At 44.8% G+C, this 69997-nt stretch overlaps 1 protein-coding gene and 3 long non-coding RNA genes across 10 annotated transcripts; 3 read left to right on the top strand and 1 right to left on the bottom strand.

The window, feature by feature from the left end:
* The first annotated feature begins 9410 nt into the window (after positions 1-9410).
* Positions 9411-39054, top strand: LOC146207090 (uncharacterized). 7 transcript variants are annotated; one of them, XR_014706118.1, is made up of 7 exons: positions 9411-9685; positions 11072-11197; positions 15782-17208; positions 17588-17652; positions 23189-24816; positions 29926-30047; positions 31811-39054. It is a non-coding gene; the product is annotated as an uncharacterized LOC146207090 (long non-coding RNA). The 7 variants fall into 7 exon arrangements; XR_014706073.1 differs by lacking the exon at positions 23189-24816 and adding an exon at positions 18556-18695 and having other exon boundaries at positions 9435-9685; positions 29926-30032; XR_014706053.1 differs by lacking the exon at positions 23189-24816 and adding an exon at positions 18556-18695 and having other exon boundaries at positions 9435-9685.
* Positions 39055-41462: 2408 nt separating this feature from the next.
* Positions 41463-43973, bottom strand: LOC146207089 (uncharacterized). Its single transcript, XR_014706125.1, has 2 exons — positions 43631-43973; positions 41463-42146 (listed from the first exon to the last, which is right to left on the bottom strand). It is a non-coding gene; the product is annotated as an uncharacterized LOC146207089 (long non-coding RNA).
* A 7111-nt stretch (positions 43974-51084) lies between these two features.
* On the top strand, positions 51085-53534 carry LOC146207088 (uncharacterized). Its single transcript, XM_084587083.1, has 6 exons — positions 51085-51255; positions 51333-51425; positions 51544-51642; positions 51752-51844; positions 53233-53289; positions 53397-53534. Exons 1-6 carry the CDS (start codon positions 51190-51192, stop codon positions 53475-53477), a joined length of 489 nt encoding a protein of 162 aa, XP_084443209.1. The 5' UTR covers positions 51085-51189; the 3' UTR covers positions 53478-53534.
* A 5959-nt stretch (positions 53535-59493) lies between these two features.
* On the top strand, positions 59494-61168 carry LOC146207087 (uncharacterized). The gene is made up of 2 exons (XR_014706044.1): positions 59494-59710; positions 61028-61168. It is a non-coding gene; the product is annotated as an uncharacterized LOC146207087 (long non-coding RNA).
* The last annotated feature ends 8829 nt before the right edge of the window (positions 61169-69997 follow it).

The following is a 69997-nucleotide window of genomic DNA, read 5'->3' as shown; positions in this document are numbered from 1 at the left end:
GTGGAAGAAACTATGACTTCCTCATGAAAGAGAGTACGGCGAATACAATAACAATCCTAACTTCAAAGCGACAGAGCCACGGTGCAAGTATAACTATCATGCCACAAGATGGAAGCGACGCTATGTGATCCCCAGTGGAAGCCTATGCCTTGCTGTTTCACGGCGGCATAAGGCAGTATGTTTGCAGTTGTAAGGATTTTGCAATGTCATGCATACAATATTGCATCATTGGATGCTCAATGCACCTGCGTGAAGTGCCCACCAGGGGTGAAATTCTACCGTTTATTCCAATAGCAGCAGGAGCACTGGGAAATTCTGTGTGCATTGCATAAAAGGCTGCACGTGTATAGCTTTATGTTGATCTGTTATATCATGGTGCAAAGGTGCACATGTTTTGCAGCATTCTTAGGTTTGCTAGTAACCTGAAATGGCATATAGTTTCTCAACACATTTTATGTAGTCCTTGTTCTTTAGTTTCTTTTTTTTTTTCATAAGTACGACCTCTGCCCTTGTGTAAAGTGTTCATTTGCAATTTCTCATCAATGTCGGAGTCATAAATATTGCTTGTCCTATGTGACACATCAACAAAAATAAATATAACAACTGCTTCCCCTCTATAGTCTCGGATACAACTTAAGTCTGCAGTAACTGCCATGCACAACAGAAAATAGTCTGTTTAAGGTCTTTCTGGTTACCTAAATAAGAAGCTAACCATCAGACAAAATTACCAGCTGAAGAATACTCTCAATGCTTCTTGCTTGTTTGGTGTACTTACACATCAAAAACTGATTGTTTGCCGTTCAGTGGAGTCACACACATGCCGGTAAACATTCATTGTTCATTGTTAGCAACTGCTGTTTTCTTTAAGTTCTATCCTACTTATACCATCCATGTCATGCCCCCAAACATAGATATTTAAATGAAATCACAACAAAACAAAGTCTACCACCCATCACAAAAAAAAAAAAAAAATAACAGGCGGCCGACACCGGAGCTCCGAGAAATTCTGCTCGTTAAAGAGGCGACATGCCCCCTCCAGGTGGAACCAGACCTCCGTCCATACTCTTGCAAGCACTTCGTGAATTCCCAGGTTTTGACACCTCTCCTCTCCTCTAATGTTAGTGCGTGGGGCAGCCCCTGAAGGTGATTTAAATAAGACGAATAATGTTTCATTACAGCTATAGTTTAAAGCACTCAATTGCTAATTTAAAAATAGCTATTAGTTAAATAAGGCTGGTCATATCTACCACAGCTAAGAAAAATATTTTGCCCATAGCAATGCCGCCACCATCCCCAGCTTAGAGAAAATATAAATTCCTGCAAAACAGATATTCTGTTACTATTGTCATCACAGGGAAAGATCTACAGAAATATGCCAGTATTTTTACTCTTCTCCAGCAGCAAACTTCCCCTTGTTGTATGGCTAAGTACTATTAGAAATTTCATATGTTTAGTAAGAAAGCAGGCAGAATTAGAGAAAACACACCCACAGTTGCATTCCTTGAGAAATTGTAATGAAAGGAATGCCTTCACTCAGTTCCTTGGCTGGGCTGTACACAGCTGAGAAATTTCGATGGGCAGTATGTAAAAAAAAAAAAAAAAAAAAAAAAAAAAAAAAAAAAAAAAAAAAAAAAAGAGAAAGAAAGTAGTAAACTTCGGAGGTTCACCGAAGTACAGATGCCTTTGGGACTAATGTGCAGCAACTCAATTTTTTTGTCTAAGTTATCGATTAGATATAGAATAGCTTCTCAGCTTTTACATCCTTCCAGTTATTTAAGTTTTGCACTGCTGCTTCCCTAAAGGGACGCTGCAGTCAGCTTCATCCTACTCATCTAAAAAAAATCGTTATGTGGATTCTTCCAGGTAGGTTGATATTTTTTTGGCAGCAAGAGGTGCATTTATTACTCCGAAAACAATCAAAATGCAACATCTGATTTGCACCTGTGGTGTCATGACCAAAAGGACTACTTGTAGAGTAAAACCCATTTGCAGCACGAATAAAACAACGACAAGAAGGCAGTAAGCTTTGCTCTCACAGAAATGGCGTAGAACAGTCTGAAAAATTGTTGTGGCCTGTAGCACAGCATGGCTGCCCAAGAAGACAGAGTTACGGACTCGGCCGATGGAAGCCCCCAGCGTTACCAAACTACCCCCTTCCCCTCTGACCTACAAGACTAGTGGAATAAGGGAGTAATTACTCATAAGCATCCACCAAAGCACAGCGATAAGGCTGCAGACGAAAGCTATGCAGCTTTATCAAAACCTCTTTGGTTGAAAAAGCTGCATATCTTTTCTTGTAGCAATAGGGCTGCCATCGGTTGGATGGCAATGAGTAATCACTTTTTATTGCAAGTCTGCTTAACCTTGGAGGGTTTTCCTAAGGCATATGAAATGAGCATTAGACGATTTTTTTTTTTTTTTTTTCAGTAACCACATGTTGAAATGTTTTCTGTCTGCATGGTCTTGCTTTGTGACTAAACTGTGCACAAGTGGAAGTTGATGAAGACAGTGATGCGCAGCATGAGAAAGTGGCTGTATAATGCGTGCAATGTCAAGGTGAAGCTATAGGTGAAGTTGTGAAGCTATAGGTGAAGCTAGGTGAAGTTGTTTAATGCAGCGCCCAGAGAATCTGACCTGTATAGCTTGCCATGGGTTCAAATCACATTCGTAGCCGTGTGCCATTTATATGCTTTTTATTATGCACCCATCACATGGTGCGTGGCGTCACACTCCGACGACAAGAGAGTGGCTTTAGTGCCTCAGGGCTTCAGACCAGAAATTTGCTTGCAGGCAATTTTTATTTCTGCGCATGCACCATACTGTTGTACATGCACACACCACATGGTCACAATTCAGAAAATGTCATGTAGCCATCACAAATTTGTCCAGGAGAGTCCCCTTAATCCTTAAGAGATGCAGCTCATGCTGCAAAACACACTTATCAATCAGTAGTGAACGGCTGTGTAGTCGTGCATTGGAGATCTGCCGGAGTAAACATTAAGTAACGTCACCGCGGTTTACTTACAAAAGTGGCCATTGGTGGCTTAGCTGTATTTTAGTTTCCATGCTTTTGTAATCTATAAAACTTCTACCATAGAAAAAGCCTGTGTTTCATTATTAGAACACAGTAATTTATTGGTATAGACCAAGTTCATTTTGCCCTCACTATTCCCTTAAGTTCTCATTTGGATGTGGATAGGTCAAGAGAGCTGTGCATACAGTACAGACAGATGATAAGGGGGGAGGGGAAGAAACCGTAATGACATTCATGGTGAGCTTTATCATATTGATCATATTTATATGCTGTGAGCAAGAACGTTCTGATGCATTCTAGCAATGCGAGGAGGAGAAAGCTATCTTATTGAAAGGTCAGGACACTGATTGTGGGAAGGTGCTGCTGAGAGGTTTGTGATGAGCAGATCCTGTTTAATTCATCAGCAAGCCTCACTGCACCATAATTACGATATGACATGAATGGCCAACATTGTTAAGTTGCGCTGACATATTCATGCGTTGTATGCATGCACAGTGTATGTCATTTTTGGTTGCTGAGTGGGCTTACACATATTTTTGATGCGATACCCAAAATGTGAGCTCTTTTTTTTTTTTTTTCCTTCTTTCGTGCAGATGTCCGTGCTTAGGCTACACATGACCACCTCTGTTGCATATGCTCTGGTCGACGGCTGGCAGAGATGCCCGTTTAGGTAACTTTTGGGTCGTCGAACATCGGACCTTCACATTTGGATGAATCCACCGTCAACTGGTTACAGGAGAATGATTCTCTCCTTGCTCCTCCAGGAGAAAAACCTAGCACATCTAATCTGACCCCTTTCCTGGCACCTACACGCCCTTTTTTTTGTTGACCAAAGGTGTTGCCGTATATATGAAATAAATAATTGAAGCAAGATAAATCTCGACAATCTGCAAAATATGCTTGCACATTTAATGCTATTACATTTAACCTAGCGACCACATTTCGTGACATTCTGTGAATTGCAATGCATGTCTGCTAATTATTGCGATTCCTGTATGTGCTGTACCAGTGTACCTGGGCAGCTGTTTTCCCTCTTTGTGGTGAAGTTGCCAGTCTTCTGTTAGAGCAAAGATTGTGTTACCTCAGAATATTTTCTCACATGCATCAGTGCATACTTTGCTTGAATGCTTCAGTTCACCCTTTTAAAGTGACACTGAGGACAACTCCATTGAGTCATTGGTCTCAGTAAATATTTGATTATTTCTCTCATTATGGCTGTGTTGTCCGGCAGCAATTGTGGCATATAGTATTTATTGGTGAGAAAATTTAAATTGGAAGCCTTCCCATGAGTCGATTCATGATGACCTTGCTGAAAAGGACGTGTCACTGCCACATTAGAGTGGCTCACGACACAATATATCTTGCAGTAATCTGCACCAAAACTTCTGTGTGGAAGCATGCATTTTACTTGCAAAATTGGCCGGTAATGGCAGCATCTTTGTTCTGTTTCTTGGTCTTTCCATCCTTTTAAAACCTCTGCTTTCATTTTAAATGGTCTCTTTAATGGTTTGTGGGGTTTAACATCCCAAAGCGACTCGTGTGGTCTCTTTAAGATTAGAACACTGTATCTTAGCGATACAGGAAAACTGCTTTCCATCCTCCTTAGTGTCCCTTCAAAGGAATCCGACAATAGAACACAATTCACAATAAGTATTTCAATATGTATTGCCATTTGCCTACTTTGTGCCTGTGGCTAATTTTAGCTTGTTTTACTCCACAAAAGGAGCTTTGTTTAACAAAATAAATACAGTGTAAATTTCACTGGTGACTAATTAACCATATTAACAACTCCCTCTTGTGTAAACTCACTGAACATCTGAAATATGTTTCGTCAGCACTTCATTACTTCTGGGCTGCCATGAATGGCAGCTATGGCATGTGGTTTTTATGGTAAGCAACCACCTTGGCAGGAATGTTGCTTTGTGAGCTGCGTCGATTAGTGTCTGCCCAAGACTTGGACATCACTTAGGAATATACACGGTCAGCAGTAGGACGGTGTACATTGGACCTGTGTTGGCAGTCACTTTTTCAGAATTGCAGCGTTGGAACCAAGGACCATATGGCATTACCTTGGCCTGCATGCATGACAACACAACAAAAACAGGACATAACTCCACCTAACAGACAGGATTAAAATCTCCATGCAGGCCTTGTGCTCAACACATCACTAAAGGCAACAAGCACTGTTTGCCATGTCAGTCACAGCAATGGTTCTAGCAAAACTACTTTCGCTGTGTAGTGTTTAATATTTTTAACAGTGCAAATTTACGCTGTTTTGTTACTCTTGCAATGATTTATGTCCATATACCTTTTTTATCCCATAGCTGCAGTTGGCTATCATGACATATGGAGTATTTTGTGACCACCCGAGGGTATTGTATGACCTGAAATCGAGATGCATGTGTGCATTTTGACACTACACAACTAATATGCAGTCTGCAATAAATGTTCCGTCTTGCGCTGGCAAGCAGACTGCTTAGATCTTTGAAGATGCCACACATCATTAGCATGATTGTGTGAAACAATATGAAGGGATATCAGTCCATATTGTTGCAGCTTTCACAGCTGGCCTGTTTTCCCTAAGGCAGAGGAAATAATTACTTGGCAAACTTTGTTTTTGGTGCATGCTGCAACTAGTCGCAAGGGCAATGACTGGACAAAGATGGAATCACGAACGCAGCACTGTTTATTTATTGTTTTAACATTAGTCTACATGCTTGTCTACAATGATAAGCACAACAGGGCAGGTAGAAATAACATCGATCGAATAGGACGTCATGGGATGTTTTCTGAGACAAAAAAAAAATAAAAAAAATACAGGAATTAGATACAAGAACTGTCTAGAGCTAGAGCAGCTGGAAGATAAATACTGTGCAAAAATACCAGGACTTTCACAGCTTGCGCTTCGAGCCTTTAACTTTAGGAGCAAAACTAGAGGCAGGAGTGCGTCGGGAGATGTCGAGAGCATTTTTTCTTTACGCGGGCGGTCTACCTCCTGGCACTCCTAAGTACAGAAGTTTACTTGAAAATATACCTGGATTCCACGGTTGCATGACTAGTCTAGTAGGCCGGCAGCAAGTCGCTTGAGAGCTGTGATGAATAGCTGGCCTTCCCGGTTGAGGTTCTATTTCCCGGTTAGTCCCGGGCTGGCTACTGCACCGGAGCTTCATAATAGATTAGCTGTGCCAAGCTGCCTACATCAATTGGACACCGAGTTCCGTGTTTGTACATCCGATAAAGGCAACGAAAATGGCAAAACAATTGCCCTGCGGATACACTAACCGACCTCTTGAAATCCAGAATAGAGAGGCAATTTCGTACAAATTACAGGCTCCAACCGGCCTTTTTATACAGGTATTTCGAGGTGGTCAAAGTTTACCACTGCTGCTAAATAGTGGTGTCGAAGTCGAGGACAACGATAAAAATGACAGCGAGATTCCATGTTTTCTCGCATCCCATGTGTTGCGTAACTTGCGCTGTACACCTCAGTCCGATTGTATACGTACTTTCGGATGATCCAAAGGCAGTGACTCTTATAAATTTCGAGAAATGCAAGTAAGTATATGGAATGCTGAATACACCAGTTACTTGCAACATACTGCAGGCATGTATCATCGACAAGGGCGGGCTGACACGCATTGCAGAACTAGCGTCGCAGAGTCCACAGGTCGGAGACGGTGCTATCTGTAACTAAGAGAACGCATGGGAATATCACAGCATGCCGACAACGAGCATTTGCGCTTGGCGAGCCCTAGGCACCCTAGGTTGTCTTTCATGCGTCGGTCTGCTGCAGTTTGCGGGCCATCATCCCGGTAGATGCAAACTCGGTGAAATGCGGATTCAGTGGTGCGCTGCAGCTTTGGCCGAACATGTGGCGCCGTCTGGGAGGCGCCGCTGTAAAACGCGGCTGTCTGGATCCGCAACCGTGGGTAGCACCGACGCTGTGTTCCGATTTCTTTTTGGGTCCCCGTAAGAATAAAAAAATAAACACCGACTGAAACAAGGGCCTGTACTTACTTAGTCATTTCGAATCTCATATCGCACCCATTGCTTTACGTTAAGGCTGCGCATTTCCCACGTTTGTTTTTTTTGTACAGTACTTCACGCTAGGTTTTTTCAAGCATGCACGAGCGATCGCTAGCACGCGAAAATCACAAAATAAACGGTTTTTTTTTTTTTTTTTACTTCTGGAGCCAACTTGAGCTCTAAAAGTTGTGACAACTACTAAAAGTTGTTGTAACCAGAGCTGGCAGGCCTTCGGACACGGCTAAAGTCCCTTGATAATACGGCCTGTATTGTAGAGAGCGTGGAGCCTTGCTGCCCAACGGGAATTTTTCCAGTTTCCAGCTGTTCCAGTTTCCAGCTGTTCTCGGCGCTCGCTTTTGGGAAGCCTAGCCTGACGTAGAAGACGTAGAAGCACGACATGGAGAGCGAAGCACATTGCAGGAGTGCGCGCTTTCTGACTTGTCACACGTTCATGGTTCCCCGCAAAGAGAAAATGTCCTTTTAAACTAACAGCTCTATCTGCTCTTGTGTTTATGGGTGTCATAATAGTTATACAAAAAAACAACAACATCGGGAAGCAATCGAAAATCGTTTTTTTTTTTTTTGCGATTTCCTTGGAAATCATACGAGAGCAATGTGTCGCATCGTTAACAGTGGCACCCGGCCTTGCAGACGCAACTGGCATCCGTGATATTGTGTGGGTTCGCCAACAACTACATACAAAAAAAAAATGAATTACATATGTGGTGAAGAGATGCCGAAAGGGCCGAATAAATCTTACCTCCAAGCTGACGTCGTAGAAGGCGGTCTTCATTTCGGCAGCGCATTTTCTGAAGAAATCCGAGGGCCCTTCTGCACTGTGAGGTTCCCCGCGCACTCCATGCACGTGCTGGCTTCGTACAGTTTCTTACCGAGCACTAAGCAGTTATTCTTAAATTAAGTCTCAACATTCCCGATCGCCCGAAATCCCCCGAACAGCACGCGCTGTGGAGCTTGCTCAGCCATGGCTGTTTTTCCGCGCACTGAACCGTCACCACTCGTTTCGACGCATCGAGTAGAAAATAAAAACTACGGCAGAAATGCCGAGCGCCGAAAAAGCACGTACACGCAAGGCCCGACGCCTTAGGGTACATCACCATATACAGCCTGCTCGTCCCGTCTTGGGGAAGACGTGTTTTTTTTTTATTTTCTTTTTAGAAGCCTTTCTATTGACCAACGGAGCCCAGCTCTCGGCTGTCGCTTCTGGGGGGTCTAGCATGCCGTTTCCACATACACTGCTGCCACCGAAGCGAAAAGCATTGCACACTGGCTTAGTTTTTGTTTTATTTATGTCTTTACTTTCAAAGTACCATATTGTTCGGGTTCCGAATTCCTACTTCAAAGAAGAAAAAAAACCCGTAGAGCCGCCAGCAGAAGCGCTCGCGCGCCGACGATGCGCTGCGCCTAAAGCGCCGGCGGCCTTCTACCAGATGGGTCTGGCATGAATGGGTAGCGGCTTTCTTCGCTTTGCTTTTGGTTTATTTTTCAACACACACACATGGTACATGTGTCTGTTATGTACGCGCGTGGCAGGAGGCAGGAAATGACCGACAAACGTTTTCTTCTAACAAGGTTTCTGCCGAGAAGAGACTTCGCGTTCACTCCGCCGCCTCTCTCCGATGAGCAGACATACCACATATGGGTGCGCCGGCGGGAGGTGGCGCTACTTGTTCCGGAGCAGTCGAGTTTACCAACTTGAGAAGAAGTTTGGCTTTTTCACCCACCCTATGGCGGCTGACTCTCCATCCAAATGGGCTGCTGAAGTGCGGCTGCGAGTCGGGGAGGCTGAGGGGGTCAGGTGGGCCAGGGATATGGAAGCCAAGTCCACATTGGCGCTGTACCGGGAGCACAAGCAGAGCATCGGCCCGGTGCGATTCTACGACAACAGCATAGGCAGCGGCCTCCTTTTTGAGGCGCGGGCTGGTGCCTTGCGGACTTCGCTCTACCGGCGCCGTCCCAGACGGCCACTGACGTCCGACGGACAACCGAACTCGGCCGCAACTCGGCGGCCGATTTCGGACGTCCGCCGGTATTCCGGCGTACGTACGAAAGCGGATGGTCGAATCCGTTCACCCAGCGGACAGCCGCCGTACGTCCGCCACTGGATTTGGTTTTACACAGCTATGATATAGTTTGTAGTCGTCGTGCTCGTCTGAATTGCGTATAAATCAGTAATGCCGTCAAGTCTGCATTATATGATGTCAGGGCGAATCGATGCGATAGAAAGCGTTTCCATTAAACAGTTTTTTTTATTTTCCGCATGTTTCATCGTTGAATTCTGCCATCAAAATTTTTGATTAAAAGTTAAATGACCATTAAACATTTTTCTATCATGATGCTTCGGTGAAATTTTAATCAGTGGCTGAATAGACGCAGCAAGCAGCAAGCTCAAAAAGAACGAAACCGAACCTATCCTCAAAAAAATCTGATATGAGCCAATCCAATCCATCTGATAAGTTGAAGTTTAGTCATGGATGATGGCTTCGCGTTTCCGTGTTCTGCATTTACTGCGCAGTTACAAATACCTACGGCTGTAATGCACTGCTAGCATTGTTTTTGCTGTGGCTTGGTGCGGCTGGCACACTTTGTTCACCCGCCGATTCCAAAGTAAGTATTTCACCGAACTTTTGTTTCTTTAGTGGAACTTTTCGATGCACCGATGGTGCTGAGCTTTTGGGTAAGGAAACAGCTCTGTACAGCAGCCGAACGGTCGAGTGTTTTAAGCGCGACTGACTCCGCATAGAGAAACATATACTCTCTATGGACTCCGCGCCGACTAACTAAAGTGCAGCCTCAAGTCTGAGCGCCATCTTTCTCGGCATTACTGGACGCTGCGCCAGTAAGCCGCGCAACTTCTCTGTCTCTGATAAAGGAGTGCCTGCCCGAGCTTAAAGGAGTTAATTTGTTAACCATGCGCAACGTGCTGCGTTGTAAAAACTATACGAGAAAACTTTTGCACTCGAGCCTATCGTGCGACATGCCTACACTTGTGAAAACGTCGCGAGCTTTTTTTTTTTTTTTTTTAAATGGACAGCCGCTGATCTTTCTCGAGATTTACGGCAACTACAGTTTCTAGAAGGAACGGCTGTAGCTACTAAATAACTAAAGGTTTAGTACTCTCCTTAAGCTTTGACAAACCAGGACAGCCCCTTGCGCATGTTGGTTATGCATGTGGGACCGAACCGCGCAGAACAAGCGGACAAGGAGATGAGAGAAAAAAAAAAGTCAGCACTTGTCTTTTTCTTGACCCGCTGTTCTGCGCTGTTCTGGCACGAATTTGACATACCGCCGCCGCGATACAGTTGGGCTGTGAGCTCTGGTGCCTGCAACGCCTTCTTTTATGCAAAACAGGCATACTGGGAGGCCATGCAAGCCGCAGGCTCAAAAAAAAAAAAAAAGAAACACGAGTTGAGCAAAAGTGAGATGAAAACAAAATTGTTGTTGCTTTATCCTTACAGATATTCAAAGGCTCCTCAGAACTTAATTGCATTATTGACAGCGAGATAATGCCAAAGCTACACTAGAGCCATGCAGCACCTTATAGTGCATGATACTGAGCTTATGTCTCGCACTGAAAGCTCTTACCATGTTCTTAGATTATCATATTAAAGTAGCTTTAAACCCATGCTTGTTAATACAGTGATAGCCATAAATTGAATCTAGGGCATCATGCTCACATACAAGGCTTCTGATAACTGCTGGTCACATGATGTGGGCTATAGCAGAAACCTGTACCTGGTCATCTTACAAGCATTTGTGCAATTGATGCTTTTAATGTGTTGTAAAAGTTTTTGTGTTCTGTTTCTGTATGGGAATGCTTTCCTTATTGAAGGCTAACATTTGGCTTGCTACAGCAAAACCTCTACCTAGTCATCCTAAAAACAGCACCGCAGTTGGTGCTTTTAGTGTGTTGTAAAAGTATTTGTGTTCTGCTTCTGTATGGCAATGCTTTTCTCGTTAAAGACTAGCATGAGGCTTCCAAAAATTTTTCAGATGCCATTTGCTGTAGCCGATTTCGTAGGCCAACAGGAAGCAGCACTTTGAACATGGAAAACTGTCATCCACGGGGGAAAAACAGCAACATCCCTTTGCATTCTCATTTCTTTGGTATGGCTAAAAGTGAGTATTGTATCATTATCTATATTATTAATATTGAATCATGATTGTCAGTGTTGAAGTTGTTTGAGCGTGATTTTAAACACACAGGACATCCCTTCGACATTAAGGTTTTAGCTTGTTTACATGTAGGATGTAGAACTGGTTTCAACAAACTTTATGCAGCAAATTCTTTTTACATTGTCCACCATGTTACTTTTTGTCATTGTCCATTGAAGTAAATAACCAGTATTTTACGTTTACACAGTCGTCCACTCTTAGCTTGAATGAGAATGTGTGGCATGCAGTTTGCAAAATAGCAATGCATCCGTCACAGCCATGCATCAAGGCTAAGTGGCTTGTGCGTAGAGGGACCAGCCGCTCCAGCTTCACGTCATCTGCCTCTTTGTTTCGGTGTGCAGACGTGCATTGAGGCAAAGTGGTTTATGTGTAGAGAAACCAGGAGCTTCTTTGTCACATCTGGCTGTTTGTTACGGTGTGCAGATGCGCATCGAGGCAAAATGGCTGATGTGTAGAGGGACCAGGAGCTGCTGCTTAACGTCCTTCGCCTCTTTACTACAGTGCACAGCCGTGCATTGATGCTAAGTGGCTTGTGCATGGAGGGCCCAGGAGCTGCAGCTTCACGTCTGCCTCTTCGCTCAGGTACGCAGGTGCGTATTGAGGCAAAATGGCTTATGCATAGAGGGACCAGGAGCTGCTGTGTGGCGTAGTCTGTATATTTGCTATGGTGCATATCGAAGTACAATGGGGGGGCTCATGTGTAAAGGTACCATGAGCTGCTGCGTCATGTCGTCTGCCTCTTTACTATGGTGCGCAGGCATGCATCAAGGCAAAGTGGCTTATGTGTAGAAGGACCAGGAGCTGTTGCTTCACATCTGCTATGATGCGCAGCTGCATATTGTGGGTGGTGGTGGAAAACATTTCCATCAGATACAAATACAGGAGGTTACTCACTAGCTGACCCTGAGGGGGCCTGTCCTGACAAAAACAAGGGGTCCCTAGTTTGGGACCCCAGTGGTGGTAGAGGGACTAGAGGCTGGTACTTCACAATGTCTGCCTCTTCGCTACGGCGTGCAGCTGCGATGGATGCAGTGGCATTTCAAAAAGTGCATGCCACGCACTCGCATGTTCAGCCTGAGTGGACGACTGTGTACCTGCTTTAGCTTTGTTATTCATAGAATAAACCTAGGCCAAGTTGGATAAATTATAGCTCACCTCATATGTGGTCAGCAAAGAAAAGCCACTCCAGAAAATCTGATGCATTTACTGTCATAGGATTCTTATTCATATACATGCTACTGACAAGTCAGATTCTTCACCCTCAGAAATGCCAGAAAAATAACCAAGGGTGCGTCTGTAATAGTCTAGCTTCCTCTTTCTCTGCAGACTTGAGTCAGATGTGTGTTCCATTGCTGTGGGTGGGACAGGTGTGAATCTTTGATTTTAAGCTTGCAACAAGTATGTTATTGTAGTTTAAAGGCAAAACGGTACTAATAATCGCAGCCCCCCGTGGCCTTTATCCCCTTTTAATAGTGTTGCTAGACACTGAATTATTAGTTTACTCTGCACTGTTTCTTTCTAGTTAATGTGCGGAGATGTACATATATTTATATGACTTGGAGTTGTCGACTTTGCACTTAGAAACATTGTAGCGTTATCTGATGTGTTGCTTTCATTTCTTTAATGATTTCTGTAAGGGATCGGTGGGTATGCTAGGCACCATTATTAGTCTGCTCTTTTTGGGTCACCTGTTCAATGCCCAGCTGCGGCCGTCTCCCACTTGCCCTCGGACAGGAGGCGGAGAGACGTGCACAGAGAGGCAGCTACAGCAGCTACAGTGCTTAACGGAAACGTAGGCAGAGAGGGAAAGAAGTCCCCTCTTCCGAGGACTTTGCTGTCGCACTCGAAGACGCGGGGACAGGCAGTTTGTTCTCGTTGCTGTGTCATGTAGGGGGCTCATTTTTATTTAAGGAGCTTTACGAACAGTATACAACTAAGGGGTCCTTAGTACTAAGCGTACTAAGGGGTCCTTAGTACGCTGACTGGACTCATCACCCGGAGGCAGCACAGCTTTGAAACGAGCACCTCTTTTGGAAGAACTGCTTATCGTTCAAAGAAAAAATACTGTCAGGTTGAAGGGTGTAAGGCCCTCTTCCTTGTTGGGGAGCCCATAAAAGTGACAATTATTCAGTGCAGGCGCGCTGAGTGGGGTCTGGTTGAGGATTCCAACCCTGGATGTCAACAATGGTGGGAGATGGCGGCGTTGAAAAAGGGCAAGTGTGTAACAGTGACGGTATGATGCGGAGCGGGAGGATGTGGGTTGGCTCTTCTGATGTGGTCCGCAATGGTGCTGACTCGGACGCCAATAATTGCAGTAATTGCCCTGTAAAAGGAGCCGCCAAGGATGCAAGCTTTGGGCAATGGTTGCGCACGTGGGACACCGTTTTGATGGGTTCTATTTTGTTTTTTTTTTTCCTAGGGGACAGATTTTGGCATGTGACCTAGTGAGCCAATCATTTCGAGGTCCATTCTCTAAATTCTGTTTGTTGTGAAACGAATTTGTTGTCCCTTTTGCATTGCTTGTATTAGGGAGAGGGTGAAGAATTTATGAAAGTGGAAAGACATGCCAAAATGTTTGTTAGCCAGTCATGTGTGAGTTCGTTGTCATTGGGGATGAGAAATGTGGGCGGAGTCCCGAAGTTAATGAAACGGCCCCGCGGCCAGGAGAACTCGTTCTGAGCTAGATTTTGATCTCTTTCCTCTTCGGCATAGATCATGGTCATTGTTTCACCTGTTGTAAATACGTACATTCATGTATAAAATTTTCAGTTCATCTTCCTCTCCGTGTGCAAGTTGTTGTGGCCAGATGCAGTAAATTCACTATTTTCATTTCTATATAACGTGCCTTTCTGAAGATGGTGAGCTCTTTTGTCCAATCCTGTAAAAAAGCAGCAAAGCGCTCCCAAATCTTCCACAAAACTGTGTGATATCTTTAATCCTAACTGCGGCTTGGTGTCACTCAAAACATGTAGTTGAGGTAGATTTCTCCCCCCCCCTCTTTTTGTTCGTTCAAATGAGGACCAGCGGACACTAACTCTTGCTTTTGTAATGCCCTAGGCCCCACCTTAAGGCAGTACTTCAATGTCAATACCATTTTTATAGCTATGGCTGTCCAACAGCACTAATGTCTTTTATACACTTCTTTTACTAATCTCTTACCCAAGTGGTGGCTTATACTGCGGGGGCGAAAGTCTCTGGACAGTATGTCTAGATTTTGGACTAGAATCGCAGATGTAAGCGAATTGTGACCTTATTTCTCTTGCACACATGAAAGAACTAACGTTCAACTTTCACATCGACAAGTATGGTCCGAGTTTCCTGGTCGATGTGAAAGTTATGTGCTTTGACTGCAGTTTGTGTAGTCCACACACTTGTCCCAGATATTACATAGGGGCAAATTAGGCGCCTTTACAGGGGCAGTTTCTTTGGCGCCCTCTACCTTCCCCATAAAAAAGCTACAATGTTTCTTGCGAACAGCTGGCTGCATTTATAAATACCATTATTTTTTTTTTGTAATTTGTTGTGCGTAGTTGAGAAATCTATGACATACATGCACAGCTGGTTGCCAGAATTATGCAACCATATTTCAGTAACTAACATCCATGCTGCATGCTGCCGGTAATACATCAGGAGCTTGTGGTTGTCAGCTTTTTATGTTTTGTGTGACTATAAGCCTTGCTATTGTAATGTCACATATAGCGCTGTGGGTAAACAAATAACTTTACTTTTAACTCTTGTAGAAGCATGAACACTGCGCAATCACAGCGGCGGGCTATGCTTCCACATTGGGCTTTAGCCACATGTCAAATGTCCATCTTTATTCTGCTGCAGCAGCTTGCATGTGATCAGATAAGTTACTTCGTCGCAGCTGCTCTAAGGAGACGCTTTCTAGACGCTTGTAGCCTAGATGTTGATGTCGATATACCCCCGACACGCCCAGGCAATGTCTTCGGTAGAGGGTACTTGGAAACCAGCGAAATGTGTAGTTTACAGAACAAAAAGGTAACAATTTTAAATGATGTTATTATTGATCACTTCTTTTCAGAGCAGGAACAATTACTTTAGAAATCTGCCTGTTAAACCGCTCAAAGTGCAGGTTTCTGCCGCCAATGCGTACCTGTGTAATACTGCAATGCTCTGGCTGTGCTTTATGTTCATATACAGCATCCTTTATGCTTAGTTTCTCTGCATGTGCACTCCATGTCTTGGGCATTGCTGAGGGTGCATAGCAGCAAGCATAACATGCCGTGTTTGGTCAGAGTGGCATGTTCAAAGAGACGACATAAAAACATTAAAATACTGAATGCCAGGTTCTGGTCAAACTACGTTTGTATATTTTGTTATTCTGCATGGGTTTTGCTGCAGTTATATGACCTTTCTATATAGTATGTGACAGTTCTGAATGGAGATGCATGCGTACAGTGCCATCTAGAAAAAGCAATTGAGAGAAACTGGCAGTTGCCCTTGGAGATGTGTAATCAAAGTTCAGCACAGATAACTTGAATTTAATTTTCCCTTCTATTGCAGGAGGAGCCCAGCCTGCTCTTTCCATCTTAGGCCTGAAAGACCAGCAACAGCTGATCGAGCAAATGCACAGGATAGTAACTGCTCCTGGAATCCCGGCCTGCGGAGGCCGCCCACAGAGAACTCGATCATCTCCTCGCTAATTCCGAAATATTAGGTTTCAATAAATACCTTTTCCTCCACCACCTCCCCAAGGGAAGAGCTGTCACGGCCAAGGATAATTAAAAAAAAATTTTTCAAGTAGATTCTTAATACTCCCGTTGGCCTGCATTTTACCATGCCATTCCTTAACATCGATATTTTTTTAGTGTAGACTATTTATGCATGCAGTTTTTGCAATAAAGCCAAAAAAATGCTTTTTTTACAACCTCGCATGCTGGTATGCCTATGCACTTAGCATGTTTTCAGGAATGGTGCATTTGTGTAAAGCTCAGCTAGCATATGTGCCTCTTTGATGGAAGTTTTAATTGCACACTACTGTTCAGTGCTTTGTGTGTGAAAGTAAAGCAGACAACAGGAAACTTGAACCTGTTGCATATTCTGTTGTCTGCTTTACTCTCACGACAAAGGCATTGAGCACTAGTATGTGACTGAAATTTCCATGGCACATGCTTGCTGAGCTTTACACGAATGTTATTGGCAAGTTTTTACACCAATAGCGGGCCCTGCAAGCATGTTCCGGGAAACGTCCGAATGTCCGCCTCCGGCTGCCCGTCGGACGTCCGTGGGACGCGATCCGGATCCACGAACGATAGTCCGACGGACGTCCGCTGTACGTATATCGAACATAACCGGACTTCCGTCGGATGTCCGAAGGTCCGAAAACGGACGTCCGTCGGTCGACCGTCGGACGTCTATGGCCGTCTGGGGTTTCGATCCTGCTGTGTCGTGTACTCTATGCAGGGTGTGCGGCACTGAGGACGAATCGGTGGAGCATTTAGCCTTGCGCTGCCCTCGTCTCTCCATGCCGGCCATAGAGGGCGCCACACTCCCACAGGCGCTCGGTTTCCCCTCAACCCCACCCGCAACAGTGGACGGCGCCGCCGGAGACAGCGCGGCCGCTGACAAAGCATTGCTTAAAGCAACTGCGGCGACGACGAGAAGGCTCGCCGAATGGTGGAGTGCAGTTCGCCAACTGTGATGAAGTTTGGGCCGGGTGTGAGTGTATGGTGAGGGTAGGCGCGGTTGTGGGGTGTGTCCAGGTGAAGTGCTGCGTGTGACCTTCTTATGTTGATGTCTCTTCAGACAATTGTGTGTGTGTGTGTGTGTGGTTTTTTTTTTATTATTAGCTGGGACACCAATCTGGTGTCCACCCGTTACAAAGGGACTAGCTAACACTATCATCATCATCATCATCAGTGGCGCCTCCATACCAGCGCACTAGGCCCATAGCCTAGGGCGCAGCCCTCGGTGCAATCCTACTGACTGCGGTGAGTCGTACATACATGCCCGCGAACTCTAAGTAAAGTTTTTGTCTTTCTGCCATCGCCTTCCTTGCAGCTTCTTTAACGAGTTTTTGCACGGCAGCGCAAGCATGCGTTATCCTCAATTATTGACGTGGCGCTATCGCGCGACAGTCTCCGGGCGAAGGCGTAAGGAGACGAGACTGCGTAATGGCGTCCACGATCTCGTTTCATTGCACTTGGAACAACTTCCATTCCTGAGTATTGGGACATATGAGGCGACTAAAAGATAACGTAAAACTATTTCTGAGTTCGCTTATATTTTTTTGGGCAGTATAAGGCATTTTTGCGTGCGCCAGCGTGAACGCGCTGGTTTATAATCGGGGTTTTATTGCCTTCCTCGCAGCTTCAACCGATGGAGCGGCTCGGCCCATAGAAAATGTCGGGCTTCTTTCGGAAAACTGTTGGAAGGTAAGTGGCACTCATCTGTACAGACCATACGTGGTAGTGCTGCAATACATGAGTAATATCTGCGCACTGCTAAAAGGGGGGTTGCTGGCCAGCTGAGAGATAGCTTAAACGTAAGTAGGCCCTGTGCGGACTGAGCCTCGAAGTGCAACAAGCCTACTGCATAGCATGAAATGGCTACAAAAGTATGGTTATATACATGACCGAATTCATGTGCTTATTTTCTCAGACCTTCCACTGTCAAGTACTCTCACTTATTTCGGTGTATGCAGCAATGAGGGTGACTTCATTACTCCTCAGCTAGCATAGGTTCATACCTGTGACAATATCTCTCCTTTTACTGCCGAAATAACTGCATTAGTGGAACTCACTGAGCTTGTTTATATAGATTTAACACTTTGGATGCATGTTGCTACCGCAGAGTTCCCTAATATATATATATCTTTTGCCTGCTCCAACATAAATAGTTGGCAGTGCTTGACTTCAAGCTGCTGCCAAGGCCATTGACAGCTTATTTGAAAAGAGAGCAATAATTAATCTGAGCTGGCATGTTTTGTGGGAGAGTGAGGCACCATTGCTAGTACCTCATAATCCTGTCATAAAGCTTGGCAGTTGCTGCTATAAGCACTCTCCATTGCAGTTCCATGCAAGCCGCAGCATATTGGGTACTTACTGCACAAGTGATTTAACTTAGATTCTCTTTGTTGCTATTTCAGTGCTTTGTAAGTGTGCTAAATATTTGTATTTGTGCTAGCATTAACAGCCAGTCTCGTTGCTACCTTTTTCCTTCTGCAACAGGCACTCTCACTTGCTTTACTCGAACCAAATTCTATTGTGAGTGAGTTTGCTGAATTTATGCAAACTAAATGTAATTGCAGTATTACTCTCATTTATTTACATCTGCAGAGGCAAGGAATTCTTGGTGGCGACGAACGAGTTCCCTCCGCCAGTTCAATTACACCGCCACCTCAGTAGTGCAGTGAGCTGCGACTGGTGTGACCAAATGGATACTCTCATTGCTTCCACAGGTTTAGAGCGTGCTCCCAGTTAAGTTTAAAACACCTTGCCTGCAATGTATTTAATCTTGTTGTGTAATATTGTCACCCTTGCCGATATGCTATTTTTTGAAAATCGTTCTGGGTGGTTTGGAACACATGATTTGCAATGGGGGGAGGTGGGAAACACAAATGTGTGACTGCAATTTTTTGCCAGTCTAGCTTCTAGCCTTGCAAATTAAAGTAACAGATTAATACCTGAACAGGCCTGACATTTATTGGAGAGTTTGTCATATAGAAGAAAACTTGATCCAGTGTGGAGGTAACACAGCTGTGGTATGGAATCGGCCACTTCTTGTACTCTCTTGACAGCATCTATTGTACTATGTGCTAGGTGATATGCCTTCAGGGATAAGAGTAGATGGAGAATACAGTAATCTGCAATTTGCTGATGACATTGCCCTGAAGCAGTCAGGATGACGGGCAGTAATGTGAGCAGGTTGTACGTCATGCTGGTCATGGAGGAAGTAAAAAAGCCTTAGAAGCAATGTAAAGGGTTCCGGAAATCGGCTGGTATGGATAGGCAACTGCAGATCTTTGAAGAGTGGTAGGGAGATTGTGCTAGAAAAACTGCTTGCTTTTTATTTATTTATTTTATTTCAAGATACTGCAGACCAGTATTCCGGTCCTAGCAGGAGTGGCATACATATATACAGCGCACAAGAAACACAATAAATCACACGAAGCACCGACAAAACTAACAAACAGAGGCAATGTAATGACATGAAATGTGTTGACCAACAGCCGGAGAGAAAAAAAAAAGGGAAAACATGAAAAACCTTTGTGCGACATCAAAGTAACAATACATGTCCTAAAAAACTCCGACCCTACTGTCAACCAAACAGATGTTGCTGTAGAGCCTGGTCAAAGTCTGGAGACTGAATTAAGCTTTCTGGGAGAGTGTTCCATTCAGAAATTGTCCTTGGATAAAAACTATGCATAAAGGATTTAGATTTTGCATAAATTGGCTGCAGTGAGTGACTATGGTGATGACGTGTCCGCCTAGTGTTGGGAACTTTCACACACGGTGGAGGACTGAGGTTTATTTGGTTGTTTAAAATTTTATACAAAAAGAGTAAACGAGTCATTTTCCTGCGAGTTTCTAGGAGCGGAATGTTGTTGGCGGTCATGAGGTTAGTAGGAGAGTCCGTTCTTTGATATTTATTAAAAATGAACCTCACCGCTTTTCTCTGTATTTGTTCAATTCGATAAATGTCTTTTTTAGTGTGAGGGTCCCAGATGATTGAAGCATACTCAAGTTTAGACCTGACGTATGTGGTGTAAGCCAGTAGTTTAAGATTGGATGGAGCATCTTTGAGTTTACGTCTGATAAAACAAAGTTTCTTAAAAGCTGATGAACAAATATTTGAAATGTGAGCACTCCAGGAGAGATTATTGGTAATAGTAATGCCAAGATATTTATAACTAGAAACTTCGGAAATGAGACAGTTGTGTAAGCGATACTGAAATGAACTGAAATTTTTTTTACGAGTTACTCTAAGAAGCACCGTTTTTTGTGTGTTAAGTTCCATACACCAGTCTTTACACCTGTGTGTAGTGCCTCACGACCTCAAGCGTATTAAAATCTTGGAAGGATTCTAACAGTACCATAATCTGTAAGAAATGGGCTGTCAAGCACTTGCAAACTTAAACTGATCGGGTTACTGTCCATTGCCTACAAGATAATAGAATTGGGAAAATCTTGGACTTTCTATCAGCTGAAAGAGCAGCTGGCTTTCGTAAGGGCTGCCATGTTTTTTAATGTGTCTGCCCTGCCGCTGTTGTGTGCTGGATTGTAGCCTACATCCACATCGGATAGGAGGCTGTGCAAACAAACTGCTCTTTACAGAAGGGACATAATTTGAACTGCCCATATCATACAATGCAGCAGCAGTAGTGGAGCACACAAGAAGTGACTTATTGTAGAATGGTTGCTTTATTGCGGTAGCGTAAAAGGCGTCACCCTTGAGAAAAATCACAACCATGCCTTTGGCAGGTGACATGGCCATGCACTGATTGGTTGTCTGGTTCTGCGATGTCATGAGGCCACATGATATGGCCGAACTGGCTGGAGCTCATATTGTGGAAAAGCGCAAAAGAGACAAAGAATCGAGAAAAGAGAGGACAATGCTATCTGGAGCTGCTAACTCAGGCAGCTCCTTTGAGGTGAGAGGGTGAGGTGGAATAGAACCCTCAGAGACCCTTGGACCCAGTATCACACGTGCTACTCCACATTCATACAGCTTGGTTAAAACAGAGCTTTATACCCATGTTGGGTGGTCTTAGGCACAATGTGGTAGATTATGGTTGTATGCTGATGATTATGTGTGAGATAATACTGGCACAAATTAAGGGATTAGGGCTTATACCTTTCAGGACCGCTTTAAGCCAATCGTTCATATATGAATGATGGTTCTCACACACTGGCAGACGTAAATTTTCGTGTTTGGAACATGTAGCCCCATTTAGGCAGATAGTATGACAAAAGTAATTATAGTAACTAGTTCACAGGGATGGAAAGGCACAGAATCTGTCACTTGTTTCTGTGGGCACCTGAACTGTGTCGTAAGGGAAGGGAGGAGGGAGTCAAAGTGGAAAGACAGAAATGGGTGCTGTAGTGGTGGTCTGTGGAGTAATTTTGACCACCTAGGGATCTTTAACGCATAGCACATGGGTGCCACTTCGTTTGCATCAAAAGCAGCCGCCAGCGTTTGGGTTCGGACATGGGTACTCCGGCACAGTAATCTAGCATCTTAACCACTGCACTACCGCAGTGAGGCTATTGTGACAACCATAGTTTCTGTTTGTGTGCAGCTTGTTTATTTTTTTATTTTCTTTTTTGTTCTTTCTGGCGCAGTGTGACATTTAAAAAATTATTCGAAATAAAGAGGTCTTTGGCTCCATTCACACGATTCTGCTGCTTCTACTATAGTTTTCTTTTTATGAGAGCAGTAGCGAAGTCTCTTGAAGACAATTTTACTAGCTCTCAGTTCAGCTCAGATGATGAATCACTCAAATGTCAGCCTCGAAATTCAGCTAGTGGCCAAGAAAAGCTTAGTTTCAATCTCTGATCACTCTTGGTTAGTTACACGTGCTCATTTTGTGTTCCCACTGTTCTGTTTCCATTCGCTGGGTTTCAGCAGCAATGAAAGCTTGGTACACTTGATATGGCTTCTCCAGAACTTCAAGTGTGGAACTTCTTCAAGCAAATCGAGTGGAGTTTGAACACCGAGCTCCTATTGCAGATTTTCAAATTTGATGGCAAACTCTTCCACCTTGTGGAAAACATATCACCAAATAATCCAGTCATAAATCGTGAAAGGTTTGGAAATGCCAATGCTATAAACTGTAAAATGAGTAGAGGAAGGCAGAGCTTAAAAATGGGTGTTTTCAGCAACTCAGCGATATTTCGGAGAGAACAGCACACCTTCAAAATGAACTTCAGAACGTAAATTATTATTTCCTTGGCAGTTGGGCTTCGCTGCATTTTTTTAGTGTGATTTGGAGAATAGGTACATGAGACTCTCGACAACTGCTGCAGGAAATCAAGAATGACCACTGCTTCCGAACAGCACTATGAAAAAGAAGAAATCTGCCGATAGGTGCACCATATCTTTACTAGTAATAAAAGAGGCAGTGTAGCATATTTTTAGTATTCTGAATTATTTTTCTTGCTGTCTTATTTTGATATTCATGCCCCCTTTTCTTTCACTTCTTGGATTTTTTCTGCAAACTTCGGAGAAAAGTTTTTATGTTATGTATAAAGCCAAAACAACGGGCATTTATTTAATTGAGGATCAAAATACCTGCATTTTAAGCAAGATTGTGTAAATATTTTATTTAATAAACAAATTACATGGTGCTGAAGGAGTTGAGGCAAAAAAAAAAAACTTCTTCATTTTGAAGCTGTAGTTTAAGAAATGAGCATTTTTCTGCCTTTTCAAAACAATTTCTTGTTTTTATATTCATGTTTGACAATACTTTGTGAATATTTTACCCAGTGCTGAGAATTTATCTTATGTATTATGCTTATATTCACAATATTCACGTGTTTAGAGGGCATTTAAATAGCTGTATTTTAATTGGCTCATGTGCGTCATGTACAGAAAGTGTGATCAGAAATTGTCATCAAGAAACGTCCTTCATACTGGAACTTGCGTGTGAAGAGCTCTGGCAGGTGCGTGCTCTGTTGCCGCGTTGCAGAGAGGAGGAAAGGAGGCATCCTGGCTGTGCAAACCGCCGTGGAGAGGTGAAAAAGAGGCTAATGGCAACCCCATGCATATTCGGGCCACTTATGCGCTTATACACAGGACCTCGGAGGATGGGCGTGTGGTATTCGATCTGTCATTTGACGTGTGTAACTAGAAGGCTGCATTCCCTGCACCGTACCTATTAGTCACATATTCTAATTCTGGTGCCGGGTTGTGTTCGCCTTAGCGATCTTAGAGCTCTTACGCACTTCCTACATTTTTTTTTTTTTGTAGGTTGCAGCAAAGTTCTTTAAAGACTTCATTTATAAAATAGCAAGGGGCATGTATGCGATCAAGGATCTTTGAGGGAAGCTGCAGATGGGAGCTGTTGACGCTACCATGCTATACTCTTAAAGACAGATCTCAAGTGTCTCCTAAATTTTTATAACAAAACGAACATCCGCACAGTGTTTGCTGGAGATGCTTACAACCCTGCTGTCCTGTCCGAAGACAGGGGTACATGCATTACTGCCCGCCATATGCAAGGCCAGCCACAATTAAACATTCGTTACCAGAGTAACATGATTGCCTGGCTTTTTTGTGTGTTCACTTCCTTAGCATACTGTAGCATAGTCATAGTAGTGTGCACCTTTCCAATAAGTGGTCACAGGGTGACACCATATTACCTGCTGGACTGCTTTGTGCATTTGGTGCAAGCACAGTGGAAGCAGAGCCGGTTTGCAGCAGTCCAGAGAGGAGGAGCGAACAATATGGTGGCACCGAGTAACTTATTGGAAAGGTGTATATAGATTGCTTGTTCCTGCAAGATGCGAGTTAAACTGCTCTCATACGAACAGTTTCGATCCTCATTGAACTGGATCTACATTCAACTCATTGTAGATCGAGGTTGTCACACTGCAACTGTCAAGTGCAGTTGAGCTCGAGCCTGCTTGACTCAAGGTTGCTTCCTCAATCGCTCTCAAGATTTCAAGTACACTCAAAAGCGGTCATTGACACCCTCGTCATCAACGAGCTCTAAAACTTGAAAACGAATAAATGCAATAGAACTGCACATAACACATAAATGTATTAAAAGGCATGATAGAACATTCGTAGAACGGCTAATTTTATAATATTGACACCGTAGTCCACTGCCAGTGGAAGCTAAGGTGGCGTTCTCTTCGACTACGTCAGCGTGGAAACTGTGGAGCGGAAGAGAAACTGCACTGTAGCATTTGACCGCTGGGAAGATAGGTTAGGTGACCTGAGGCGCCAAAAGCGGAATGCTGCTGTGCACACTGAAATCGTGCTATCATTACCCCAATCTTAAATTTCTTTTTGAGACTCATTGCGACTGACAGCAGACGACGAACCACGTAGGAAATTTCTCAATGCTCACTGAAAACGCCCGTGTAGCACCGGATGCTTCAATCCTTCTTGAAAGCCTGAATGCAGATTGAGTTCAATGAGGATCGGAAGTGTTTGTGTGACAGAGGGATTAGTGTAGTGCAGCTAAAGCTTTGTGTTAGCTGGTGTGCACAAGTTGGGTGGCCAAGCTGTGTTAAATGGTATTACAATGCATATTTAGAAAAAAAAACAGGGCACCCCAAACGGTTTATTCAACTTCTCAGATTATTTGGCATTACACACATTGTCTTGAAAGCAGTCCACAATATGGCCAGCACAACTTATGTCCTTGCTTATTTCAGATTGTTCATTTAAGAGAGCTAACATATTCAAGGGCTACTGACCAGGCTGACATTTTAACCAAGCCCGATAAGGCGTTGGACATGGTCTCTGCGAAATACTGCAGCGATGCACACACTGGAAAGCAACAAAATGCAAACCAAAGCTCTCATGGTCCTTTTCAGACAGCCAAACCTCCTCATCCTTTGCGCTTGCCATCGAACTTTGTCGATGAGGTACCAACAGATACTGCATCCATTGGTTTCTCTCTGACTGATGGGCGAGGGATGGCACTTGGTCTGCTGATGTCACGCACTTTTTTGTCTTGCATTTCGTTTTCACTCATGCATACTCTCACACAAGAAAGAAGGCTTTTAGTTTCTTGCCCTTGTCTATGCATGCTTCAGAGTGTTCTGTGCACTGTGCTATTCATACACCAACGGCTGGACTCAAGTGGCAGCGGCGCGCACTTTCATACAGCCTGCGCATTCGCCGCAGATATAATGGTAGCTCTTCTAGGCAAGCAGTGCTCTCTTCCCCGTGAAGTGTGTGCAGGATTTACCCAACCCTGGTCACTCGCTTCTGTGGCGGCGCCCGGTGCGCACCTGCGTTCGCGCCTTCAAGCGTTCAAGTGTTAAGTTTACGGAGTGAGCGAAATACTTAGAGAAATTATATAGTCTCAATTTTGTGTGTGCAGAAGCGGTGCAGTGTAGGCTCAGGCAACAGTACTATTTAGCACATTTTGATCGTAGTAATACTTTGTCTTATTTCTTACAGTGCGCAACATGTGCTAATTACCATCTGAATACAACAGTGATTTGGGTTATCAGTCTGCAGTAAGGCAAGTAGCAGCATACTATTGTAGGTCAGTCCCATTATGCTGCACAAAAGCTGATTTTTTTCTTCCTGCTGTAACTTTGTTTCCTTCATGATATGAGGGGAACTGTCAAAAATGCATTGACATGGCTACAGAAGCACGGAATTTATCACATGAACATTTTTGGCCTCTCGGGCCTGTTCTGCCAGGCCTGTTAAAATTAGTGGCCGAGCAAGGAGGAGTACCTGTTTTGCCTACATGCATTATTTCAAATGATATGCCAGTGTGACGGCATCTTTTCGCTTTTGGGCACATTTCTGTCTGCTTCTGCACATGTACCAAACTTTCGGGCGCCTTCACGTGTCTGCAAGTCAGGCTGGTCGTTGACCTGTTTTAAGTTGTTAGTGCAAATTAAAAAAAAAGGGTAACCTGCTCTTATTGCACTTTTCGTGCACTTTGAACAGCGCATTCACTGTAACTGCTTTTCCTGTTCTGAGGCGTGCGCAACATCACCTCGAAATAACAGGAGACATTCATCACCATCCTCATATAAGGATAGTAGGAAAGCCTTCCGACCCTTGGCTTTGCCTGCCACCTATGTTGCTAAACTCTGCGGCTAGTTTGTAACGAAGCTAACTTCATGACAATAGTTGAGCATCTCGGCCGCAGTGTGCTTTTGGTATTTCCTTCGGTCCGGATCCATACGTATGTTTTCTGCCACACATTTGAACTTTATTTCCCCTGAACGACGTGCCCACGCCTGCAAGTTTGAAAAACTTACGGTGTTTCCTTTCATCAATTTCCGAGTGATAGAGAACTCTGTTCCAATAATTTAGCTATATTTTATGCGAGTTTTTCCCTGGTTTTGGCTCTTCGGCAAGATGCTGATACACAGCCAGAGCCTGTAAGGATGGCTCACGGCGGCACACCTATCATCTATAACTCTCAGTACAGCGGCAAAAATCACTGCAGGTCGCTCTGAACGCTCAAGTTTATGACATCTCGTTGGCAAGAATCACAACCGGGTGAAAGTGCAGGCTTGCAGCCGCAGGCTTGGCCAGCCTCCGCTTTTTTTTTTTTTCCAGCTTGTTGCACACCAAATGACGGCATCACTGAGTAGACGCGTCAATGCCACACAGTGCCACGATTTCGCAGCTGTAGTAGACAGGAAGCACCCTCCATGCGTAGGTCGTAAAGAGCGCACCGTCGCCACTCGAATCCAGCCATGGTACACCATGCATAACCATGAATACAGAAAACACAGAACATCCATACATGCACGGGCTTGGTTTCCTAAGAAAGGCCAGAGGCCTCGCACCTATGCTTCGGCCACCCATTGAGCTCAGCCTCTCCCCCTCCTCCTCCTTATCGGCATTGTAGCTGGATGAGCCAAAGCTCACTTCTCAACCTTCAAACAAAGGTCACTGGTGGTGCTTGGGTAGCAGAAAGCAAGAAAAAAAAAAAAAAAGCTGCGGCGGTAGCTTTTTGATGGAAGGCAAAAAGCAAGGCACCAGTGTTTGTGCAATGTCAGTGCACCTTAAAGAAAGAACTCCAGGTGGTCGGAATTGTCGGGGACCTTCACTATGGCGTCTCTCATACCTGAGTCGTTTTTGGACGTTAAACCCCACAAACCAACCAGCAAGAAAAAAAAAGAATGCCTGTAAAAGTCGGGGCCATAATGACTGCATTTGATGCGTTCTCATAGCTGTTTTTACCCAGCACAGGGCAGCGTTTTCATTTTGTTGACCGAACCAACATGGGCATAGTTTCTCAAAGCACTAAGAGATGGCGCTCCGCATTTCGCGTATTTAGGGAGTCTACATGTACAGCCCTACGCGTATTGTCTCTTGTGGAGGCTAGTCAACCAGGGAGGAGGGAGAGACTCGTGATGGAAGGGAAGGAGAGAAACATATCAGTTTTGATGGTTGTAGCTCTGTTATTAACGAGTCTGCTGCAAAAGTATTTTTGGCCATCGCGCATTCTGAAGGCGCTGCCTCATAGACAGCAGGTTTGAACACATTTTCGAATTTAGGGTGGTTCATAAACAAGTTCAGTTTATGGAATCGCACCTGAAAACGAAAGGAATGATTGAAGCAGGAGAAATGATAGCACCTTAAAATAGAAACAAAAGGTGGATGGGTTTTAAGATGCTTTGCAGCTGTTTTCCACTTGCCCAAAGGCAGTGCAGAGTTTTGGCCGGTGTGCAATGAGCAGTTGGGCGCATGGTTTTGCTGATGGCATGGCAGCTGCGTGCTGGTTGGTGGCATTTTATACACAAGGTCTTGTAGACTTTGCGTCTAGTTGGAAAAAAAAAAGGATTGTAGCAAATGAGCATTTATGCTGAAATAATTTTGTGAGCAGCTTCAAAGAGCAGCCTTTTTTGAAAAATGGCTGCTTTCCATGAAAACATGGCATTAGATTTTTGCTTTTCTAGATGGGGTTTTAAATTTTGTTTTGATGGTTTCTTGCAATCTTTTGCTTGTTCTTCACGACAAATGTATTTACTTCATAGCTTGCAATAAAATGCTTCCATTGCGAATAAGCATTCCTTGTGTGTCGTGCTCTTTGGTCTCATTATTTTGAACTGTAGTAGCCATGAAAATTGGAAAACATTTGGGAGAACAGCATTGCATCATGTCTACATTATATTCCTGTAGAAAAAGAGAACGGACATTGCAGTTGATGTCGATGAGACTGAAATCGACATTTGTTTCAGCTAAACTGTTTCCTCGATTTCGAATCTGGTTTGGGCTATTGCACGCCTAAGGCCCCAGCCAAATATTGCCCATTGCCTCAATAACAGCACATGCTCAAGGACCTAAAGAAACTACAAGATGAACGTTTATTTTTCAACCCTTTGTGATGAGAGCAACTTTACAACAGGTAGAGGTATTGACATGGCACACAGGGATCGGGAATGCCAAAACCTAATGCGGTCTATGAAAGACGGCAAGCATGGGAAAGAGCTAATTAATTTTGACTGCTTGGTGTCCTTTAATATGCACTGACATTGTATAGCCCACAGGTGTCTTTGCATCATGCCTCTGCCGAAATGTAGCCATGTATTTAATCTTAAAACCTTAGGATTAGCAGTCGAATGCATAGCCACAAAGTCACTGCTGCACATAGGTAGGAAGGTTTCGGACGTAGGAAGGGAGTAATGTTTTTAAGCCAGGTAGTCCCTCTGAATCTGAACCATGAGAAACATTTCCCCAAGAGCAAAAAGAGATGAATGTAAATTTGGAAGGTGCTGTACATATAATGTAATAAAAGGCAGCTTGCTATCATGTGATCATTTGAAAGGCTGAAAAGTGGATATTAAAGCATTAGTTTAAAATACCTAAGCAAAGGACAGTGCAGCAGGTTATAGAGAGTAAAATTGGAAAACCTTCACAAACACAGATGTGGATTAAAGTACAGTTTCAAGGTAATCAGCTATTATTGAAATGAGCAGGCCCTATTTGCCCTGGGCAGGTGGAGTCCTTGGTCCAAAAAGGTGAGGGCATAAGCAGGTCCTCATCTGATGGTTTGTGTGGGTGGTACTTCTATGCTGCCGCAACACCATACCATATGACACACAGTGCTGGGCATCTTGCAGTAGAGTACCTGCAGTTGAGATTGCAGCACATGGTGCACATCTTTGAGTATGAAGATGCAGAAAACTGAAAAGAAGCATTCGAGTGGGACATGTAATCCAGGAAATAGGGCTTTTCAGCTAATCGATTAGGTTTCGAGGGAGTGAAACAAGCAAGGGATGCCAGACACTGGGATGAAGAGATAATGTCGGCCAATGAGCCAAGGTTGGCGGCTGCAGCTAACGCATGAAGCAGTGATGATTGCAGACCATTAATTCCCTTCAGCATACCTAATGCAGGCAATGATGATGAATCAAAACTCTGTTGCCAATTTATGAAATAACTATAGATATGTAACTGCACTGTGGGAAGCCCACTTAGCCACTTGATATTTCTTCCAAGTTTTTGTTATGAATGGACAGAGTGAAAATGCGCAAAGGAAATAAATGCCAGACTAGGAATAAGTGTAGTCCTTCATTGAATGGCTCTAGTGTCGCATTGTTGAACTGTGGTTTAAAAGTTACTTGTGGCGAGATAAATGAGTCATATAGCCTCTGGGAGGCTTGCAGAGAGAGCTGAACTGAGAAGAGAGAACTTGAGAGAACTGCAGAGACTTGTGCGAGCACCGTACAACCAGCCGGTTCAAATGGCGCGCCGTTGCAACGGTTGAGTGACAGCGCTGCAGGTGGCGAAAACGTCCAATACCAACAAAAATTAATTCAGTAAAAGGAAACCTTTAGATAGTTAAAATTCGCACTTGTAGTTTATGCGTCACTACCTCTTTTGTTTAACTGAAACTGTATAGTTTCATTTGCAACAATTTCAGATACGATGGTGCGTGCGCCATTATCATCATCATCGCCTCCGCTAAATTATTTGAGTTGCGGCGCGTTACATGAAACGTTTAAAAAAAATGTTTGACGCGTTATTGACTCTGGTTATTCTCCTTCCAGTGCTTTACGGAGCCTGTGTTGCGCTTTATCTATTTGTTGCTAATGCTAACAACCCATAAAATGGCTGTGTTCTGTGTTTATACAGCACAGGCAACGCACTTCGCACGGTGAGCATCACTTTGGTAAGTCGGAAGGAAATGAGTTAATATATTGATTTGTGGAACATTAACGTACTCGAGTGCCATGTTGGTAAGCATGGTGCCTGCGCTAGAGCCGGGATTATTCCGCGAATCGCTGTGTGAAATTAGCTGGGAACGATTTGTTTCGGGACGTTTAACTGTGTATAACTTGCCCAACATTGCAGCAAGGTTACTTTCTTGCTGCACTTGAGGTCGTCTGAGCGAAGTTCTGAGCTTGCCTGCGCAGAACTAAATAAAGCGCTCCATTGAAAGTGTTTAGGCATTGTGACTACAGAGACATCGAAGGCTTACCTTTGTGTCAGAAGTGCTTTGAATTAATTTTTAGTGTGAATGTGAGGCATGTAGCTTTCCCCTAGCAGTCGTAAGATCACCGAGGCCAACGTCAGTTTTGCACTTGCATCGGACGCGCCTTTTCAGCACATGCTGCATGTATGCGCCTGTTGTTGCTTTTATGATGACTGTGGTAATAGTTTGCAGACTAGCTGTGTTTCAAGTGTGTTGACCGCTTCTTAATAGTGTGTAATGTTGATTTACTAGCTTCGCTTTTTTTTTTTTTTTTTTCTTTTTTTTTTTGCAAATGATACGCCTGACACGCTGCCCGTCAGTCCCGAGACGAGTGGTACGCTGTGCAGCAAAGTAAATGTACTTCATTACCGAACGGGGTCACTTACTCGTTAGCTATGATTTTTATTTTTATAACTGTAGTGCACAACGTAGATGTAATGTGGGATCGCTTGGTTCTTTCCTAGTGTATTCTTGTAAAACAAATAAACTGGTCAGAACAGCATAGAGATGTGGCTTTAGGGAATGCATCGAAACAGGCTTGCCAAATGGCTTGCCTCTGTTCTCATTCTTGCTCAGATCCAAAGGCAGTAAATTTCATTTATCAACTTAATTTTTTTTGTAAGTTCAGTGTTTGACTTTACAGTAGTTGTCTGCATGTTAGGTAATCTGCCCAAGTATAGATGACTTGCAGCACTGTCACATTGTTGGTGGACCAGAGCCATGAACGAACCCTGTTTGCCTGCCTAGCCTGCTACTAGCTACCTGCCCCATGGAAGATACCTATACCTGATTTACTATCATGGAGTATGTGCAACAGCCACCTGATAGCTCGCAGCTGCAGCCATGTTGTTTTTATGTTCTACACCTGTGCACTGCAGTGTAACGCTCTATCACGCTTTTTGGAAAGGACAGTATTTAATGGCTACATTTTCAACTACAATAATCTGTCACAGTTCCATCCACCAAGGCTGCACGACATTCATAGGTGCCCTAGTGAGGCTCAGAGGAGTTTTGAAAATTCTTGTGCAGTATTGTTGAATTATTACTTACAAAATATTGTCCAGTGAACCAGTTATAACTGTGAATGTATTTATTTTTTTCTAAATTACTATCCACGCAATGTTATTATGGCATTGCGAATGCACAAGATTGTTAGTCTGCTAGAGTTTCCAGTTTGTACAACCCATAGCCATTTAAACAAGAATTGCAATGGTGGCGCTGAATGGCAGCACTTATCTGCGAGATGGCTGATGCATTGTGAGGGCACCAGACATTCCCCTCATCATCTGCGGCGACTGTCATCGATACTACGAAATCACAGTGGTTGCCAGTGTTCACGTGCGAACTGCTCGGGGTCGCAGTCGTCAACAATTTCAAGCCACTACAAAAAGTGTGAATTGCATTGATTACATCTTTGCATGACAGCCGATGTAACCAGCATGAACTATGTCTTATTACAGGTACCATATGCCGTTACTTGCTGTACTGTACGACAGCACAGAGCACATGTGTGATTAATGGGGTAAATAAAATAAATAAATCCTGTCTCTCTCTGAGAATCAAACCTCCATCCCTTGTATTCCTCACATACTGTACTTTGTTTATGACAACAGAACATGAGTCAGCACATATGCATTCTTGCAGTGGAATGATCTAGGCATAGCACTGCTAATTTTTGTTCTAATGTGGCACCTTTTATGGAGTTCACCGATTCTTTTTTTTTGCATTGTTCATATAATAAACACATAAAAACCCTGCAGCACTATGAAAATTTACCCGGAGCATTCAACTCGTGCTACAGTATGTGCAGTAAAGCTACCTTTGTCTTTGTGTGCAAAATGAAAATTTTTACAAAAGATTTACATTTTGCATGTTGATTTGATCAGAATATATTGGTTTTGAACATGACTGGAAAAGGCTTTTCAATACCTGAGCTGTTTCATGTGCATGGTTAACTACCATGCTGAACTTTGTAGTCAAGTAAAACATGTGCATAGTGCCTATATGCGTACAATATATGCATAGAGGCAGGTAGAGTGATTGTTTAGGTGTACTGTAATTATCAGGCTGTGCTAGTATCCTTACAGCTATGATATAAAAATTCGCATCAGGTTTGTAGAACTTGTATTGTGAACAGTGGTTATATGGTGTCTGTGTATTTTATTTTAGCATAGCCGTGATATTGGTGCAAGTTCTGTCAAGTTTGGTTTTGTTTTGATTTTAACAACTTTGTTTATTGCCACTTGTGGACAGCCTTATCACACAGCGCTATTCAGGTTCTACTAGTGTCGAAGATCATTGATTTCACTTTCTTTAATAGACACCGAGGGTTCACTGATACATACGCTACCAAATTTTTTTTGTTTCAACTGCTTCAATTGTTTTCCTTCCCAGTGGTGTTGTACATTTTCACAAAAATTTGCTTTCAAAGTGCAGTTGTCGACTTTCTTCCAAGTTGTGTGATATGCTGTGAAAAATGGCATGCGTGTCATAAAACTTGTTCCAGATTTTTTTATCGCATTCTGCATGTACAAGTTTTTTCAACCTTCTATGAATGCTTTGTCTCAAAAATATTAAGTATGCAGGCTAACGTAGGATTAGGTTGCATTCTGGGTTCTGTTGTGCCGGGTAGCAGCTCAGCAGTCAGATTCTTTTACTGGACTTGCCTGAGGGTACGAGTTGTGTGAAGCCTGCACACAGACCCATATCATGCCATTTGACGCGAACTTTACGTTCGGCCGCCTTCAGTTCAGAAAAGGACTGTATTGGGTTACTACGACAAACATTACCCCAGCTTGTTTTAGGCAGAAAAAAAAAAGTTTGTGCCATGGTCGCCATCTTGCATGTTCTCATACACTTTAATTTCAAATTTGTAAAATTTGCTGTTCTCATCGTAGTTGTTCCAATAATATCCCAAGTTTTCTAGAAGTAAAGGAACCCAAGAAAATTGTTTTGGAGATTAGAGGATATAAGCCATGCCAGAATAAAATTCTCAAGTTGAGAAAATTTGCTTTTTGCAGCATTTACAGCTGTCAAATACAGAGTAAGGTTGTTCTAGTAAATGTATGACCTGTATTAAGAAAAAAGTGCCACTCGGTGGCATTTATTTTGGGAAGTTAAATCACAGCACTCAGTTCCTTGCTCGTGTACAACCGCCCAAATCTTCAACTAGACTGCACAACGCCCACTTTCAACAGTGATGCTGTTTAAGCTGGAGGTTGTTTCATCTATTGTGCGCAGCTTAATGTGTTCGCAGTAATGTCACCATTACCGGATGTGACATCATGACGTCACATCCAGTCATGTCTAATAACCAGAACTGAGGTCACCACATGACATCATGTCCAGTCATGACCGATGACTTCACCGTGCGATTCACGCATATATGAAGCTAACCTTGCCAGGCATCCAATCCAGGCATCCGTGCTGCGCCTTTCATTTGTCGCTTCCTCAAACGCCGTACCACACAGGAATCAGCAGCGTTTTAAATTGGTTTACAGGAAAGAAAAGGCATAATATCTGTCACACTTGTCCGCCGACAACAGATAGCCACGATGAGTCTCAAAGTATAATCACGGATAGCTTGAGGCAAACAGAAACCGCATCATTGTGTCATCAGTCTTATACACGACTGCAATCTGCCTTAATTTTTTTCTGTACCACTGTGCCTTGGCAGGGATCGAACTTGCAGAGAGGTAAAAATAAGGCAAGGCCTCGGTGAGCCTCTGGTTAGACTTATTCTTTTCGCAAGTTAGCTCTTTTTCAATGTGCAGAAGAGAAAAGGCGGCCATCGTGCACATTAGTAAAGAGTTCGGCAGCTGCACATTCACTCTCCTAATCACTAATCCCTTACTTTGTACAATCTTTGCCAAAAGTAACCAGGCTGTATGTTTAGCTTTTAGCTTGTATCCTAAGGTCAACATGAATTCCTAAAGGATCACAACTTGAGAAGTGAGGACTGCAGCTTGCCTTTACTACTTTGCACAGATTTACAGTTTCAGAAGTGGTACGAATTATCTGCTACTTGACTGAAAATTGGAGCATGCAGCCTGGTTATTTTCGGCAAAGGTAGTACCTCCATTATCTTATACATACTCTTTAGCATATAGTCATGAACTACCACATTATGTGAAAGACTGCCTGACACAAATATAAAGCCTCCCTTAACCTAGCCGTATGAAGTGCCTTTGTGGCCTACGGGTAGCATGTCTGACTTGAAATGCAAGAGTCCTGGAGGGTTCGATTCCTTTCACCTACCCATCTGATTCGAGAAGCTTGAGTTGGCAGCTCCTGCCAAAATCTGCCATATCATATGATCAAGTGACTTTGCACAACCCTGCCACCAATCAATTCCCGGCTATCACCTGCCGGCTATCACCCACATTTTTTCATTCACAACCCTGATACCAAATTTTCTGGTGAATGGCAGCCTTTAACGCTGTCATATTAACATGTAACCAAAATTTGGTGTCCTTCAAGTGGTGGCTTTAGACAGCTTGTGTTGTTCGTCCCTTTGAGACCTTGATTGGCAGGTGGCAAAGTAGAGACAAGAGGGATGATGAAGAGAAGGTAGGAGGCAGAGGGTGGAGAACGGGTACAATGTGTCGCACTGTGATTGTAGATTAGGTGGCACAACCTGCTTGCATGGTCGCAACCCATCAGCGGTATTGAGAACAGCAATGCGAACTCCTAGCACATACTCCCCTGCACAGATCGTATTGATTGTCTATACTTTTTCTTGGACAAGTTCTTCTGAATATCTCGTAGGATGTCACTGCTAAGATTTTTGCACGGCCCCTGAAGGCTAGGTATTGCTGCAAAGCACCTTGTCCAGAAAACGGAAACATAGAATGACCAGCTTGTTCAGCTTGTTTCTGCAATGGGCACAAAACTGGACTCCATTCCACTCGTGAAATATGGAGGAGTCTCTATGACCGGTTATCATTGTACAGTAGAACCCTGCTATAGTAAAGTGAAACTGAAGTCCCATCATAGTAAAGGTGCTTTTGGTAAAACTAGGTTATACTAAACAACGTCTGGCCGCGGCGTCGACTTCCCACGAAATGACATTGCTGCACACGCATTACTTAGAATCGCGAGGAAATTTTTTTCTTAAAAACAAATTAGTGCATTTTTTTTATGGTTTTACCGCTAGGCTCATCAGCACTGAGAAGAAGCCAACTTTAAGGCCTTTGAGCCGTGAGGGAAAGTATGCAGCGCGTAGGGGGAAAAATGTAAAGCTGACTACAAACACAAAAAGAAGACGGCCGGTCACTTAAAAATAGAGTAAAAGGGAAGCGAAGAAACGGCCGAACATTCACACAACACTGTTCAGCACGAAGGAGTAGTGGCAAGAATTGGAGGCGTGGCTTGTGCGGTTTTGCAGTGCTGGACTGTCGCGCATTTTTCATCTATTGCCTCTTAAAAGATGGAAACAGCAGAAGATGATGCCGCGCTCACGCAATGCTTTGGTTCTCAGCTGAAATCAAGCTCGGCTATATTCGTATCCATGTTGCATTCATGCTAAACAGGTACTTCTACAAGCGGTAAAAAAAAAAAAATGAAAAAGGAAATGGCACAGAGACGATAAGAAAGACATGCAAGGCATTTTAGAGTGTTCTTTTCATAAAGCAACAAGATGTGCTTAGTAAGCAGACTTTAATTACAAGATAGTATCTTCAGGACCATGTCATCACTAACAACTGATATAGTAAGATTTTAGCCGGTCCCGGTGACTTTACTATAATGGGGTTCTACTGTACTTATCAGTTCGCAAAGAGCACTTCCTGGCAGAAGGGCAGCTCAACACTGTTAATGTGGAAAACTCTGCTTATGCTCAGACTGAAACCCACATCTGATTTTGATTATGCTTCCTGCAGGAACGACCTTTAGTCTGCATCTCAAGTGAGCATGGGGTATCTTGATGCTTATTTTTATTTTTTGTAACCACAACCTCGAGCAGACTAATTCGCCAAAGCTGGCAGCGCTGGTTATGTATACGTTTGCCGCTGGCTCAAGCCTGCACTGCAGTGAAGTGCAGGCACAGAGCAACGCTAAAGAGCATAGGCGTTCAAATTGCAAAACTTTTCTGCCCGAGTCAAAAAGAATTCCATTTAAGCTTCCGGGGAAAAAAAAAAAAAAAAATGCTACAGTGGCCCTGCGCAATATAATACCATTTACCATATACCAGCTAGTACCACATCACTACTCTCTACAGTGACTTTCTGTTAGCTAGTGCCAAGTTACTGTATATCTGGCAGAACCACATGAATGGTTTGTGGGGTTTAACGTCCCAAAGCGACTCAGGCTATGAGAGACGCTGTAGTGGAGGACTCCGGAAATTTAGACCACCGACATTCCACCGACATTCCACAGCACACGGTCGCCTTGCTTTTCGCCTCCATCGAAAAGCGGTCACCGAGGCCAGGATTCGATCCCGCATCCTTAGGAAGCGCCCTAACCACTGCGCCACCCCGGCGGGGTAACACATTAATGTGTCATGACAAACACAAAATAACATAAAAGGAACAGCCAAGGTCGTAATGAGCGACTGCAGGTGACAAATGCATCGGTCCCTGGTACTCGTGCTTTTTTAACATTACACTATGCATCACTGAACTGAATGCTCATACGAGCAGAAAGTAAAAACTCTAGGGGCACTTTGGACCACTAAAGAGCAATGAGGTGAAAGCCTTTATTGCACGGTGGTCTGATGCCCTCCACTATGGCACCTCCTTCCTCGTTTTCCTTATGGCTCGATTCAGGTGCTCGCGGAGAAGTGTGAGATACGCCTTTTCTTTCCTGTAAACCAATTTGAAATGCTGCTGATGCTTGCTGTACTGCGTCTGCTTTTGTATGCCGTGTCATGTGGCGTTTGAGCAAACGCCAAATGAAAGGCGCTGCACTGACGACTGGATCGGGTTAACCTTCACAGGTGCTCGAGTCGCCTGGTAACGTCACGACTGAATGTGATGTCATCATGGTGTAAGTTCTGGCCATGACATCATAGTAATCTCTCATTATCATCACTGTCACTAACTATCATTATCAATCAGTATCTATCACTAAGTTCTTCACTGACAGATTTAAAGGTAAACAGCACAACCATGCAACTGCTCGCAAGATTCCAATGACAGCTTTCGCATGTTCGAATGGGGACGGAGGAAAGCAGTGGCAATGTGAGTGGCAAGTATGTATTTCCTGGGGCGGCTGTGCTGGACAGACAGAGCGGGAACATACGTGAAGACACAGGTGCCTTCACGGCCAGTCAAGCTCAAGCAGTGATGGCATGACTGCACAATTTCCCAGGCAAGGTGTCTCTGGCCACCCTCCTCACACCTCTCATAACCATGTTGCGCGAACTGCAGCGGAGATGGTGGAGGCTGCTGCCACAGTTGCCCTATCAGTGCAATTGCAAAATGTTTTTTCCCAAGTTTATGACTACGAGAAATAGGGGTTTGCTGTAAACATTCCCACGGTGATTTCACTTATATGTACTCCTTATTTTGGTTTCCACTCTTCTTCACGCAAAAATTTCACAGAACCAAGAAATAAAACTGCAGACCTGTCTTAGTTAGGTTATAACTGGGTTTAAATGTATTCAATGAGGTAATCACCGCTAGATTAAGAGGAAACCTAGACTTTAGTGAACAAAAAGGCCAGGCTGGATTTCAGGCACACCACTTGACCACAGCCGATGTTCACGGCATCAATCAGATGAAAGAGGAACCACAGAATATACCGTATTTACAGGTAAACAATTCCGTAATGAATATATGATGCGAGGGAAGAGTTTGTGTTGAGAATAAAAAGAAAAAAATTCTGTCACGATTTCAACACAAGCTCACGATTATAACATGAAATCGTAATATTAAAGGCAACCATAGCTGGGGATGTGACAATAAAGGAGACTGCATTTAAAAATCCAAAAGTATCCGAGTGGTTTATTCACTGTCACTACTCAGTTACTTATCGCTGTTCATGAACATGCCCCCACTCGTTTCCCCCTTCTTGGTTAGACACGATTTGCCAAGCACTACATGCTTTCTTCTCTTGCTTAGAATCCAGCATCGCTCCCTGCATGTTTTGCCCATTGGCCATGATCTAATGATATTAAACAGGAGAATTCGAACCCTCAATAACTACACCTTTTTATTATTTTCTTTTTCACTTCCACCTTCTGGTCTTTCTCCATGGTTACCCTTTTTTTAACCTTGCCTCATTTTACAGCCTCGAAGTTGCCAGAAATTTGCCTTCTCCTCGCAACTGGCTTACCTGGTGGTAAAGCTATCTTGATGACCAGCAAAAAAAGAAAAGTGTTAAATTCAGATATTGCTTCTAAATATAGCATGAAGTGCTGTTTCAGTGATGCAATTTCTAAAAACGTAACTCGTGCTATAATCGTATAAATACGGTAAGCAACCCCTACATACAACCTGCTTATATTACAAGCATTTGATTCAGTCTATGCATCAATCATGCCTGCATTACATAACCATTCATAGGAAAGGCATATGTAGAAACGCTGTTAATAGTATATGGAAACCGCACAGCAGCCACAAGTCTTCTGCAGAAAAAGCTAACCCTGATCAGGAATGGTGGTAGTTCCCCCCACACCCCATAGTTCATCCTGTGTTTTGTGCACCCCTAATCCCACGAATTTAGCGGTGAGGGGGAGGGCAGAAGAGTTCAGGATTTCGTTACAGAATGGGTATTCAGCTCTAACAGAGGATGGCGACATTACCCTAGGAGCAAGGAACAATAATTTCAGAGATATCATTACTGAGTGCGCGTTAGAAGTAGGCGGTAGGATAAGAGAGGATACCGGTAAGCTGTCTAAGGAGACGAAAGATTTGATTAAGAAACGCGAGAGTATGAAAGCTTCCAATCCAACAGACCAGATCGAATTGGCTGAGATATCAAAGCTAATCAATAAGCGCAAGGTGGCCGATATAAGGAAGTATAACATGGAGAAAATTGAGCATGCTGTAAAGAACTGGGGAAGCCTTAAAGCGGTAAAGAAGAAATTGGGCATAGGCAAAAACCAAATGTATGCGATAAGGGACAAGGCGGGCAACGTCATCACGAATATGGACAAGATATTCAAAGTAGCCGAGGAGTTCTATACAGATCTCTACAGTAGCCAAAGTAGTCAGGACCGTAATGAGATTGGCGGTAGGGAAAAACAGTCGGACGTTCCATCAGTGACGAAGGTCGAGGTCAAGAAAGCACTAAAAACTATGAAAAGGGGGAAATCGGCTAGAGAGGATCAGATAACTACAGATTTGCTGAAAGACGGGGGGGATATCGTGCTAGAAAAACTGGCCACCCTGTATACGCAGTGCCTGGTGTCATCGACGGTACCGGAACCATGGAAGAATGCAAACATTATCCTCATTCATAAGAAAGGGGAAGGACCTTAAAAATTACAGACCAATCAGCTTTCTGTCTGTTACGTATAAGGTGCTTACTAAGGTAATCGCCAATAGAATCAGGGCAACCTTAGACTGCAATCAAGCAAAGGATCAAGCGGTTTCGGAAACGGTACTCTACTATCGATCATATCCATACCATCAATCAGGTGATAGAAAAATGTTCGGAATATAACCAGCCCTTATACATAGCATTCATTGATTACGAAAAAGCATTTGACTCAGTAGAAACCTCGGCGGTGATGCAGGCATTGCGAAATCAGGGGGTAGACGAGCCATACGTGAAAGTGCTGGAAGATATATATAGTGGCTGCACAGCAACCATAGTTCTGCATAAAGAAAGTAACAAAATTCCCATAAAGAAAGGTGTTAGGCAAGGAGACACAATCTCCCCAGTACTATTCACAGCTTGCTTAGAGGAAGTATTCAGAGACTTGGAATGGGAGCAGTTATGGATAAGGGTAGGCGATTTGCTGATGACATTGCCTTGCTAAGCAACTCTGGGATGAACTGCAAATAATGATGACCTAGACAGGAAAAGTAGAAAGGTAAGCTTGAAAATCAATATGCAGAAGACTCCCAAGTGCAGCTGCCGACTATAGCTGTTAACAATGTTGAGTCATACGCCTAAACGCAGAGCTTATGTGTATCCCTGACATATATCGCACCAAGTAGTGACACAGAAGCGATCTTTATCTGAAGAATGGTGGCAGCTTAGATGGAGAAATGTTCATGTCAGGCCGCACAACAAAAAAACATTGAAATTGTGAGATTCAGCAACTTCAGCTACAGAATTTTTTTATCGCACTAGCAGCAAAGAAGCCAGAAGAGTCAGAAGAAGCTCTTATTTCAGCTTTTAGCGATTCAGGTACTACAATTACAGTGGCCAAAGGTGCACACAGTTTCCGTACCCACTTGCTTTTGAGTATGTACCCATGATCGCTGCATGTTCTCAGTTTTATCTCTGTTTAGGAGGGTGTCCACAATCGTTAGGAACGATCTGCTGATACTGGCACACAAGCGTGTAGTTTTCACGTAGATAGGAACCTAGTGTATACTTGAGTGAAGGCTCTCCAGCTTATGATACAAACTATGTGTAAAAATAAAAATAAATATATGATTGTACAGGGATTTTGGGGAAACCCAACAGGTTGCTTGTTTTGATGGATGTTTGGAAGGAATGACTAAGTGAAATGCTCAAGTTCATAGGCCTCTTGTTCGTCCAACACAGGCATTATGAAACTTCACTGGCTGAAGCTGCACTGGAATGAGGGCAACATCTGCAGTGGTTTGCTTCCACCAGGAACAATGCTGTGAATCTGCTTCATAGCAGTGCTGGTGCTCCTCAAAGTGGCAGTCCTGTACAATGTAGACCAGCTGCCACAAGTAAAGCGCCGGTACATCAATCAAGTGCGAAGCCCTCACAGCCACATTAGGCAGGATTTGCATGTAGCTTCCCGAGAAGAGTTTAATAAACAGATATTTAACCTTCGTGGCACACCAGCTCAAATTTTGTCACCCTCTGCAAAATGTGCCAACTATAAACCACAAAAAGTTGACAAATGCACGAAATGAGTTGTGCTATGAGCAAAAGAAGACCGGGCTTAAAAATAATGTTTCTAGCAATTTGGCAAAGTTACGAGAATGGCAAGCCTTCACAATGAACCACATAACACATTGGTTCCTGGTATTTGGCTTCACTGCATTTTATTGGTGTAGTCGGGAGAATAGCAATTTCCAACTCGCAACAACCACCCCATCTTGATACATCAAGGCAACTGCTGCAGACATACAACAGATCCGAAGGCATGTCGCCTAGCACACATTACAATAGATGCTGTCAAGAGAGTGCAAGAAGTGGCCGATTCCATGCCAAGTTACTTAAGACAATGCCATGTTTCGGACACCATCACATACAGAGAACTTTTGCTCAGATAACCACAGCTGTGTTATCCCCGCAAGGGTCGTGTTGTATATGACAAACTCTTTAATCCATGCCAGGCCTGTTCACATATCAATCTGTTGCTTTAATTCTAAAGGCTGAAAACTAGAGAGGCAAAAAATTGCAGTCACACATTTGTGCTTCTCCACCTCCCGCCAAGGCAAATCATGCGTCCAAAATCACTCTGAATGCTTTCCAAATAATAACATATCAGAAAATGCAAGGGTGACAATATTCCACAACAAGATTAAATACATTGCAAGCAAGGTATTTTAAACTTAACTAGGAGCACGCTTTAAACCAGTAGAAGGAGTGAGAGTATCCATTTGGTCACACCAGTTACAGCGCACTGCACTACCGAGGTAGCAGAGGAATCCAACTGGTGGAAGAAACTCGTACGTCGGCCCCGAGTATTCCTTGCCTCTGCAAATGTAAATAAATGAGAGCAATACTGCAATTACATTTAATTTGCATAAATTCAGCAAACTCACTCACAGTAGAATTTGATTCGAGTAAAGCAAATGAGAGTGCCTGCCGCAGAAGGAAAAAGGCAGCAACGAGACTGGCAGTCAATGCTAGCACAAATACAAATATTTAGCACACTTACAAAGCACTGAAATAGCAACAAAGAGAATCTAAGTTAAATCACTTGTGCAGTAAGTACCCAATATGCTGCGGCTTGCATGGAACTGCAATGGAGAGTGCTTATAGCAGCAACTTACAAGCTCTTTGACAGGATTACGAGGTAGTACATGCAACGGTGCCTCACTCTCCTGAACAAAACATACCACCTCAGGTTAATTATTGCTTTGTTTTCAAATAAGCTGTCAATGGCCTTGACAGCAGCTTGAAGCAAAGCACTGCCCACTATTTATGGGGGCATTATTTCTGCTATCATTCCCTGGAGCAGGCAAAAGATATATATTAGGGAACTCGGCGGTAGCGACATGCATTCGAAGTGTTATGTCTATATGAACAAGCTCAGCGAGTTCTACCAATGCAGTTATTTTGGTAGTAAAAGGGCAGATACTCTCATGGGCAAGAACCTATGATAGCCGAAGAGTCACCCTCATTGCTGCATGCACCGATGTGAGTACTCGACAATGGAACGTATGAGCATATAAGCACAATAAATTCGTGCGGGTATACGCCCGTATCTTGTAACCATTTCGTGCTGAGCAGTAGGCTCATTTCACTCCGGGGCTCATTTCGAACTGGGCCAGTTTACAATTATACTGTCTCTCAGCTGGCCAGCAACTCCCCTTCTTTAGCACTTCGTCGACACTGCAAAGAAGCTGACCTCTTGCACTGCAGCACCACGTATGGGCCGCATGGATGAATACCTTACGAGTTTTTTGACAGAAGCACGACCGTTTCTATGGGCCCAGTCACTATCTGCTGAAGCTGCGAGGAAGGCAATAAAACCTCCTGATCATAAACCAGCGCGTTCACGCTGGCGCACACCAAAATGCCTGCTACTGCCCAAACAAACTAGGCCACAAACGAAGAATCTTAAAAAAAAAAAAAAAAAAAAGCAAATTACAAACTTCCGTGACTTTCGACTCACAAATAGTTTCACATCATTTGTAAGTCGCCGCGTACGTCCCAATACCCCAGTGCACCCCGAAGACAACAGCAATCGGCGACCGATCGGTGCACAGCAGCAGGTATGCAACGATTGTTTCAAGCGCGAAGAAACGGGATCGACGCCATTATGCAGTCTCCACATGCCTTCGCCCGGAGACTGTCGCGTGATTACGCCGCGTCAGTAATTGTGACTACCGCATAGCTGCACTGCCGTGTAAAAACTCGTTAAAAAAGCTGCAAGACGGTAGCAGAACGCCGACAAATGCTTTACCTAGAGCTCGCGGGCATGTACGAAACACCATCATTCGCGTACGACTCACCGTAGTCGGAGGCTGCAGACAGGCCAGGGACAGAACCGAAGGCTGCGCTGTTGAATTTAGGGCAACAATCCACGAACTGAATCAGATTTTCACCGAATTTGCATCTATCGGGATGATGCCCCGCAAACTACAACAAGCCGACGCATGAAAAGCGACCTAGGACTCGCAAGGCGCGAGCACCCGTTGCGCGAAAAGCGCGCCAGCTTTTGTTCGGGTGGCTTGGGGGCGCGGGCGCTGTGAAACGGGGTAATTGGCATCTGAGTTTGAGGCTTATTTCCAGAAAAAAGCAATTACTAACAGTTATTTGACGTCACATCCGTCGAGAGAATTAACGCACCCTCCTTTCCACTTTGGTTCTGGGCGCGCATGCGCAGTTCACGGAGCCGGCTCTCTGCAAGTTCAGGGTCTCATCATCGAGTTGATGCCGCTGGCAGTAGGCAGCTGCACGCGTTTTCTTCCAAGTTGCGCGACCAGTTGTACATTGACCTTGGCGTAACTCCCATAGAAGCCTGCGTGTCGACTCTGAGCGAGGATGGATGGATGGATAAGGCTGAACTACAGCACTGTAGCTGAACCCTTTGATTCGGGCGGCGGCGCCACAGGCCGCCTAGCCGTGAGCGAGATGATGATGATGATGATGATGAACTGGTGGCCATGCCCTTTGAAGCGGGTAGACACTCACACAGTATCCGGCCAGAGTGAAAAAAAAAAAAAAAAGAGAAAAAAAAAGTTACACACTGAGTTGCGGAGTTACACACACACGCGCACATAGGTCACATCGGTCACTCACACAAGCACACACACAAGCGAGGCTTTAGTTTCCCAGCGCCCCCTGCGAACTGTGAGGCACAACAAACACGTGACGTTGCTTGTGACGTCACAGGGACGTGATTTTGGCGGGGAATTTGATCGTCTTTTTACTTGTAAACGAAAAACAAGGCCAACGACGACGGAGGCAGAACGATGCTCAGATAAGGCAGAAAAATGGACACCGTAACTGTTCAGCCAACTTGACATGGATTTCTACAGTCAAGTTTTACGTTAACTGAAATGTTACGGCATCTTTAACCACCTTATCATAGCATCGTTCTGCCTCCGTCGTCGTTAGCCTAGTCTTTCGTCGCGCGTCATGTAAACGCATTCTGGGGCTTCGGCAAGCACATGGATAGAATCACATGGCTTGAGGCATTTCACTAAGGGCATAAATGAGTGAAGCTGTGCTGCATAGAAAGCCAGGCTTTATTAATTCACGATTACTTACATGGACGCTTCACGACAATGAAATCTTTAAGTGTAGGAAAGCGACCACCGCTCATTCGTCACGGTCTTCATGAAATCCTCGTGATAACAAAATGACCTCAGCGTAGGTCTCCTAACGAGACGCGGTGAGATTATAAAAGGGTAAAAAATCTTGCTAACAAACAAAGTACATATCAGTGTCAAAGAACAACAAAAACAAACGAACGGAATAACTAACGCTAGCGTTAGAACGCCAACCTGTAAGAGCTTAGGTAAGCAATTCAAATTGGGATTACTAGTATTTAGAAGTTAATGCGGCTGAGAAGTCAAAATATCTACGATATAGCTTTTCTCCAATAAATCTCGCCCTGTTTATGATTCCATTATTTTACTCGCGCTTCATTTGCCACTGAGAGGAGTCAATGTGAGGTTACAAATTTACAACTTAAGCATTTAACATGTTCATGAGAAAGATCCCATTGACAATAGGAACATCACTGTAATAACAGCTAAAGCACGTTCAGCGAACGTTGGTGCGGTAAAAGCAAAACACGCAGCAAAGGGAGCGGAACGGAAGGCTTTGAGCAATGCGACACGCATCTTGGGGGCAATAAAATCTCACCTTCACCGTTCAATTAAAACATGCAGCGATACGCCGCTCATGCAGACGTGTATCCGTAAAACAATTAAGCCACCACTTTTGCGACGTGCCTGGGAGGCCGAGCCGAGCCGCCGAGCTGTGACGCAGCATTGTCCCATCGTCCGGAAATGCGCACATGCAGCGGCAATCAGTTTCTTATCGAGCACACACAGTCTTCGCCTTGCTGTAAAGCTCTACCAAAACCAGCAGAATGAAATACTGACTGTTTGTTACAGATAACCCACTCTGTACGCAGCACGCAACGATGAACGTTGACCCGGGGCCGCCGACGCACCCATTCCGCGGATGAAATAGGCTTTGGTCTGAACTATAGTGCCTAGAATATACTGGCTAGTGTGCCGAGGGCGCGCGCTGGCGTGTCCGCCGCGGTGATGCCTTCCCGCTACCACCGCGGGGCGGCGCTACCAATAGCTAAGGTGCTATCGCTCCGCGTTCGCGGCCTCGGCAGCATAGGCGGCATATAGGTCCGGATAGCGCGCTGCGCTTTTCACTATGAAACTTGTCTCTCGACCGTTTAAGCGCACTTTGTGTCTAAAAACAGTCTTGGTGGAAGACATTCATACCGTCCTAGTACTGTGCGGAGAAAATTATACGCTCAAATAGCGCTCGAGGAAGCGTTTAACAAATACTGTCTGGTCCATGTCTGCTATATATCTGTTTTATTTATTCAGCTGAACCGGATAAGGTCTTAAGCAGAACACATATTGACTTCCTGATATCCAGCGAGAGAAGAAATTTGAGAAAACCACCTAAAGTTGACACGTTGGTTGCAATAGTTTGTTAGTCTTTGACTAAACGATCGAGTCCGGGCCGGATTCAATATATTGCTATGAAATATTCCGATGACGATTTTATTTGATCTAGAGCCACTCGATTGCGATCCACGCATCGCGATCGCGGATGTTGCGTATCGTATCTATCTTCCTTCTGAGTGAGCGCTCAGTCAGCTCATATCCAGGTGGTTGTCCCGAATTATGGCAACTATATTCTCAATCGCGATCTAACCCGGAACGGATCGACGACGACTGTTATTGTCCGTGTGACACAGGTATCAGAAAATGCCCTTAATATTTTACACTGTTCATTAATCCAACTTTGAATTTTATTTACTCTTCGGTCTTTTCTTATGGTCCATGGTATATCGCGATGCCGCAGTCAAGTGCTACGAACGTCAATACGGGCCTCATGCTTTTTTACGTCGACGTTTCTGCAATTCAGTCATGCTTATTGCTAAGGTGATATAGGTGATAGGTTAGTGACGTTTTATAGCGTCACATATATGCTACAGAAAAGAAGGGCGCTTTTTATGTTTTCAAAGATCGCATTCGACAATAAACACAAGCAGTCTGAATCTGTTCTTACTCTTTATTAATTTGTTTTATTAGGAAGTCACTTAATTGTTGCTTCATACATAAATGATTATTATGCGGTGCGCTTTTTTTTGTAACAGAAGGAAAGACAAGAAACAAAAGTGGTGATTGTATCACTGATTCTTTTTTTTTTTACAAAGTCTACAATATAGTAAAATTTGAGCAAAAAGTCGCAGCAACAATAAACAAGTAAAAATATAGAAATGAACCGCTAAAGGTTTTGGAGAAAGGCCGCACATATGACACCGCAATAATTTTAAAGTAGTCTGATACCAATTTTTGGTGGTATTTTTTTTTTTTTCACTTGCTAATGATGCGCTAGATATTCCTGTAATTCTCCACGTGGTTTCTCGCTTACCACCGCTAAGTAATTTATAATTAATTTTACTTTCTTCACCAGTTTCTGCTTCGCGGTTTCAGCAGCCGAGCGGTTGTTGTACGGTCACAATTGTCTAGGTCACGCGCGGGATTTAAAAAAAAAAAAAAAAAAAAAAAAAAAAAGCTTTAACCACAGACTCACTTATTAGCTCCTCATTTTGCGCTTTCAATATAGCCACTTGTTTTGCGCTCCATGCCAGTTTTCTCTTAGCTCTTCTCAGAGCGCGAGAAATGTTGCAGCATTTATTTGGCTAGTTGCATGCTTTTTCCTTCTTTCTGCGCATCTTGTGTAAGCCTCCGCTGGTATTTGCATTAAGCGCAGCTAACCCCTTCAGAGTTGACGGTCAAGCGACACTTTTTCTGCAAAATATATTCCCATGAATGATATGTGCTTCCTGAATCAGCTGGTTGCAGGCCACATTCGGAACAAAGACCCTCCAGTGCACTCTGCCTATATAGCTCTATCTTCAGCTTTAGATATTGTTGTATTGTACGCGCTTGTTTTTTTCTTTTCCGAGAGTATACACTATAGTGTCCACAGAACTGCGTTCAGGCTTCCAAAAGTTATCACTTTTTCTATGTACAAAGTGACAAAGTTCTTTTTTTTTTTTTTTTTTTTTTAAGGCTCGATAACGCGCGTAGGCTACAGATCCAGCAGGTGCTTCGGTTAATTTGGTCCAAGTTGCAGGTATGTAAACTGAGTCAAACGGATCCCGATGCTCAAAGCTGCACGTCTGCTGCTGCGGGCATGAGTTCTCGCTCGGCTCTTCTAGCTGCTGCCAGCTCCTTGGAAGCATTGTCAAACATCCTTGACGGTGCGTGCAAGGCTGTCGTCTGCACCACTGGCATTACGGCACTGCGTTTTTTGTCGTTTAGCGGCCGGTTGGTCACAGAGGTTCCTCAACTTTCTTTTAGATGTCTTCTTAGGCAGAAGATAGTTCGGATAATGGTCGAATAGCATTGGCACGGTTTCAGGATTAATTCGTGGTCTATCTCTATAGCGAGCTCGTTGACGATGCCTAATTACTGTCACTTTGAACGTTCTCTTGATGTAGCTCTCCTCAAAATATTTTTCGCAGACAACACACGTTGAAGTCAACTTGCGGTCCTGTCTTTTAATCAGCCGCTTCCACTACGCAAGCTGCGCAGGGTCCGATGGCACACCGAACATAGAAACCTAGTCCTGATTCGAGCGGTAGCCACTCCGACAAAGCGACACGAAACATGTCTTTTCCCTGCCCTGATGCTTTATTTTTAGCATCATTAGTCGTTGCAAATTTAATTATCTCATATGAATGCAAGAAACAGAACGACTAAAACAAAAGAACAGCGTAGACGCGTCCAAAGCGCTCGAACCCACTGATGGCTCGGCCAGCGCAGCTGCGGCAAATCAAGGGCGCGCCGGCGGCCGACGGCGTCGACGGCACCTTTACGATGAGCAGCGCCCCTGGCGGCCAAAGTTGGAAGGCATCGCCGGCGCGGACACCTCCTCCCATTGAGAGAGCCCTCCGCACGGCACACTAGCCAGTATATTCTATGCACTTTGGTCTGAACTGTAGTCTGAACCATATCTGAGCAGTGTTGCCAAATGTCGACAAGCAAAAGTAGCTAGATGGCAGCGTGAAAGTAGCTAAAAGTAGCTAAAAAATCAAGCAAGGAGCTAAAAGTAGCTAGATGTTTTCTTAAGAAATTTTATTTTATATTTTGCATATATAACGCATATATAGGCAGCTCTATTATTGTAAAAATTAAACACAGCTATCAAGATATTGCAGGCGACTACGCATGACAAGTGCTAACTAACGAATAACGAATGATGAATGTGCTCAGGTTTCGATTCCGATAATTTAGGCAGACGATTTCGCAAAGCGTTAAGGCTTGCGCGCTAAGAAAAGTCGAGGTGCGAATGCATCACTGCTCTGTAAACATGTAAAGAATGGTCGTTTATCTACTTTTTGCACGTACACAGAAGCCTATGAACGGAGAGCTATGAAAGGTGTAATGACTGTCTAGGCGATATCTTCAGTCCGCGACTCGGCGTAACTCGGACCGGTGGGCCTCTTGGCCTCTTTTATCCGCTCGGTGCTGACCGCGCATGATCCGCAGAGAGAGTCGAATCAGACAGTCGATTCCAGGCGCCTTATGGTAGCCGTGCAAAGAACGTTAAGAGTTTAAATAATAGGAATGCGTACACACATGCACAATTATAGTGTACCGCGAGCACGACTTCGATGCTCTTCGGAGCCCCAGCGCTGCGCGATAGGAGACACCCGCCAGAAGTTGCGCCGCCGCATCAGCCGCATCGCCTCGCCTCTTTACTTCGTGAGCTATTCTATTCTTTTTCCCATTGAGGCGGACATGAAGGAAGCTCATGGAGGCAGAGGCGGCGAGGCATACCAACACCCTTTAAGTGGCGCCTTGTATTGCATCCTCCTCTCTCTTTTCAAGTGTTTCCTTCTTTCTCGCAAGATATCTTTGTCTGGTTTGCGTCTTGTTTAAAACCTACCAGATGACGCTATGTGCCTGACGTCAGTTTCATCATGTGTAGCATGATGTGTAGCGTCTGTGGGAAGATTTTTCACGCCAGAATAGTAATTTTCCGAAATGTAGCCAGATTTAAGCTAGATTTCACCAAAATAGCTAGATTTGTAGCTAGATTTTGAAGAAAAGAGCTAAAACAGCTACTCGTAGCTAAACTACCTTTCTTGGTAGCTAGTTGAGTCCAAAAGTAGCTAAATCTAGCTACAAAGTAGCTAAATTGGCAACACAATTGGCAACACGCAGCGGATAATGAGAGGCCGTTAGAAACAAGTTAAAATATTATTAAAAATGTGACACGTTTTTTCTTACGCAAGAAACAAAAACTGCATTCATTCCTGAGCGCGAATATTATGTTTACTTTCTAGTTCTTTGGAGTTCTGGCAGATCTTATTTTCTGTGCGCTAGTAATTTGCCTCACAGTTCGCAGGAGCCATGGAGGAAGGAAAGAACTTAGGAAGAGGCCCTGACGTCATTTTTTTGAAGCCGGCGCGGCCGCGCCGCGACCGGAAGCTGCAACGTCTCTCCTCCTCTTTTTCCCTCCGCATTTTCTCTCCCCGCGACGCTCTTGTACCTCCTCCGCGCCACGCTCGCGATCAGCCGGCTCAATTTACGCGCCGTCGGGTAAAGGCGAAACAAGCGAAACTTCTCGCGATAGCATCGCGAACGTAGGGTCTTTGTTCGCCCGTCGAAGGCTGCTGCTAGCTTTTTAGGGCTGGGCATCATGCCGAGCTGCTGCGTCCCAGGCTGCAAGTCGCGTACGCGACTCAAGGAATCGGGCATCACTTTCCACGAGTGAGTATTTCGTCTGCTTTCAATTTGAAGCAAAATTAAGTAGCGCTCTTTCTCTTTTAAAGGTTTCCCAAAACAGAATGTCGTCGGAAGGAGTGGATTGATGTCGTAAAGTGTAATCGGATGAACTGGCTACCTCCAAAGCGAGCGTGCGTGTGCTCAAAGCATTTTCTGCCGGAGCACTTCAGTCGCACATCGCCGCGTCTCGTTCGGCTAACAGTTGATGCTGTTCCTACGCTTTTGGTGAAAAACGAGGTGAGATAGAATTTGCGTTGACGTGCATGCATGAATATGCATGCGGCTAGGTCTGACGTTATGAGCACAATTGCAAGGTTCTAGCTTGCTTTAGCATGCAGAAGAAGATCGAAGTCGAGTATTTCGAGAGCTTTCGATTCCTTGCATGGTGTGAACATATATATGTATATATCGCTAACGAATGCCACATAGAATATGAGACAAGCGAGGAAAAGCATTGAACCTATTCAGTTACCATATATAAATGATCCAATTAATTTATATATTTTCTGCAACAATTCCCCGGTACTATGACCATTTGATGTGTACCACTTTAGGTCCCCGAAATGTCACAGAAGTCAACTGAAGCTAGTGGCTGCACAAGGAACGTGGACATGAGCTGCGATACAGAGGTGAGCTCTGGCACTGATTTGATTTCTAAATGTTGAAATTCCATTGCTTTCTTTTTTTATTTTCATGCCGTTTTTAGGAACCTCTTCATACGGAGGAATACGTTCCACAGGAGGCAGCCTACTTGGTTCCTCCTGAATTGACAGTTTCTCAAGATCCTGAGCTTGCACAGGTACCTATTTGCTTACAGCTCGTGTGTAGCCTGTGGTAGATATTCAACAGTTGCTGTCTTTATAAGGAAAAAAGAAAAAAAGCCAATTAAGTTTTAAGCAGATCCATCACTTCTTTAGGAGTCTATGGTTCTTGGGGACGAGTCTGACCTAGGGATCATCTCAGCACAACATGCCATGTGCAGCGTGAATTATCCAAGGAGCTCTACACCCACTCAGGTAGCTGGATTCTCATCAGCAGCCTTTCAGTGTGATGTTTGCTTAAAACAGTTGTCTTCATGAATGAAGCTATTAATTTGCTAATTATACAAGAATCTTGTTTTAACAGGCAGTCAGCCATCGAGATGACACCAGCCCGGAGGCCTTGCCATCGACGTCTGGACTTTTTCGTAGTGCTTCTGGTCCTTCAGCACTTGCAGAGGTAACTGGCTATACAAGCAGAAACTCTTTAGTGGAATACATTTTTCTCTTGGGTGTTATTTGATAAATCTGTTCAAAGTATCTGACATTACTCTGCATTGAAAGTTTTTCTCACAATTTATTGACTTTTTTTTCTCTAAAATCATGCCCAGTTGTCGCCTTCATGCCTCGTTTGGAGAGTGCTAACTTCCATGTAGAATTCTACGAAGACGTAGAACTGGCAATGGGGAAAGTAAAGATGCAGTATACTATAATAATGGGTGACTTTACTACCAAGGTAGGAAAAAAGCAGGCTGGAGACCAGGCAGTGGGTGAATATAGTATTAGTTCTAGAAATAGCAGGGGGAGTTACTAGTCGTGTTTGCAGAGCGCAATAACTTAAGAATCATGAATACCTTCTTCAGTAAACAGAAGAACCGGAAGTGGATATGGAAATGTCCTAACGGGGAGACTAAGAATGAATTGATTTCATACTGTGTTCGAACCCTAGCATCATGGATGATGTAAAGGCAGTCAGAAAGGTGCGATGCGGTGGCCACGGGATTAAGGTCTCGAATTAGTCTAGATCTGAAGAGAGAGCGAAACAGATTAGTAAGAAAAAAGCCCGTCAACGGATCAGCGGGGAGGGGGAAGGCTTAAGAATTCAGGATCTCGCTACAGAATAGATATTCAGCGTTAACTGAGGATGACGACCTTAACCTAGAAGCAATGAACAATAATTTCAGAGATGTCATTACTGAGTGCGCGGTAGAAGTAGGCAGGAGGATAGTTAGGGAGGATACTGGTAAACTATCGTAAGGAGACGAAAGATTTGATTAAGAAACGTCAAATTAAGAAAGATTCCAACCCAACAGACACGGTAGAGCTGGCAGAGATACCAAAGCTAATCAGTAGGCGAAAAGTGGCCGACATAGGGAAGTATAACATGGGGAATGTGAGCATGCTCTAAAGAATAGGGGGCAGCTTTAAAGCGGCAAAGTGAAAGCTGGACATTGGCAAAAATCGATATATGCGCTAAGGGACAAGGCAGGCAATGTCATCACAAATATGGACAAGATATAGTCAAAGTAGCCGAGGAGTTCTATACTGATCTGTACAGTAATCAAAGTATTCAGGACAATAATGAGATTAGCAGTAAGGAAAATCAGTCGGATGTTCCACCAGTGATGAAGAATGAGGTTAAGAAAGGTTTAGAAAGTATGAAAAGAAGGAAAGCAGCTGGCGAGGATCAGGTAACTACAGATTTGTTGAAGGATGGGGAATATATTGTGCTAGGAAAGCTGAAACTTCCAATCTTCAAATCGTATGCAAGCTCAGTACATAGTATGAATTGCAAATTCATCGCCTGCCGAGTATGGTTTACATGCAGTGACAATATCTGTTTTCTAGGTCAGCTTTAGCGTCTCATCATCGGAGGAAAGTGAGTTCCCAGATAATGGATGTCATGTGAGTAAAATACCATGCTGATGAGGCTGTCATTGCAAATTTCATTTATTTAAGCATTATTTTCCTCACAATATCGTAAAATATTCTGCAAACAACAATTTGTGCAGGTAAAGGTGCCTCCACAACTCTGTCGAACCCCAAGCTCTGTTGCGACACCAAGAAAGAGAAAGCTAGTAGCGGTAAGTTAGCCAGACAGAAAACACTTAGAAAGAGAGAGTTACCTAAGAAGAAAAAGTTAATCTAGAAACACTATTCAACAGCAAAGACTGCATGTGTGTGTGTGTGTGTGTGTGTGTGTGTGTGTGTGTGTGTGTGTGTGTGTGTGTGTGTGTGAATGGTCTATTTCTGGCATGCGCTTATTACTTATAATCCAATGACACTGCGTAATAAGGGATTGTGAGTGACTGTTTCTAGCTTGATTTTGCACCCATGATTCTGGCTAACACATCTAACATATATGTATGCTGCTTTTTGATCAATAAATCAATGAATTTTTGAGTTTGTGAGTGTCCTCCACATCAAGCTGAGGTAGCTGCTGTAAGATCTCCTGGTTTGGAACTATGGTGCAAGAAACAGAAGAACCGGTGAGTCCAGAAAATTTTGATTTTACGTAAACCACAGTCCAAATTTGCATATCGTTACTGATGAAAGTACATGTGGCTGCACTCTAGCAGCCTGCAGTTGTCAAAGGAGGCTAAATTTCAGTTCCACTTTATAGGCTGACACTCCAGAAAAGCCTTCTTGAGAGCACGCGCCAAGAAGTTTGCTGAAGACCATGCAAGGACTAAAAAAAAAATCAAGAGGCTGCAGCAGTGCAGAAGAAGACTGCAGAAGCAGAATGCCGAGCTGAAGGCAGTTCTGCAAACACTAATGCGGCAGAACATCCTACTAAAGGAGCAAGTGGCCATGCTCGACACTCTTGGTGCTGCCAATCAGCATCTCCTTAAAAGGCAGTTATCAAAGCGATCTGGAAAAGACGTACCTAGGCAGTTCTCACCTGAGCTCAGGGCATTTGCCCTTACTCTAAATTTCTATTCGCCACGAGCATATAATTATGTACGTCAAGTCTTCGACACCTGCTTGCCTCACCCTAGAACACTAAGGAAGTGGTATCAAACAGTAGACGGTAATGCTGGGTTTTCCACCGAGGCATTTAAAGCGCTAAAAATGAAATGCGATGACATGAAGAGCCAAGGCCACCAAACTGTGTGCAGTTTGATGGTCGATGAGATGGCAATCAGGCAGCAGGTCCAGTGGAATAGGGGTCATTTTGAAGGGTTTGCTGACATCGGCACAGGAGTAGATAGTGATTGCCTGCCTCAGGCAAAATCAGCTTTTGTTCTCATGGCAGTGGCCATCAATGGACGATGGAAGCTGCCCTTAGGATACTTTTTTGTCGATGGTCTCGTTGGAGAACAGCGCGCAAATTTAGTCACACAAAGCCTGTTGCTTGCTCATGATGCCGGGGCAATGATTGTATCACATACATGTGATGGTGCTCCAGCTAATTTGGCCATGCTGCAAGAGCTTGGGTGCAGCTTCAGGAATGTGGATTACTTAAGAACAACATTCCCTCATCCTGCCACCCAGGAACCTGTGGCTGCATTCCTCGATCCTTGCCACATGCTAAAACTTGTGCGCAATGCTTTAGCACATAAAAAAACTTTCATTGATAATAATGGGAGAACAGTAGCATGGCAGCATGTTGAACGGTTGCACAATTTGCAGCAAAAAGAAGGGATTCACTTGGCAAACAAATTGTGCAGAGCCCATATTGAATGGCACAGACAGCCAATGAAAGTTAGACTGGCAGCACAAGTAATGAGCATTTCTGTTGCAACAGCACTGGCTGAATGCCGAGAGCTTAAACTAGAAGGGTTTGCCAACTCTGAACCTACCAAAAAATTTTTAATGTGTATAAACAACACATTTGACGCACTAAATTCAAGGAGCATGCACCAAAAGGGGTTCAAAAAACCATTAAATGAGAGAAATCTGAACAGCATTGAGGCCATGTTTAAAACTTCAACCATGTACCTTTCATCTTTGAAAGAATCCATAAATGGTCGAAGACTGGTAGAGACAGCTCGGAAAACAGGATTTATTGGTTTCATTACGTGCATGAAAAGCCTAACTGCTGTTTACAATTTCACTGTTGGGGAAAAGAAAGTTTTGAAATACCTTCCAGCCCACAAAATTTGTCAAGACCATCTGGAACTTTTTTTTGGCCTCATTAGGTCACATGGGGGTCACAACGACAACCCAACTACACAGCAGTTTCGCGCCGCATTCAAAAGAGTAATTATTCAAAATGAATTGGGTGATGCTGCCACTGGGAACTGTTTACCGCTGGAGGCAGTCGCAATCTTATCGTGCAGCAGTGTGCCCAGTGCTTCAGCAAGTGAAAGGTTGAATGCATCGACAGAAAGAAGACTGATTTTGGACAATGACACAGCTGCGCAACACCAACAAGTAGCCAGTGACCACGACTACATCTCTCATCCAGGACACATCACTGAATGGGGAACAAGAGTAGTTACCTACATGGCTGGCTATGTTGCGCACAAGTTAAATGCAAAGCTGCTGTGTGAACGTTGCACGGCAGCACTTTTCACAACTCAGCCTGATGCACATAGCTACTCATTCATCCGGAGGAAAAGCAGGGGAGGACTACGCTACCCATCACAAAGCGTAATTGAAATTTGCAAAAAAAGTGAGTCACTTGTGCGGTGGGCACTACATACTAAGTGCATAACATCGAAAAACTTGCTGAGGGATCTTGTGCATGAGGTTTTAGACTCCTTTCAGCAAAGAGAGCTTTTTCCAGAGCTTCATGAGCACATGTTTGACACTGCTCCACTTGAAAATCACTACATTTTACTTGTACAAAGCATCACAGAGTGCTTCTTGAATATGAGGCTCTTTCATGCAGGCAAAATGGTCACAGAAGGCTTCCAGGATACTCATGTGCGACAAGTGTACAGGAAGCTTACTCAGTTTAAGGGACAGTAGTATGTAAATAGGCACTGTTTGTTTTCTGAAATCCATAAACAGATTTAGATGAAGCTCGCTTAGTTTGATGCTCAGTGACACTTGCATTTTTCTTTTCTGAATCCTTAGTAAGTTGCAGCCCTAGAAGTTCATTATTTTCCCTTTCTGGAACTTGTGCTATGTATTGTGTACAGTAATCATAGCTTGTGCTGGCCACAAGATCATTTTTCGAGTTTTAAGAAAAGAGGTACCTTGATTTCAGAAACCTATGACGTGATATGATGTGACATGTCTGTGATGTGACTGCACTAACTTCACCCATCCCTCTCTCACAACTTTTATATCCACTCACCTCTTTCCCCCAGTGCAGGGTAGCAAACCGGTTTATTTTACGGGTTAACCTCCCTGCCTTTCCTCCTCATCTTCCTCCTCCTCCTGGTGTCATGACAGCAGTCTGAACTTGTACTATTACAAATCTCCACGATAACACTAACCACAAATAGGTTCTCTGTTAGAAGAGCAGAAAATTGTATTAAAAGTTGTTTAAACACTACCCTTTTTTTCAGTTAGTGGGGTGCAATTAGTATTATGTGACATAAAAATGAAAGGAAATATGTAGCTACAAGCAACACATAAGTAAACTTATGCCAGTGTGAAGTTTACTACCCTTAAACTGCACTGCAGCTCTACGAGAAGCCAGAATGTAAGGCTTCCACATATATTTCATCCATGGTGATGGATTTTAAATTTTTTGTAGCTTTGAAAAACCACTACAATTCTTAAAAGGTCCCGATTCCAGGTGCTTTCACTTCCATCCCCTATTGCCTCACATCGATGTAGAGAAGAGCGCGCGAGTGGATATATTCTAACAAATGGCCAAATTCAGTTTGTACTGACTGGCTGTGTATGGAAAAGAGTCCGCCAAAGACAACTGCAACATGATTATCATGAAATAGAGCAGGCACATGAAGAATCTCCCATCTCCCGGTTTGAGAACGTCCTGATCTATGTTTTTAACGTGCACTGGCATCATACGACACATTGTTGTTTTTGCATTTTATAGCAACAGAATTGCTCTCAGTGTAATGGAGGACATGCACAGCATAGCCTCTGTGCTATATTTAGCCAGTGAATGAGCATCAAGCTCCAGTGCATGAACGTCAAGCTTTATTCAACCTGTCCTCGAGGTACCAGATGACTATGCAAAGCCTCTGGAAAGTGGTTCAGAGAACATCAACCTTCAAAAGTCTTTTGCGAGCATTGAAATTGTGAACTGCTTTACAGTTCAATGCAACTAAAACGTTGTTACAGTGCCTGCAAGCTACCCTGCAACCACAGACTGTGCATATGTAAACAGTTTTGTGGAGACTATGAATATGTTCATTATAACAGAACACACGTATGTCATTGTTTCAACAGCATGTCTTGCACATTTGCATATTTTGTAACAGTGCTCATCTGTGAACTAGCTATGCCATATGCTTAACAATGGTTTTCATGTTACAGCAAACTAGTCGGACGTACATTAATTCTAGATGTTAGAAAGCTACTTATACTCTTTTTCATTACAGTTGTCTAAATGTCCTCAGTAAATATACCATGTAAGTATTTGCTACTGTATAAAAAATACTAATGAATACTGTGTTCTGTACTATATGTCATTCAACACATGCAGCAATTGTTTAAGTGTGCATAATACTCCATATGTCTGTTCACTCGTTGAATGCAGTGGTCGAGCGACCCCGAATAAATGTTTTGGTTATGAAGCATGGTATTCCACTGTATATTTTCATTGTTATAGCGTCCCTATAACAGGGCAAAATTTATACAAGGCTTCTCTATAGAGAATGCAAAACCAGGTCATACACATAATTTTGTTTATGAAGACCTTTCTGCCCTTTAGGAGAAAATATATGTTTGCATAAGGAGATAAAAGGTAGGTCACCTTGCATGTATGACTGGTGCAAGAGCCACTTAACTGCAGTATATAAAACAATATTACAGACGCTATGTATAGCATGGCTGAGAAAAGTAAAGCATACTGCTAAAAGTGCATGTGCACAGAATTGGTTTCATGTTGGCCCCAAACAATAGACTCGTAGGCAATGAGCCCAAGTTTAAATTACCGAGTGAAACTATTCTCAAACTTTGCTCTAAAAAAAACTCTTATGGATGAAAACTTTTACCACTATAGCAGCTTAGTGAGCAAATTCTAATTTGCATAGGCGCACATTATTCTTTTCATTGGTTTCTCGGGCAGACAGTTTTAACCTTTACGTGCATGCAGTGTTTGTCTATGAAACCAAAACAATAAAAGGTGGAAATTTTCTGCTGGTTTCTTGCTGGAAGCTGCTGGTTTGTGCTGGAACCAGCAGGTAGCCTGCTGGATTTTTGCTGGTTGTACTGGTTCCAGCAGGGTGCTTGCTGGTTTTCCACTGGTCCCAGCAGGCGACCTGCTGGTTTTCCACTGGTCCCAGCAGGCGACCTGCTGGCTGTGCTGGTTCCAGCAGTGAGCGTCTGCTGGTCTCAGCAGGCAACCTGCTGGCTTTGCTGGTTCCAGCAGGGTGCTTGCTGGTTTTCTTTGCTGGTTTTAGAATTTTGCTGGTTCCCTCCTGGAATGCTACTGGAACCAGCAAGTAACCCACCCAAGTTTACAAACGCATGTAATGGAGTTCATTTACGCACGTGAGAACTTGTTGCATTGCCCTATCGCGAGCTCATTCATTCTACAAAAACGTAGCACGGAAAGTATATACCCGTTTTTACACCATGTTTCCGCTCCGTGATCAAAATATCACCGTAGCTGCGAAAGACACCTTTTTAAAGAAGCTATGCTTTTCTTTTTCGGCCGGTAGCCGCAGTGTTATACCGCTATGAGCTATTGCAAACATCAAAGATGCAAAAAATGTTATCTGATCTTTACGAATTTGTTTATCACGGCGTAATGCACGAGGCTGTTACTGCTGTCACCATTATCTGCTAGCGTAGCAGACGATGCGCCTTCGAACGATCTGGTGCAACGATCAGAGCAGAGCGAATACAATTACGTGTAAGATGGTATACAAATAGTAATATTAGCACAATTTGAAATATTTAAGGAGTATTTTTTCGTAACGTGACAAACGCGCATTTTCAGCGCATACGACACTATCGTAACCAGTCTCCGGTTGACGCTCAACAAGCCAAAAGAAGCCGTTCCGAAGTTTAGACATTTACTTAGTGAGCTGTTCTGTGCTGGCTCGTGTTTGCGAATGCAGGAGTGTTTTGTGCTTTTTACAATATTTAAACGTCGTCGTCAGTATGAATTATTTAAGGCATTTTACCTGAAACATCTACGTAAGTTTGAACCGGTCAAGGTGGTGTAACAACTTCTGTCAAGACTGAGAAATGTGATGTGACATCTGCAAGGCCTAGGACCTGCGTGTGTTTGGTAAGTAAAAAAGTGCATCTCATTTCTTTTTTTTTTTTTTCTTTTTTGTAGTCCTCGCGTTGTGTAACGTTTAGTGGATTTGCGAGAGCTTATTATAGGCACGGAGGAAAAGAACAGTGAAGCAAGCGGGAACTGTGACTCAAGCGCGCACCACTGCCAGCGCAGTTCGGCAGTGATGGGATCCGCTTACTAGTCGAGTGACTATAGTAATTGACTAGTAAGTGAGCTACTGCCAGCGCAGTTCGGCAGTGATGAGATCCGCTTACTAGTCGAGTGACTAGTAATTGACTAGTAAGTGAGCTGGTAATTTTGTCGTCCCTAGTTTAAAATAGGCCATATCATTTTGCCGAAGTATCATTGGTGCTATTTTCGGCAAGTAAAATATCTTTGTCGCCCGATTGTTTTTCGCATTGTACGAACAATGGTGAACAGCCAAGGATTCAAAGAACGTCTAATCGCAAGTTAACACACTGTGCAAGTTAACACATTCGATACGGTTCGTTGCAAATAGACTAACTAGACTGTCTTTCCATGCCAATCCATTTGCAGGGTATGGGTGTATGACGAGTGGCATACCAAACAAGGTTAAAAGAATATGCCGCTAAACAGTCATGTCTGGCTAGCAATGGGTATACCTCTGACATCTCTGATTTAATTTAAAGGAGCGAACAGTCTACGACTCCAATGTAAACGTTGGGTATAATTTTTTTTTTTAGGGTTGTTGTTATTAACAAGAATGAGTCTCATGATGATTTTGGGAGAAATAATATTGCATGAAAAGCGGCATTGTTTTTCCTTCCACATTTCATTTAATATTCTTTCTCCCTAAATCATCTTAACACTCATTCTTATCAACATCGACAACAAACCTAAAAAGAAAAATTATCCCCAATGTTTACCTTGGACTTCTAGACTGTTTGCTCCTTTAAATTGTATCATAACGAGCCCCTCATTTCATCTAACCTTTCTGGCAATACCACACCAGTTGTTACGTTGCATCTGCCTAAAGCAATGCAGACACTTTCCTAGGAATGGCGTTCTCATGGTTGAATGAATGAAACGCCATGGGTGCGTGTGGGCATTGGTGCAGCCTGCACAGGCACATGCAAAAGCTAGCCATCCACACATTAGTAGAAGCGCTGCTCATTGAAAATTTTCTCTAAACGTGGTTTGCATCACACTTGACCAGTTCTCATGTGGATTTGCACCAAATATGTGGTTCTTGGGTAGATGCTTTCCATTTCCATTATTCATATTTTATGTGCAGTAGCATGGTTTTGGTAGCATACTTTTCTGGTCTGTTTTTTTTTCATGCAGCTACCTTCATGGCACCATCCGAGTTGGAGCTGGAGCACACCTGCTGCAGTACCACAGTCTCGAAGGGAAAATGTGTCCATGCAGATTGCAGAATTTATATGGGCATGGAAAATAAAATTAAACTATGAGTCATGACTGAAACCTCTGCTGTTGCCATTATTTTCTTTGTGCAGTCCAAGGCAGTCGCTGCACCAAATTCTCGTAGGCTGACAAGCCCCCAGAGAACCAATCCACCAAATTCTGACTATATGCAGCCCTCGGTTGAAACCTAGCAGCCAATGGTTCCAATAGCTGCTGGTCCCAGTGGCTGCTGGTCCCAGCAGCTACTGGTCCCAGCAGCTACTGGTTCCAGCAGCTACTGGTCCCAGCAGCTACTGGTCCCAGCAGCTACTGGTTCCAGCAGTGCTGGGTTATTAGCACATTCCCAGCAGCTGCTGGTTCCAGCAGCTGCTGGGAATGTGCTAATAACCCAGCACTGCTGGAACCAGCAGGATTCCAGCAGGAAACCAGCAGAAAATTTTCACCTGGCGTTACAAATTCTCTTTCACCAGTATAATGCGTGTGCACACTAGCGCTATAGCTGGAATATGTTCCCTTGTGGTTGACCGCTCACTTGAATATGCTGTTCGCTTAGTGTTGATAATCTGTATATGTAAACATGCATGCAGTACACTCGGAGCATAAACAATTCGGGTCTTCGGGTACAAATCGGAATTCATATAGCAGCGAGCCACCAGCGGCCACAGTTCTGCGGGCGCTAATCATTGAATCTTCCGAGAAAGTGAGCAACATAGCTTTAAAGCTTGCTGTTCAGTGGCGACCATTCCCCATGAATAGAAATATGGTATGCATCGGCGCCTAGAAATACGATATCGCACGCGCCATCGGTGTACGATGCTCTACGGTCATACTTTCGACACGAAGCGGCGGCGATGCTGAAAACCGCTTCCTGTCCGTGTTTTTTTGCACAGACCTGGGTAGCTGCAGTAAGGAACTGATCGAAGCAAGACTCGGTGAAGCACGCCGACGTGCAAGCGATTGACACTAGCCATCGCGGCGCGCCATAAAATTTTCTTTGACGAGAAAAAACTGCGACTCGGCGATGAAATGAAATGTATTACATAACAAATGAGTGCGTAATATCATGAGACGTGTACGGCTTCCACACACGAAGCCAAAACCCACCATTTCAGATTCAGTCGCGGCCACCGCTACCGACTGAGAAGCAGCCGATGCCGCCCGTTTCGCTCGGGCCCTTAGCAACGCTGTTGCTAGTGGCCCGAGTTTTCATAGCAACGCGTCGCCGTTGCTAATGGCCCGACTTGGCTAACCCTAAATTTTGACGTCACTTCCGCCACACTTTCTCCAATGCATTGGGAATAGCAAGGGCCTCTCCTATGTTCTTCCTTCCTCCATGGCAGGAGCCCTCATCATCGAGTTGATGCCGCTGGCAGTAGGCAGCTGCACGCGTTTTCTTCCAAGTTGCGCGACCAGTTGTACATTGACCTTGTCCCAGCGCTCTCAAGGCGCTCTCTCCAGATCTGCCGCTTTTCCCGCGGGGAGGGCACATGGAGGGCAGGATGAGGTTTTTTACCTCCCGCGTTGCCAGAGCGGGGGGCACCTAGCGATTCCCTAGAGCGTCTAAGGACGAAAAAAAACAAGCAAACCCAATTTTTGTCTACGTCACGTCCGGTTAAGCATCGAGCCCGACGCAAAAAACGTCACGCCAGGCCGCGTCGTGTCCGCGTGTCCACCAATCAGCGTTTCCAGCCGAGCTAGCCCTAAACGCTTCTCATCACAACAGCCCCGCCGGGGTGGTGCAGTGGTAAGACGCCCGACCACTGTGCCGGAGTACCCGGGTTCGAACCCGACCTCGGCGGCTGCGTTTCGATGGAGGCGAAACGAAGAGGCGTCGTGTGCTGTGCGATGTCAGCGCACGTTAAAGATCCCCAGGTTCCCAGGTGGTCGAAATTACTCCGTAGCCCTCCACTACGGCTCCTCTTTCTCTCTTTCCACTTTCACTCCCATCCTCCTCCCTTCCCTTACGGCGCGGTGTCCACATAAAACAAGTGAGACAGTTACCGCGCCTTTCCCTTCCTATAAATAAATCAGTAGAACCATCACAACAGCTGACAACAGGGCCAGGGCATATAGCCAATTTAGCTACTTTGTAGCTAGATTTAGCTACTTTTGGACTCAACTAGCTACCAAGAAAGGTAGTTTAGCTACGAGTAGCTGTTTTAGCTCTTTTCTTCAAAATCTAGCTACAAATCTAGCTATTTTGGTGAAATCTAGCTTAAATCTGGCTACATTTCGGAAAATTACTATTCTGGCGTGAAAAATCTTCCCACAGACGCTACACATCATGCTACACATGATGAAACTGACGTCAGGCACATAGCGTCATCTGGTAGTTTTTAAACAAGACGCAAACCAAAGATATCTTGCGAGAAAGAAGGAAACACTTGAAAAGAGAGAGGAGGATGCAATGCAAGGCGCCTCTGCCTCCATGAGCTTCCTTCATGTCCGCCTCAATGGGAAAAAGAAAAAAATAGCTCACAAAGTAAAGAGGCGAGGCGATGCGGCTGATGCGGCGGCGCAGCTTCTGACGGGTGTCGCCTATCGCGCAGCGCATCGAAGTCGTGCTCGCGGTACACTATTGTGCATGTGTGTACGCATTCCTATTATTTAAACTCTTAACGTTCTTTGCACGGCTACCATAAGGCGCCTGGAATCGACTGTCTGATTCGACTCTCTCTGCGGATCATGCGCGGCCAGCACGCACTGAGCGGATAAAAGAGGCCAAGAGGCCCACCGGTCCGAGTTACGCCGAGTCGCGGACTGAACGTTACGTCGGCGAAAAACCGAGGTCTATAGTCCAACGTCACGGCGTGATGGACGCAGCGAGCGCGAGTCGACGCGGGCCAACGTCGCCGACGCGCAAATAGAATCTCGCCTATTTCTCGCCGACCGCGTCAGCCGCGTCGGCCACGCATCCCAGCATTCCTCACGCGCAGTGAAGATGGCAGAACAGCGACCGCGCGCGCATTTCAGACACTGTTGCGGAAAAGCTGCTAGAAGGCATTCGAGGGCAGCCCTGCGTCTATGATACCAAGCGGATTGAATACAGAGACGTTCAGAGGAAAGAAAAATGCCTGGGATGCAAACTGTCAGTAGAGCGGCCGGGCACAGCTGTGAGTTCTTCGCTGCGGTGCGTGCCATACACGTTTTAATGCATTGCTCTAGGAGGTGTAACGATGGTGTTTCACTTATCTGCAGTAAATTCACTGGAAGAATACCAAAATCTGCGGAAGCGGCTTCGCATAGAGTTGTGACCTGTACACGCCGGAATCGAAGGCCGTACTCGATTTGGCCACATGGAACGTCAGCGGCTCAACAACCAGGGAATTCTCGAAATTTATGGAATTCTACAGGAACTGCGGCCGGCCGAGAAAGTGATCCTCATTACTGTGTAATCTATAACTCTTCTGTATTCGTACAGATACTTGAATTATGATTAGTTTTCAGTGAAACACGCACGTACACAATCATCGTCCCGTCTGTAGCCGTCGTCGACGCGGGCTCAGACCGTTGCTGGGCTGGACGTCTCCACGGCTGGCTGTACATGCTCTGTGCCATTTGAACATTCGCAGTAAGCACATCGCATCATTGCCTTGATCACAACAATAATTAGTGCCTCGATAGGCAGCCACTTCGTCCCTGTAGGTGACCTGTCGTCTGCTCGAAAATGCACATATGCACCGAAAACGTACCAGCCCTCGAGGGCGTCTTTTGCGCGTGCGCGACGCGGCACCGGGCACGCCAGCCGCGCCAGACTGTAGAAGCGGCAGTTTTTTGACGCGCCCGTCGTAGCCGACGTGCCGTGGCCGACGTCGCCGACTCAGCCAGTCGCGTCGAAAACGTCGGACTATATTGGGGCCTTGAAGATATCGCGACAGTCATTACAGCTCTCCGTTCATAGGCTTCTGTGTACGTGCAAAAAGTAGATAAACGACCATTCTTTACATGTTTACAGAGCAGTGATGCATTCGCACCTCGTCTTTTCTTAGAGCGCAAGCCTTAACGCTTTGCGAAATCGTCTGCCTAAATTATCGGAATCGAAACCTGAGCACATTCATCATTCGTTAGTTAGCACTTGTCATGCGTAGTCGCCTGCAGGAAACCATATCTTGATAGCTGTGTTTAATTTTTACAATAATAGAGCTGCCTATAAATTATATATGCAAAATATAAAATAAAATTTCTTAAGAAAAAATCTAGCTACTTTTAGCTCCTTGCTTGATTTTTTAGCTACATTTAGCTACTTTCACGCTGCCATCTAGCTACTGCCATCACGCTGCCATCTCTAGAACTCGAAAACAGGATATAAAGAAAGAAAGTTTATTCGACAACTCACGAGGGAGCTCATTGCTGTTTGAGGCTATAACAGGGGCCCTCAGAACAAAAACGTACAGGAAAAAATTTCAGGAAGTAGATATATTAGGCGCGGCGTGCGGAACTGAGGAGGAAACAACGGAACATGTTGTTCTAAGGTGCCAAAAACTTCGTCCTGCCCTTCCCGCGGAAAAAGCGGCAGATCTGGAGAGAGCACTGGGATTTGCTGGGGAAGATGGACGAATGGATGAGGAACGCGTTCTGATAACAAAAGAGAGGTAAGAGGATTGGTGGAAAAAGTCAAGAGAATAAAAAGAGGAAAAAAAGGGAGGGGGGCAGATACGAGCGAATTAGAAGCTAAAAATGGGGAAGATATAAATATATTTCTTTTAATTTTTTGGCTAGGCGGCGCAAGCTGCCGCCCGATTCAAAGGGCAGAGCCACTATCATCCATCCATCCAGTCACTGACGAGGAAACCAAAGACAACTCGTGTTAATAATGTACAGGCACAAAAAAAATCAATGCGCAACAAGTCGGCATCGTCAGGCGAGTTCGTTCTTCCGAGATTAACTGAAAATCCGCGGAAGAGTTTGCCACGGCTACTAGCCGTGGCAAACTCTTCCGCGGATTTTCGGCTACTACAGCAAGATAGAAACACACAAGTGTGCCGTACAGCAGCCGTCCTGACTTCCGGCGAGGTGCCCAGAAAGCGACGAGTTCGTTGATAACATCACGACTGAAGAAACTCGTCAAGTTAAAAAAGAAGACCAACAGCATCCAACGCACGCTTTGGCGGTAAAAGAATCTGCAGTGCTATGAATCTCACGACCATAAAGACAGCTAAAATAGCCTCTAGCTAGCGCATACATTGACGTAACAACTCACGTTTGAATGATCGTTCATATGCATATACTCTGGCGTTCGCAAAGAGCACGATCACCGTCTCGTCGCAACGGTTCTGGTTTCTCATCATGCGCGTCCAAACCAAGTAAGCACAATGATCAAACTTACCTCGCAAAGAAGAAGAAAACAACGCGCAACTCGTTCACACCTCGACGGCACTCGAAACATCTTGTATCGCGTTCTAGTTGAGTTGCCGTAGTTGGAAGCCGAGCACAACACCACATTCCCAGCAAATTGGGCGCAAATATCAAGAGAATAAAGGTCACATCCGCCTGCCTGCACGCAATTCCAGCAGAAACCAAACCACAACCCGGAAGTCAAAATTCACGTGACAAAGCCCGGCCGTGACGCGAAACTGTAAACAAAAAAGAAATAAATACAGCTAAAGTTGCTTGATTCATTGAATGTCCTTTATTGAATGGGAAGGCTCATGGCCATGGATGGGCAGCCCTTCTTTGTCTTGAAGATACACTAACCAAAATTGGCCTCGAACTCGCACCACATAAAACAAAGTTGCTTAATGCTTGAAATATTTGCTGTAATTCGTTGTTTTATGACGTCAGCTAACGCCACGCTCCGCCCATCGGGGCTAACTCTGTGCAAAAAACGGGCCCGTTTGTACCGTTTGGAATGCCCTTCTTTTTGACCTTCGGTTTCGGTGAAGACGCTGCACCAGTAAGCAAAGAATGGCTAATTTATGCTCCAGTATCTTGAATGTTTATTTTTGCGTCCTATGTCTGAAGCGCGCTGAATCCTAAAAACCAAAACTTGATTTAATATAGAACGTCGCTAACGCCTCTGCCGCCAGTTCGTGCTGACGGCCGCTCGATGGAAGCGCACTATCGATACGCTCAGCGCGAAACTATACTAGAACTAAACTTCAACTTGTCAGGTGGATTGGATTGGCTCATTTGAAATTTTTTTGAGGATAGGTTCGGTTTCGTTCTTTCATAGGTTCTTTTCGAGCTTGCTGCGTCTATTCAGCCACTGATTAAAATTTGACCGAAGCATCATGATAGAAAATTGTTTAATGGTCATTTAACTTTTAATCAAAAATTTTTGATGGAAGAATTCAAAGATGAAACATGCGGAAAATAAAAAAACTGTTTAATAGAAACGCTTTCTATCGCATCGATTCGCTCTGGCATCATATAATGCAGACTTGACGGCATTACTGATTTATACGCAGTTCAGACGAGCACGACGACTACAAACTATATCATAGCTGTGTAAAAGCAAATCCAGTGGCGGACGTACGGCGGCTGTCCGCTGGGCGAACAGATTCGACCATCCGCTTTCGTACGTACGCCGGAATTCCGGCGGACGTCCGAAATCGGCCGCCGAGTTGCGGCCGAGTTCGATTGTCCGTCGGACGTCAGTGGCCGTCTGGGATCACTTTGCCATCCACCCACAAGTGTTCCCTGCAGCCTTCTACGCGTTTCCATTGGAGATCCCGTCGCCACAATACTCCGACCCCGCCTCCTTTACGACTGTGGGCATCCCTGTTGCACCCCGACCAGCACCACTCGGCAACGATGGTGGTTCTTCCAGGTCTCTTAGGTGCGTTTCCACCACCCCATACACCGAAAACCGCTCCATTTCCAAAGAGCGGTACAGCTCGGTCCATTTCTGCTCCCGCCGAGCGCCCTGTAGGTTCAGGAAGCCCACCGAGTTGAGTTGAGTTGGGGTCTTTGGGTTATTCTTGGGGGGGGGGGGGGATACCGGACACGGGTTATGCCGGCCTTAATTCGCGGCGGCACTCTTGGTGTCCGGGGGAAGGGGAGATGGGATGTTGGGAGGGGGAGGGGGGGTCATCATCGTCGTCGAGGAGTCGCTCTCGTCGTCCTTGTCATCGGCTCCGTCGCCAGCGCTGTGGCCAGCAGGTCAGCAGGCCCAGTGGTGGGCTACAGTCTTGCAGCCAGGCCGGACTCCTCCAGGAAGGCCAGCAGGAGCCGGTGGGCTGCCAGGGGGCTCCTGGCCGGGAAGAGCAGGTGCTCCTCGGTGGCAGCAGGAAGTCCGAGGGCCCGGTAGCCTGCCTCCATCTTGCGACGGTGGTGGGCGTGTGCCGGGCACACACAGAGGAGGTGCTCCAGCGTTCCTGCATCACCGCAGGAGGGGCATGCTGGGGTGGGGGCCCGGCCACGGACATACATCTCCGTGGGCGTCCAGGAACCTCCGGTGCGGAGGCGTAGGAGGAGAGCTCGTTCCCTGCGGGCGAGATTGTCGGACAGGCGGTGGAAAGTCCTCCCCTCGGCGATCCGCCGATCGGGGTGCAGGGCCCTCACGGCCTTCTTGAGGGGGAGCCTGGAAAAGTCAAAGGCAGATACATGATTAGTCATACTTACCTGGTCGGAGTGGGCCGCTTTGGCAAGTGCGTCGGCCTCATCGTTGCCCTGGATGCCCGCATGGCCCGGGATCCAGTGCAGTAAGATGACGAAGCCGGCATCCTCCAGGGCCTGGAGTCGCGCTCGTAGGTGGCAAGCCGATAGCTGGAAGCAGGACGGCTTGCGCAGGAGCTGCAGTGCCGGCCTCGAGTCGCACAGGATGGTGTAGAAGCCTGGGGGCTGACCAGTCTCCAGGAAGTCCGCTGCCAGATGGAGGCCCGCCAGCTCGGCTGCAGTAGAGCTACCTGGAAAGGAGAGCTTGCAAGAGCTGGACACCCCCACCTGTGGGGCCGTCATAGCCGCTGCAGCCTGGCCCGTGGAAGGCAGGACCGAGCCGTCGGTGAAGAGGAGGGTGCTCCCTTTGCACTCTTCAATCAGGGCTGCGGCAGCCTGGCCCAGGGCAGCAACTGGGCAGCGGCGCTTGCTGACCCCCTCCAGGTCAAGGATGACCTGTAAAGGAGGACGTGTTGGTGGAGGAGGGAGGATGGAATACCCTGGGGCATCTCCGATGAAGTCCTTGTATACAGCCGTCAGTTGCCCCATCCGTGAATGGGGGGCGCTGCACAGCCGTGCCAGGAGGGAAGCTCATTCAGGGGCATGGTGAAGGCGGTCCACGTGAGTGAGGCCTCTCTGGAGGAGCTGCAGGGTCAGGGGGTAGACACCGGCTTCCGCCAGTGTTGCCGCAATCCTAGAGCACTGCGTTACTCCCAGCAGGCGTCGGATCCATTTCCTGCGTGCTCCGTCAAGGATGTTCACTCTGGTGGGCCTGAGGGAAACAAAAGGGAGGGCATAAAGTATCGAAGAGGTGGCGGCCGCCTCAAACAGCCGGATTGCCCATGATGTGGAGCAGCCGTTGCCCCCTGCAAGAAGACGTTGGGCTGCTCGGCCAACCCGGTTCAGATGACCCAGGTAGGCCTTGTCTGCAGGGATCCATGTGAGGCGGTGATCGATCACCAGCCCCAGGTACTTGACCTGGCGTCTCCAGGGCAGGCTGGTGCCGTCGATCATCAGGGTGGTTGCATGAGCTGACGCCCGTGCTCCCAAAGGGTGCACCATGAGGGTCTCAGACTTTGCGGCAGAGAGCTTGAGCCCCCTGTCGCGAAGGAACTGCTGCACGGAGTCGAGGGCTCGTTGAAGGGCTTTCCTGGCAGAGATCATCCTCCTCCTTGGGGCCCGGACCCAGAGCGCCACGTCATCAGCGTAGATCGAGGTCAGCACTCTGTGGTCCCAATCCTGTTTGATGGCGCTCGGGAGACCGGCCAGCACCAGGTTGAACAGGAAGGGGCT

Source organism: Amblyomma maculatum, chromosome 1 (assembly GCF_055883805.1).
Source record: "Amblyomma maculatum isolate TAMU_Amacu chromosome 1, ASM5588380v1, whole genome shotgun sequence".
NCBI lineage: Eukaryota > Metazoa > Arthropoda > Arachnida > Ixodida > Ixodidae > Amblyomma > Amblyomma maculatum.
The sequence above is the reverse complement of the archived record's forward strand: the minus strand, read 5'-3'. Positions and strand labels throughout refer to the sequence as shown.

Bases quoted from the DNA above. Each gene is read 5' to 3' on its own strand.
- LOC146207088 (XM_084587083.1), top strand. From the start codon at position 51,190: ATGTCACAGAAGTCAACTGAAGCTAGTGGCTGCACAAGGAACGTGGAC. The intron at 51,256-51,332 runs GTGAGCTCTGGC...TGCCGTTTTTAG, and splicing joins ACATGAGCTGCGATACAGAG to GAACCTCTTCATACGGAGGA. The intron at 51,643-51,751 runs GTAGCTGGATTC...TTGTTTTAACAG, and splicing joins GGAGCTCTACACCCACTCAG to GCAGTCAGCCATCGAGATGA.